This window comes from Siniperca chuatsi, linkage group LG4 (assembly GCF_020085105.1).
Source record: "Siniperca chuatsi isolate FFG_IHB_CAS linkage group LG4, ASM2008510v1, whole genome shotgun sequence".
NCBI lineage: Eukaryota > Metazoa > Chordata > Actinopteri > Centrarchiformes > Sinipercidae > Siniperca > Siniperca chuatsi.
Window position 1 is genome coordinate 13,074,047 of NC_058045.1, and position 72,089 is coordinate 13,146,135.

At 38.5% G+C, this 72,089-nt stretch overlaps 1 protein-coding gene and 2 long non-coding RNA genes across 5 annotated transcripts in view; 1 reads left to right on the forward strand and 2 right to left on the reverse strand.

Moving 5' to 3' along the window:
• Positions 1–27,483: 27,483 nt before the first annotated feature.
• Positions 27,484–34,332, reverse strand: LOC122874641. The gene is made up of 2 exons (XR_006377652.1): positions 33,854–34,332; positions 27,484–30,159 (listed from the first exon to the last, which is right to left on the reverse strand). It is a non-coding gene; the product is annotated as an uncharacterized LOC122874641 (long non-coding RNA).
• nr2f2 (nuclear receptor subfamily 2, group F, member 2) lies at positions 32,885–42,948 on the forward strand. 3 transcript variants are annotated; one of them, XM_044192802.1, is made up of 3 exons: positions 32,885–33,508; positions 37,860–38,387; positions 40,474–42,948. In XM_044192802.1, exons 1-3 carry the CDS (start codon positions 33,469–33,471, stop codon positions 40,746–40,748), a joined length of 843 nt encoding a protein of 280 aa, XP_044048737.1. In that variant the 5' UTR covers positions 32,885–33,468; the 3' UTR covers positions 40,749–42,948. The 3 variants fall into 3 exon arrangements, with proteins under 3 accessions (XP_044048737.1, XP_044048734.1, XP_044048736.1); XM_044192799.1 differs by lacking the exon at positions 32,885–33,508 and adding an exon at positions 35,620–36,887 and having other exon boundaries at positions 37,842–38,387; XM_044192801.1 differs by lacking the exon at positions 32,885–33,508 and adding an exon at positions 35,623–36,887.
• Positions 42,949–62,316: 19,368 nt separating this feature from the next.
• LOC122874640 overlaps positions 62,317–72,089 on the reverse strand; it is a 101,638-nt gene continuing 91,865 nt past the window's right edge. The window contains exon 6 of the long non-coding RNA XR_006377650.1: positions 62,317–64,524. This is a non-coding gene — a long non-coding RNA (uncharacterized LOC122874640). The remainder of the gene's footprint in view (positions 64,525–72,089) is intronic.

The following is a 72,089-nucleotide window of genomic DNA, read 5'->3' on the forward strand; positions in this document are numbered from 1 at the left end:
GCAAAAAGATAACATATGTGCAATGCTTGCAAATAACTGTAGTCCATAAATATTGGAAGTTAATTTTATATCGATGAAGTTGTATGCAGACTATTATTATTTTGATAATTGTGTGTATCATCAAAAAGTCTGAATATATTGTTGTTGGTGGACTTGATCTTAGAACAAGCCTACTTTATTTTACAATTAATATCTCACTCTCTTCTGTTCTTCTTCTTCTATAAAGGCATTTCTCATAAAAAAACACTTGATTTAATCCTTGTTCCAACATCAATGTGTAACTGCAGAGAGATGATTTCTTAATAGTATTAACTCCTCCATCTATACAAAAGGTTTATGGATGATTACATGTAGTTTTCAGTACTCTGGCGACACTCTTCCCCTAATAATACACTGTCAACATTAATGAAATCCTGACTCTTTAGTAGCCAGTCCTTGCTTGATTTATATGTTGTGTAGGGATGCCTGTAGAGGAAATCCACTCAAATAATGTTTTTAAATAGGGGTTAGACCAAACATTTACCTTTGCGGCTTGTGAGCAGGAACATAGTTTTCCATACTCAGACTACAGTTTCTAGACAGCGGAAACGGAAGGCCATTTTTTCCTGTAAGCAATAGAGGATCACTAACAAGCCTCCCACTGGGGGGCGTGCTCTCATACCGAGACTGGTGATCACTTGATGCCCCTGTCGTCAGACCAGGCTTAGCAAAAGGCAGCTTAGGTTCGGGGCTTGGAGAGAGCTGTCAACTAAGGGTCACACTAAGAGAGAGCTGGGGCATCAAGCTGCAGCACCAGAGGAGGAGTCAAGGGCAGTCATGGACTGTTTGTCTTGAAAGAGGATGGGAGGGGGTAAAGGTCACTGAAGAAGGATTGAGACCCCATTAGCAGTGTTACACTTATCTCCACTAGCTTAGCTTCTGACTTTAAGAGCAAATTTCTGGGTGAAAATATTTGTCTCAGTCTCATTTTGTTTCTTGGAAATGGAATTTGGAAAATCATTTGAAAAGAAAATATTTGTGTACTGTGTAGGTTTTACAGGCCACAGGTACAGCGGTAAGGAGAAATGATATAGACCCTTCTGGACCACACCTCCAAAGAGCTACTTTTATATACCGGCCAATTATGTAATAAGGATGTGGAATACCTTGACCCTTCAACAACACACCGTGCAGTAAAAGGTGATAGTGAGACTGGTCAGTGGTGATTCAGTTGTTTTTTTCCACTTTCAGTTTAAATTTCACTTTTTTTCATCATGATCAACTATGGTGTTTTGTAGACAGAGACTCCATGTCAGGAGAGTGAACTCACACTTTTACCAACAGGAAAAGGAAAGATGCTAGATATGTTGTGTAAAATAGCTCAATAAAAGCAAACCATTCTAATTCTCAAGTGTAGAGTAAATACTGAATGATATTTGTTACTATATATTTGTATTTTTTTAAACATTTGTTTACCAAGGTGTAAACTTTAAATGATTACATCATAGACAGGCATTTTTAGACAACATTTTAATTAGTGGGACAGTTAAAAACCCGAGTGGGAAATAAAGGCAGAGAAAGTTGTGGTGGATCAGAAGAAAGAAGATCAAAAGAAGTGAATGTCACAACTTTAACCACTATGTGAGCATTATAAAGAGAGGTTCAGGTTAAGACCGTTCAGTTATGATCCTCTCTTCAGTCAAAAAAACTAACAAAAAAATTTAATTATCAGAACATAAGTGTTTAAGTATTTTCTTAATCAAAGCTACATTCTTAATTTTACCAATTGAACTGAAATAAGTGATAAGTGGCAACTATATCACAAAACATTTATTTTGTCAATAAAAACATATTTAAAGAAGAAAAAGCTTTTCTTTGTTAATGTTTGCTACCTTGATTTGGAAAATGCAGAGCACACAAACAGGATCACAAGTGTATCTTAGATGATGACACATAACTAACTCACTTCAGCCTGATTTATTAATAGTTTCTAATTGTTTTCTGTCGTGTGTGTGTGTGTGTGTGTGTGTGTTGAGCGTGTGTTCATGCGTGTGTGAGAGAGCAAGACAGAGGCAGATAAAGAGAGGGAAAGTCTTTGTAAAGAACTTGGCAAGCTCAACAAAGTCCCTCAAGAGTCCTTACCAAAGGATCTGGGAGAATGTTCTAGGTTCCAAGGAGAAAGACCCCTCAAGACTGAAAACACACTAGCGTTAAGTTATTAGCTCCACTTTGAGTTGTGTATGTGAAACAAGCTCTCACAAGAGCTGGTGAGAATCCCTTAACTCACATTACTCCACCCCCTGGCTTTGTCTCTTTTTCAGAATCAGACTAGGAGGGTTATTCTCGCCATGTGGATAGGTCCTCAGGCCCAATTATCTGGCTACAATGCTCAATTAGTCATAATCCCTCTTTTGAGGTGATAATAAAGGGGTTTTAAGTTTTTACTTATAGAATAAGAACCACCTTATGTGAGATGAAATAAGAAATACATAATTCTTATCTTTAAAAAAAGGAGAGGGAGAATTATTTAATAGCAAGAGAGAAGTTAGCTTAATCTTGTGTAAATGACACGAAAACTGTGCGCTTGAGAAATATGTGTTCAAGACTAATTGCTGCCAAGTAAATACAATTGGACACAGACGTGCACACGCATGAGTGAAAATACGAGCGCCATTATCTCTAAAAGATGAAGCAGCAATTTCGAATACTTATGCGTTTTGATTTTCTAATATTTTAGCCAAAAAAGCCTGACGCACGGTTGGACGGAGTTGTTCAGGTAAGTGTCACCATGAGCAAGGTCATATTCTGTCACCAGGTGCTCAATTAAAAGGAGCATTAACCTTGTTTACAAAATACAAGAGCAATACGGAGTGGGGCAGTAAATTTATTGTCATTAAACAGTAGGAGGCCGCTTTCTCTTGGCCGCTTGCCTACGAGCCACATAAGCTGGGCTGGTTAGTGCGCACACACACACACACACACACACACACACACACGCTCAGTATTTAAGCCAGCACAAGGGCTACATCTGGGGCACCTCTCCGCCACAGCCAACTAATGACAAATGTTTTTGCTTTACTTTGGCTCGCATCTTAACAAACGAGTTCGAGCATTCTTGAAGTAGATTTAGGAGCAGGAGGTGCCAGGGGGTAGGGGAAAATGTCTGCCTCAGCTTTATGATGTGGTAACTAAAGGCGCTGAATAAGGTGACTGCAAAGTAAGCCTTGACATAAAAAAGTGAAACTCTGGCACCCAAAATGTCATTGTGCTGCTTCTTATGAGGCTGCACTCACCCCCACTCTGTTTATTTACGTGCCAAAAAGTACACATGATAAAACCTCCTTGCGAGGTGAAATTAAACAGTCTTCACTCTTTATTTTTAAGGGTTGCTTTAGTAGGTTTTTGGCAGGAGACATAACTTGTGTAGGGCTTTAGTGTTCCAAAAAAAAAAAATGAATTTCACATACATGTGAAAATAGACCAGACTATCAGCAAGTTAAGGTGTTTGGCCAAGACCCCCAACTCTACCCTCTCGTGGCATTTTTTTAAGTGCTCAGATTGATCTGGATACACTAATGATCATAAGAGTATTTGGTCAAATCCAACATACAGTTCAATGATATATTCAATAGCCAAAGGAAAAGTGTCCCTGGTCTCCATCCCTGCCTTTCTGTAATGATGCCTGATTCCATGCCAAATTTGATACCAAGTGTTACTCCTAAGCTCTGTCACAGATGCCAATCTAGGTATTACAACTGTCTCTGTTATTCTTAGAGGAGCGGCTCTCAGTTAACCTCAAATCAAGGGCTGTAATTTGTGGTTGATGGCACACTTTGAGATCTGTCTGATCTCTGTGCCTCAGGCGTCGAGGCACAGGACTTGATTAGAGACAGTTACATGTGGGAACTACTGCGCTAACCACAACTCAAAGCCAATGTCAGCCGCATGCATGTCATGTGTCTTTTGCTAAGATATATTAGGGTGAGATCTGCAGTAGGAGACTGCAGTATCTTTGTAGTTTTAACTACAAAGGTAAGAGGGGCAGACGCTTCACAGCGATCACAAAGGTATTTTGACTTTCTCTTTCAAGATTTTAGATCTTGGAATACATTTTCTGACACAAAGGAGTTGACAAAAGACTCATTGCCTTAAAAGATTCTCATCCTTTTTTATCTACACACCATAGTTCTTTGTAAACACAGAGAAATTAATTCCGGAAACTTTGTTTTACTTATGTTTTGCTAAAACTTGCATAACTGTCTTATGGACAATGAAATCTTTTTTCTTTAAATGCATGCATGGTCATTTTGAATTTAGCTTTTGGAAAATGGCATATAGTAAAGAAAAGTTGTGTTTTCAATGGAAAAATACAGTTAATAAACATGAAATTTCTTTTTTAATTCTAATTGAAAAGGAAAAAAATGAATGTGTTATTGAGTTTTAGAGCTGTTGTTGACAATTTCTTTTCTTAATTCCCCAAATTGACTTTTTGTAATTAAACAACAAGCTAGCTGTCCTAATAAACCAAATTCTCCAAATCACCAAATCAGTATTTTTTGAAGATGGGACAGATTTTATTATTAACATTCGCTCTCCTCTCTGTCTCACACAAACATTACAGCTTTATTTTGGGGTTATGACCACTGCTTCTGGCTCACCCACCCCCCACTCCACACTACACAGGAATAGATGTTGAAAGGGCAAAAAGAAAGAGAGAGGCACAAGAAGAATAAAACACAGCCACACCTTTCAGCGCCTGTGCTCTTGAGGAATTTGATGGGCGACAAAAGCCCAACATTATGAAGCCCCATTTTGCCTAAGTAGCAGTGCATATAGTGAACAACTATTTACGCAGTAGCAGAGCTGTGGAGTTGCCTATGGATTCATTAGCCTCTTTGGGGCCTCCCCACTCTTCAGTCACCACCAGCTCTCTCTCTCTCTCTCTCTCTCTCTCTCTCTCAATGTCTCTCTCTCTCTCAATGTCTCTCTCTCTTTCTCTCTCAAACGCCCTCAAACGCCTCACTCTCGCTCTTTCTTTCTTTCTTTCTTTCTTTCTTTCTTTCTTTCTTTCTTTCTTTCTTTCTTTCTTTCTTTCTTTCTTTGCTGTCTATAAGAGGTTTTTAAGCCTAGCCAGTGTTTGTAATTAGCTCCCAATGCTGGAATGGAATATGTTGAGGTGGGTGTTAATGGGCTGGCCAGGCCCTTACTTGCACAGCAGGCTGAGAGCAGAAACAGAAACCAGTCTTTGTTCCTTGGATAGGGAGAAGACAAAAAGTGGGCATTAAAAGTGTGTAGAAGGACCTCTGGAAAATATTAACTGGTATTCATATTTTAAAAGAACACTTGGACCGAAGCACAAGGCTGTTATAACGACTGTCACCTCTCTATATGTGCTCAGCTGGAAACTCTTTGGCATCTTGGTGTATACAATTTCAGGACTCCAGTTTAACTTTGAAAAATTATTATCCTTTTTGAAATATGTTTTTTATAAATTAAATAAAATTACTTTTGTTCTGTTTTTCAGGACTTTGAAGCTCTCTTTCTTTACTTTTAATACATTTTTAATGTTCATTGTTTTTAAAAAATGTGTATATTATATACAGATCATCGATATCAACATGCGAACAATCGGATATCACTGTTATCGCACTGCACAGTGCTTTACAGTCACTTTCAAAGGAGAATGAGCAAAAATCATAGCTTTGAATCCTCAGTCTTTCAGGTCAGAGTTCAAACGCACTGGGAAAGCAGTGGGCGTTATTCTGAAACCTTTCAAGATCTTCCCTTCTCCCTTTTTTTTCTGGCATCTTCACATTAAGCTGTGCGGCTGCTGGAGCAATCCATTACTGTGTCAAAGTTCTTGTTCTGCTTTGGCCTGGAAGCATAGTGAAACAGCTTGTTTTCATTTCAGTAGGGGAAAGGCAGGACTCTGTTTCAAGTCCCCTGCCCCTCCAGATGTGCCTTGATCAAGGGAAGTTGACTATGCGCTTTGTGTTCTTTAAGACACTAATGTGATTATGTCACATATTTTCAGCTGATTCCCATTGCTATTAGTCTTGGTGTGGGGTCTGCATTTCAATGGACTCTATCAGGATGGGAGTTGGAGGGATTTTTCTTTCAGCAAAGTCTGATTCCTAGCCAACCAGAGAACACAGAGGAGTGTGTGTGTGTGTGTGTGTGTGTGTGTGTGTGTGTAAATCTCCCTGGCTGTGCAGTGTAGTATAATATTTAAGCTCTTCAAATCCAGTCTAAATAATTCACTTGTGTTTTGGTTCTTTATGTTTTCCAGTAAATTACAATTTCATTGCTCTTCCTCTCTTGTTGATCTTTAAATGTTTTTGTTTGTGATATATTTGCCTCCAGTGAATAGTGTGACTGCATGATATGTTATTCATGCTTTTTATCTTTAGCCTGCATAAAGCTACTACTACATCTCCATCTCTCTGTCACATGCACTTGAAAAGCAAGAGCTATTTCTGATTATTCAAATTTAAAGAGAAACAAGTCTCAGGGTCCATACACACTGTCATAACAGCATTTATGACATTTGAACATTTTTATTAAATTAGTCAATTTCGGTGGAATCACCGCACTCAGGCCTTTTAAACAAATTTGTACCACTGACCAATTGCACCATCTTTACAGTGATAGGAGAGAGTCCAACACAGAGGAAGATATCATATAACATGTGCCATCCAATTTTATATGACCCTGCAGATTGACAGGTAATTCCAATGAAGTGTTCCTCTACTGATGTTTCATTGCCATGGACAAAAATAGCCACAACCAACCCTAGCCACTGCATTACCTGCAAGTAGTCACCAAGCTGTGCAACTTTTGTATTCTGCAAGACTAGCAAGCTGCCCTTAAAGGCTGCCATGCGCATTACACCCCACAACATAAAGTTGTTGGATGGAATGAAATGAACAACATATTGACACCTTTGCTAGTCTTGGAAATGTTCTTAACACATTAAAAGACTTCATTACAGCTCCAATATCATGGCAAAGGACAGAAAAGACTCCAATTTGTTGAATGAATATAACAACATGAACACCAGACTCTTAGATATACAGGAGTTACAAAACTACTACTACTAAGTAAATGTTTTAAAAAAATGTCACAAACAATCTCCTGCCTGCTAAATGTGTGACTGTATCTAAGAAGTCACCTTACGTTGTGCTGGGCCGGCAGTTTGAGAAAATGCAAGGATGTTACTTGGATGAGCGTGGGTCAGGCACTAAGCCACTCTGCACACTATGGCTCATCAGTCCTGGAGAGAGAAAGGGACACCTCTGCGCTCTTCACTGCCAATCTGTCCAGCCTTTAGAAAGACTGTAAAAAGCCTAAATCAAAAAGGGACTGTCACAAACAGCAGCTCGTGCATGCTGAATAAAAAGTGTTGGCCTTGCCCTGCTTCTTGTGAATTGTCCCCTAATGTGCCTGCATGCTGCTGAGGAGCAGATATGATGATAATGGGAGAAAGCAGAGGACATAACATTAAATTTAGTCCTCAAACATGTCCGCTCACTGTATGGCAGGATAACTGCATATTATGGAGAGTGGCAGCGTAGCTACACAGCATACTGTCACCCGCCGTTAGATTAGAGGCCAGCTGGGAAGACAGCTCCATCATCTGTGAATCCAAATGGTGGACCCCACTTTCCCTTTAAGCTGCCAGTCTGGGTAAAAACAGGATTATGCCTCCTGCTCACCGACTGGGCCTAGATTTGGTCCCTGAAGGCTGCCAAACTATTTTGTGACAGACCGCTGTCAACTCCACTCTCCAAACCCAAAATTGGGAAGGGGGCCTTTAACCATGAGTTTTAGTCTGGCTTATCATGGGTACTAGGATGAAACACAGAAAGAACTCCCAACGTCAGTCCACTCACTCTTCTCTCTCTGGCTACTAGAGCCACAGGCAGGGAGAAGGAGATTTGCTCGTTTGTGAGGCCTCATCTTTCTCGCTGAGCAGCATGGAATCGCTGCATCCTCCAGACGAGCAGCTTCGGAGTGCAATGCATGGAAAGGTGTGGTTTGGGATAGCTACAACCACACTTGACCATATTTTCATTACAGTAAAGCTCCATGGACAGCATCATGCTCAACAACAAGGCACTGCCACAGAGAGTCAACGGTTGCAGCCAAGACAGGGCAGGAATAGAACATCTTTGAGCAGTCCTCTGATTGAGCCATCATTTGCTTGTCACTGTTGCTGGCAGGGTTGAATGGGCTAAACTTAACTGGCTGAGCACATACATAGAAATTATCAGTGTCCAAATACATAAATGTGAGAGGCCAAGTTCATAGATCTCTACTTCAGGCTACCGTTTAAGTGAAATAAAACAATGGGACAGGTGCACGCAAGTGTTTTGCTCAGACAAACTGAATGTGTGAAGTAAATCTACTTCTGTTTCTTCTTCTGACCAAAGAGATTAGGAGCTCATTGCCTTGAAGCAAGATGAACAAAATAATTTAGGCTTTAACCAATCACTGTTCTAATAAAATTTTGGTCATTGGTCTTTTTTACACTGATGCAAAGAAAGCATTTCGAGATACACTGTAATTCCACAGACTGAAAAACCTCCAAATATCACGAATCATCATGAATGACTCTTTTAAGCTTCAGTGTCTTGCTATCTCTAGGTTCAAGGCCTAGACAGCGACAAGACAAATTTTGTGTGAGGGTAGCGCCAGAGATTCTTTCTTTTTTTTATAGACACTGTCTCTTTTCAAAAATAAGAATCTCATTTGACCCTAACAAGCTGACTTCATGCATCTTAATCAGCAGAGTGTGAACATGGCTGAGAGTGTCAATCAAAAACTCAAGGATTTTATCAGATGAGGGGTGACAATCTTATAGATAATGAATTGGATTGTGGAGTTATGTGTTCATGTGTACTAACAAATTTCAAACTAACAAGAAAGTTAATGGTGCAGATTCTTTAGTGGAGTTAAGTCTGTAAATTTTTAAGAAAGACATTAGTGGGAAATAAAGGAAAAACAACTTTGCAGATTACCCCCAGTGTCAGAAATGATTGCAAAAGTTTTCTCTCTATTTAATGCCCTAGACTTATCCTTGAATTATTTTTGTTTAGCCAATTTCTTTGTAAAAACTGCAGAAGAATGTGCTCTTTGTGAAGAGTGTACAAAATTGTGTACGAAACTTTGATAGAAAAGAATTAAACATTGAATCTGAAACATAACCAAAACTATTTGGCATGTTCTTTTATTTGCAGATTGCAGAACACAGTGGTGGATCTGTAAGCTACAAGTCTTGCTGTACATCTGTTTGTAATTATCCCACAGAGGTTAAGTGATCAGTAGCTCAGCTAAAGAATGTTTGTGGCATTATTTGATCATCATAATATATAACATGATACGTATATCAGCATAGGTTTTGTACAAAAAAATACATGTTTACACCAAGAGACATGCACTTATGGTGGGATTTCTGACGTTTGCATTGCCACAAACTGGATAATCCTGCTGTCAACAGTTTTTTAACTGCAAGAGCCACTTTCTGGGTTCATCACTGTTTGGAACAGATTAGCAGAGGGTAATGGATCTCATATGGCCTGGTCAGAGGCCATCATTGAAGGGTTTAAGGGATTAATGTTGTCTTGCGCTCTCACTCTGTCTCTCGAATATTCAATCAAACTCTGTGCTGTGAAAGCACATGCAGCACAGTTTGTACAAACATGTCTTACCACTGTAGTTTAACAGTACACATCTCTTTGCTGAACTCGGTATAAGAACATATTATGTATTTCTGCCAGATGGTTTGCTTAAGGATTTCCCTGTCTCCTGTTTAGCACTCAGACCTAGCAGTATTACTGCACAGTGTGTTGCAGTGTAGTGTAAAGTTATCTATGGTAACAGAATCATGATGTAGTATTGTCCATGGGCTTGAGGAGGATGGGTCAAAGGCTAAATCCCTGCTTAAAGACACTGTAGTGAGCCTTTTCTATTAACAGACAGGCCATTTCAGTATGTGTTGGATAAGATGTAATTTCCCATCTGCTTTATGGCTATTTCTGATCCCTGGGCTCTTGTCAGCAAACTCCTCAGGACAGATATCATCAGTAATATAAGGAGGACTCTGGCAATACTTAGAGCCTTAAAAGGCCCTTCACTTCCCTCACTCATGTGGATGGCTTAAGGAGTTTGAGAGCGCAGGTCACAAGTAAACGTTTCACAAACACTATCAAATAGCACAGATTTAAGTGGCTTAGGACAACTTCCTCACAGAATGTTGTTGTTGTGCGTGTATGTGTGTGTGTGTGGGTGGTGGCTTGATTGAAACGTTTACTAACTGAAATTGAATTCTTACTGTTTTTGTACATTTTAATTGTCTCTGCAGTCCAAGAGGTGCTACGTTCAAGTATACACAAGTTGTGTGTGTGGTGGTGGTGGTGGTGGTGGGGAGGGTGGGGGGTGGGGTTCTTAGACGTATAAAATACAGGATTTTTTTTACACTGGGGACCAAGGTTTGCATCTGAGTCTCGCGTGTAGTTAGGATTAGGCAACAAGAGCACTTTCGTTAAGGTTATTGAAAGATTGTGGTTTTGGTTAGGTATTAATGCAGTAAACACACTGTGTCTCAAGTCACTGTTGACATTTTTTTATATTTAACCAAGATGATCTTTCCCTAAGCATCTGATTTGTGCACAGCGCTGCTATCTGCTAAATGCTTATATCAGCATGCTAACATACTCACAATGACAATGTTGATGTTCACCATCTTAGTTTTACAGGTATTTGGGCATAAATCAAAGAAGAATACAAACTGAAATTTTGACCTGATGATGGCGCTAGATGAAATGTAAAGGGATCACCAAAGTGTACAATTAATCCTAAGGGGAAATGAATGTGTGTAGCAAATTTCATGACAATCCATTTAAAAGCTGTCGAGACATTTTACACAAAACCTCATGGTGGCGTTAGAGGAAAAGTCAGGGGACCACCAAAGTCAGTAGGATTAATCGTCTGGGGACCATGAATGTCTGCACATTGATTCATTACAATCCATCCGATAGTCGTTGAGATATTTCAATCAGGAACACAGTGGTGGACCAACTGGCCGACATTGCCATTCCTATAGCCACGCTGCTAAAACCATAATTCTGATGGGCTGAATTAGTTTATTACCACAAATAAGTTAAGTAAAAAATGCTTTGCTGACTAAGCATATACTGTATGGGGTAGGTAATGAGGTAATGGAGAGGCCATAAATAGGGACAGTTTTTTTTTCAGATCACATGGTCAAAAGGCAACTACAGCCTGGTCATAAATGACTGTGAGCAAAAATGCTCATTAGAAGGGCATTTTAGGGACACACTAGTTCACCATTCAACTAAAGCACTGCTATTAAATTGAGTTCCTTTTTTCTGCCTCATTATAGGCAAACATAATCTTGGCATGTGAAATGAGTTATGAACACACTCTTGAGAGGAATACAAAACAGCATGAGCCTTTGTCTGGCCAGGAGTGCGGTAGTTATAATATAAAACATTAACTTGGCTCCACTGCATCATCCCAACACATGTTAATGTAGCTGCCAAATGCCAAATCTGAGTTAAAATAATTGTCAGACAAGTTGATAACATATGCTTAAATCCCATGTAATTTTGAGGTGTTTTCTGCTAGAAAGAGGTGATTTTCATTTTCTCCAGGTTAATTTATGTTCATAATGTTCCCAAATAACACTTCTGAACTCAGTTTGACCTATTACTGAGGATGACATCTTTTTTTTTTTAAATGAGCTGCTGCTGATTGTTGCACAAGCTGATACAACGTGTGATTTACAAAGGAAACATTTTACTTTCTCTCATCCTTTTTGTACCAACATCCTCTAGATAAGTTGCATTCCTTTTCTTTGCACTCACATCCTAATCCTTCTATCCCTCATTTATGAGTCTTGGACTACCGTTTTATCCTCCACTCCCACCACAGTACCACAGAGATATGCCTTTGTGACCCAACCGCCAACCATACTGCTTTAAAAATCCAATTGTTTCCCTTTGCCATTTTAACTCCCTCTTTACTTCATTCATGAATACGTATCCTCCTCACTTTGAGAAAACTGTTTGTGGGTGGATAGCATTTAAGACAATGAATTGTTTTCTCTGAGTCACTCAATGCACAGGACCCATATCCAGCTGTGTTTCCTCAAGCATGATACACTTCACTTGTTAAACACGGTCATTAGTTAGTCAACACTTCTTGGGCTGCCTGGCAAGGAATTAGTGATGACAGTCTCTCCTTCATGCTCCCTCCCACGCACCCAGAGCCTCCCACCATGAGTTTTCTAAGTTCTCTGCCTGCTCTGTTCATGGGAAAGTCCCAGTGCTGGTAAAGTTATGACCAGGGTGAGTGATTATGTAGGAACGGCAACATTTTGTTTCAATGTTTTTATATTCACATAAGTCAGAAGGAGGACTAGAACTGCTTTCCAAACTAAAATCAGCAAATGTACTTGCATTCTTTACTCTGTATTGAATAAGTTGCAAAGCCTGCAATATTTTTAGTGTTCTTATAACATTATAATACTATTTCCTGGAAAGCATTGTCATTGCAGTTTTCACCCACTGTTGATCCTTCAAAGCAGCTGATAATGGCATGAACAATCTGATCAGGATTTGGAAGTAAATTCAAATGCACATTTCCCTGTCAAGCACACTTTTGTCTTAGCTGTCTTTCTGTGGACATGAAAATCAGATGTGCAGTGCTGTGATCCCAGAAGGGGAGTGTCCTTCTTTGTGACATTGAGACAACCCAGGACCTCCATAGATCAAACATGGCCTGCTTAAAATAAGCCATGTGTAGGTGACCCCTTCCACCATTTATTTTAGCACGTAGAGCTGAGGAATGCTTGTTATCAGAATTACCTCCAATTTGCTTGAGTTCATTATTTCATTTCAATACAACGTGTGAGAAAAGGTGAAACCCACCAGGAGTTGTTGTGACTTGGTAACAGTCATTTGACTTCATTAGGGTTCAAAGGATATCGTTTGATGAATTAATGTGATCCATTTTACTGTACAGCTGCTGAGAGGGAAAATATCTTCTCTCCTTCTCCCACACATGAACACACATCACATGTACATACACAATACATACTGTATATATTTTATTTACAGTCACTGAAGTCACTGAAGCTCAGTACGCACCAGTGTTTCTCCTTGGAGTTTCATTTCAGGAATGCAAATGCCTTGGGCCCAGACACTCAGTGATTTATCTCCTTATTTATCTTTGCACACATCTTTCTGTGCCCTTGTGTCTGCCTGTTGCTCATTCCTCCCTTCTTTCAGCCAGCATGTCTCCCATGGGACCAGGGACTCCCCCACTTGCCCCTCTCTGCCCCTTACACACACGCTTGTGTTCATGCATGTACACGAAGTACATGCAGATGGAGGGTGAGAATATTCAGCTGCGCTCACTATTGCAGTGCTTTATGATACCCTGACCTTGCTACTGTCCACTTTTCTGGAGCCCAATAATCCAATCTGTTCACGACCATGCACAGAGGTCTCTGCACTTTAAGAATCAACAATCTGCACGCTGTCTCTGCTGGATTCAGAACACTGTGGTGGTGCATTACTGGAAGCCATAGAAAGTGACCTGATACCCACACTTGCTTTCTGTCAACAAAGATTACACTCACACAAGCGCAATGGGAGTTCCTGGCAGACCAACCTGCTGCTTAATGTCTCATGCGGACAAAGAGTATGTGCAGAACGGGTTGGAGCTTTGTTTTTCTTGTCAGGAACAGGTATGAATAACAGCAGGGCCTGCCACAACACCCCCAGAGTGAAGGTTCATATCTTCACAGCATTGCCATAAAGTAAACACCAGTAGTGCAAATGCACTATGTTTCTTGACATGTATTGCTGCTCATTCAGACGTCCCCTGTCCTCTTGTGCTATGCCCTACACCCTTCTCCTAAAGTGCCCCACATTCTGCCTTGATTTCACATTTCCTTGTGTAGGCTTGTCTCGGGCCCTGCAGAGAAACCACTGCCTGGTGTGAGGTCAGGTGTTATTTATCACAGCCGTCTGCGCGGGGAGTTGACATTCGTACAGGCGTTCTGCTCTGCCATTGTAATTGACTCTCCTTGTCTTTTCGAGGACACCAACAGCTATAACTATGTCAGGATACCTCTTGGCTATATATTACCTGTCTCACTGAGAAAGACAACTGGTGAGTTATCATTCTGCATCAGCTAAACACAAGATGGGCGACACGACTGGTCACTGGGAAATGGCAGGATTTCACAAAGCCAATACAAAGCTCAGCCAGATTCATTTTTGCCTCTCTATTAATTCTTTCTTTCTTTCTTTCTTTCTTTATAAATACTTTGTCCCAAATTGTCAAGTAATAACATAACAGCAATCTCAGTGCTTGGAACTATGAGTGAGCTGTTTTCAAAAGAAATTGGAAACAATTTTAGAAGAATCAAGTCTATAAATGGAGGGTTTAATCATACTAGACCAGATGAATTATTGTAGTCCAAGGTGCAGCCACCTTAAAAAAATAAAAATAAATCTGGCCAACTTGTCTGATAGGGCTGACATTTGTGGGGCAAAGGCGGCGTGCACATTTTCAGAGGTCATCGGGAGGTAAACACTTATTAATGGTTACCTGCATGACAATCAGATAAACAGGTCATGGTAATGATTAAGCCAAGGTTGGCCAGGTTATAGGCCATGTGTGCACAAAAGCATGTTGGATGAAAGCAGGTTCAAGCTGGTGTTAAAGGAGTGAATATAATTGTTCTGGGACAGCGATCTTTGACCTGTGATGTGTGAATATACTGTAGTAGACAGAAAGCTCTGGATCAGTGAGGTAAAACAGCAGAGGCACACATACACCCAATGGCAGCTACAGTACACCTTTGAGAATGAAATATTTGAAAGCCATCCAAAGTGTAATGAAGGTATGTATATAATATGGAGAGATAGCTGCTAACTGAGTAAAATGAAAAGAGAAAAGAAGGAGCAGAAAAAAACATTCAACCCAGCTTAAGTTCACAAGGTCATTTCCAGATCAGGGATTAAGTAAACTAAACAAAAGTACACAAGCTGCAACTTATCAGACTGCTTGCATGCCAGGACTTTTATTTTTTATCTCCCCCTCATGTTTGTGAGTGTGACAGAGAGGGCTCCCATTAGAAAGACCTTCAGTATGCTAAGAATTCATAGTCTTTTCTAAATAAAGAACATTAAAAGAGTGTACAGTTTGTGGGAAAATTGTAATGGAAGGAGTCAGTGTATGTTTGATGTCAGAGCGGTGGCTGATAATTATTTTGTACAGTCATATGTTGTTAGGATTGCTTGTTTCCAGCACACTGGAATTGATTACTTAATTTAGTAATTGATTACCCAGCTGATTTATCCCTTTTTTAACTGAAAGAGGTGTGTTGAAGGCAGGATTGCTGGTTATTCAGTGTCAGAATGAGTAACATGGTCTCTAATCACATCTTTGGCCATGCAGGAAAAAGCACTTTAATTCTCAGCCTCAACAGAACATCACTGAAGCTTTTGTGAGGATATTTTTGTTTATTTTGATGAAATGCAGAGAACTATTTTTTTTATTACTTTCTCACATTCCTCTGGTAACTAAGCAGAGTACTTGTGGAGAACTATTTTCTCTGTGAATTGCTTCAACATGTGATCACTCAAAACCACTAGGGTGCTCCGAACATGAATCCTGAATATTTTGCAGCTTTTTAAAATACAAAAAGGCAGTGTGGTTGTTTGACCTTTGGACTTATTGACATGTTTATTTATGAAATCCTTTGACTACTTTGAAATTTTTCAGTAGCCAATGTTTACTTACTTTCCAAACTTTATAATGGCACTGCTACATAAAATCTTCAGTAGAGTTGTCTAAATTATCTATCATAAATAAATAATCTAACAATTTTGAAAGATAATGTACTACATTGTAAGCCTTCCAAAGGTTTCTAACATAATTGTCAAAGACCTGATTAGGACACAGAAATTGCCGTGGTCTGAAGAAACCACTTTTTAAAGTAGAAAGAAAATTATGGAAGTGAATTTGTTCCAACTCTTTGCAACGCTATTATACCTCAGTACCTAAATCACACACTCTTTTGGCAAGAGTTATATTTTGCAAACACTTCTGTTTATTAAAATCATTAAGATACATGATTTGGAATTTTGCATATGCTAATAAAGTTTATTTTATTTCAAAAGTACCAAAAAAATGCCTAATTCTACACTACACATATCGAAATATTCAGATGTTATAGAGCTGTGACTTACCTTGAGCTCTCAAATAAAGTTTCTTTTCATTTGTTTAAATAAATCCTGATTATGATGAGCATGTTTAGAAAAGGAGATCTTTCTTACATCTTGCTAAGCTGATATGTATGCTTTGTTCCAGGGCTAAGCGTCAAAATCACTGGCCAAAGCCAATATGGGAAAGGTGAAATGAAGCTGCCAAAAACCTTGGCATAAATTACATAAGTGAAAGAATACTCTGAGTCAGTATCACCTCAAGAAAAACTTAAACATTAAAAACGGAGAAAAAAAGAAAAGAAAGGTCATCTGGTTTCCATTAAGAAGATAAAATGGTTCACTTGGAGCCTTTTACTGGCTGCTTTCTTACTGGGAGGCGTCCATGCTGCTCTCTCCATCATCATCCAGTTGACACAACATTAAAGGCTTCAAACAGCCGCGCAGGGTTCCTTAATCAAAAACTAATTGTAATAGATATTGAGGAGTGCTAACACTCTGACCGCTCAGCTGGTATCAGTGGTCCAAGGCTGGAGATACCATTAAACACAACAAAGGCATGATAACTGAGACAGGGCAATGCAAGTGTGAAATACAACATGTGGCTGAAAAGGCACACATACCCTGGTACTATAAAGCACTGGTCCAAGGCAAGCCTGTCAAGTTTGGTTATTTAGAAACAAAACAATGAATCTGGAAAATTCCTGAAAGTGGATACAGCAGGGAGGTTTAAAATCACTAAAAGCTAAGGCACTGTGGCATAGTGCCAGACTTTAGAAAATTAGGAACATGTCAGACCTGATAACAGTTTGTTGAGATTTTTTGTGACTCTGTTGGTGCGTATGGGGTGTGGGCCTGCAACACAATATCTAATTCAGCAAATTAATTCTCTGTAATTGGATTAGTTATCATTAACAATAACTCATGTCCAATCAAAGGCCTTTTCTCCTATATATTAACCTTTCAGACACACTCCCACTTAGCATATTAGAAATTGAGTCCAAATCCATGAACAAGGTGAGTGGAGCTTCTTTATCAGAATGATACATGGTGTAATTCTCATCCTCTTGGATGACTGAGTAAGGAATTAAGGCTACACATAGACTTGTCTTCTTCACCGTGTCACTCCCTTTGACAAGGCTCATTCTTTTCCTGTTAGAGAAGAAACTGTTTGATAAACCTGCTCTCAAATGAATCTTAACAGACTCACAGAGGTCAGGACTGTAACAGTGGACAGACTCTTAATGGGACCCACTTTTTTTATGGGATCTAATCGCCTCTTTGAGTTTAGGAAAGTGGTGATAATTCAGTCCAGTATCCATAGGAATTATGTTTATATTGGGTGATTTTGCACCTCTTGATTTACATCCATTGCCAATGCAGGAGGTAGTGTGCCCTTTATGTAGCGAGGCAGAAAGAAAGTGTTTGGTTGTCAGAGTGGTGGATGTGTGTATAGTATGTCTGACTTTTGTGCAGGAGACTGGAGTTCATGTCCCATCACAAATCTGCAATTAATGTTCACCTTTTTATTAACTGTAACCACAATCTTTCCCTAACCTTAATCAAGTGTTTTAGTTGCCTTACCCTAACCATACCTTAATCATGTGCCATAACCATGATCATTCTCTAACCTTAAACACACTGTAGTGCCCGTGCACAGATATTGTGGAAAGCTAGACATTTAAAAATGTTGGCACTGAACTAAAAAAAAAAACATTATCATTGATCTTATTCCGGGGTTTTGCAGATTTGTGCAGTACTTATGTTCTTGATAATTTGATGTAACAGCATCTGGTTTAAATTAATAACACACAGTTGCACCATGACTATGTGTACATATTCACCAACAGTAGAACAAACGTGAGTGAATGTACATGCATACATGCACAGGCACACACACAGATCATACACAGGTGTGTGTGTGTGTGTGTGTGTGTGTGTGTGTGTGTGTGTGTGTGTGTGTGTGTGTGTGTGTGTGTGTGTGTGTGTGTGTGTGTGTGTGTGCGTGTGTGCGCGTGTGTGTGTGTGTGTGTGCGCATGTGTGTGTGTGCGTGCGTGCGTGCGTGTGTGTGTTTGTGTGTTTGTGTTGCAGTTTAACTCTGTTGGTATAAGAGGGAAGCATATTCAAAGTCTATATTGTATGTCACTTTGGCTTTAGCATAGTCAGTTCTCTCTGACCATCAATGTATGCCTATGCACGCTAACTGTGTGGAAAATGCATGCAGCCTCCACCTAGCATAACCACCCCAGCTGCACTCCCCTGTGGATAACAAATGGGCCTTTTCTCTGGGAATTGAGGCTAAACGATGGTTTCACTTAGAGAGCAAAGTGACTGTCCATCTTCATAACAGTGCTCTCCATCAAAGAGCAATGAATCCCATCCCATCCCACTGGCTCTGATTAAATGCAGGCAATGGATATCCCCTTTATGAAGGCCTGCAAAGCTGGCCCTCATGTCAGCCATGCACCTGCAACTATCAGCTTCTCCTTCTCTTGTAATATAAAAAAGCCCCACACATCTGGTCATGGGAGCAGCGCGCTGCTCTGGCAGGGCTATTCAGCCAAGTCTGTTTGAAAGTGACACACCACCACTTGATTTAAATTACCTAAGGCATTTCTTATTGGTGGGGTCACATGGAAAACCCACAGGTCACAAAGTTCACTGGTTGAGGGACTTTCACCCTCGGTTGTGCTTTGAACCTTCCCCCTGGTCTTTTTTCCTAATTGTTGTGTGATGATATCATGTTTAAGCAGTGATATGATGTATAATTACATTATGAAACAATCACTGTTTAATTTTTGTCCATTTCCATTTGAACAACATCATTGGTGGATACATGTTGCCTTTGAGATGTAGCCTCTTCTAAAAGAGATCCCAGGGTGTTAAATGTTCTTTGCTGTTAGCTGAATAAATCAAACTGTCTGTTAAATAACTTGAACTCAAGTCCTTATGCTGCCCAAAAGTCCTTTTTCTGTCAGTGATTTGAATTTTTGATGCAAGTGCAACCCCATGAAAACCTTGGAGAAAATCTAAAATAAGCTGCATTTACATACATAATTCTGTGAAAAAGACACTCAAAAAGTTTTATTTTGTTGTTAAAATCCCTTAAGTCTTTCTTTAAGTCTTAGCAATGGAAAAACTTGAAATCAAAAAGTCCACCATTTGCCCTACCAAGTAAGAGTTGCACACAATGTAACATGTACCAGTACTGGTTCAAATAGGCTACACATGGAGGGATACCATCGCATCAAATCTCGTCTTTGACCACTTGCCAAAAAATGACAAAAAACAAATAATTCTCCAAGGTCTTTTATGGGTCACATTAGAGCAACAACAGACATGTGAGTTGAGGAAAGAGAACACACTGGGCATGAAGGAGCTACTAGCATCTGATTAGTCCTGCCATTGTCAGGTTAACATCTGTTTACAGGGTACAGTGTTAAGCCACTCGTTCATCAAGTGTGACCCAGTAATAGCACATACTGTACATGATGAGAATCACTTGGTGTGATGAGCACAGGGGACAAACAAGCCTTCGTTTTTAATTTGCCCTGAAAAACAAGTTTCATTTCAGATGGAAATTACTATGAAATTACTATGAATGCCTTCAGCTGATCAGGTGGAGACAGAGAATTCAACGCAAACTGGTTGAATCCAGAACAAAGTGCTTGTGTGTCTCTCTCAGTGAGATATCAGAATGCGCACAGAGGTATTCTATTGTTCGTTCATTAGCTAATGTCATTATCTTGTCTGTGAAGTCAAAAGGGCTAATCTCATGTTATAGGATTTGCAGCCACCTAGACTGATCTCATTGGGTAAACGTTTGGCACAGTGACAAAAGAACAGGATGAACATCCAAGTTCTGTAAGCACTATCGATATACCAACAGCAATCTGACCCCTGTGAGTGGTTGGAATAGAACAGATGCAGATGTAGTCATTTTACATTTCACTTCACACTGGAGTTTGACCGGTGATTAACATCTGACACACAAGTTGCTGTTTTTTTTTTCTTTTTGAGCTTCATGTCATGACCAGTGAGACGCAGTTGAGATGTTTGATAGAAATGTGAAAACTATCATTTTAAACAAATTTTCACCCATATTCAGGGGTTAAACTTTTGGAGGGAACCCATGTAGAGGGAGAAAATGTCTTACCCCAAAATGAGTGCCAAAATGGGCCAGGCAGATTCCGACAGTAAATTGTAGAGTTGTTAAATGGATTGCTGTCCAACATTTCAGCACAGTGTTAAACTTCAATTTGGCAAAGTATTATTTATGCTTAAATTCATATTGATGACATATATCTTGGCACTGATGTCATTTACAGCAGTGACCATGAGTACTGTACCACAGCCTGGCCTGAAGTGATGACAATAGATCGGTATTATTAATACAGCCATTCTAAAGGCCATGATATGATTGTATTGATCTAATGTATTTTATTAATACATACACTGTGTAGGAATAAAATCTAAGCATTCAATGGGTTTGTAATTTGCCCTTGCTTATGTGTGTTTTGTTGGTTGTTAGGTGTAAGTAGGCAGTAAACCCAAACAAAATAGAAGAAGCAATAGCATGTCCTAATCTTGCTAAAGAGAGAAATCTCATTACAGTGTATCTCAGTAACATTTGAAGTATTAGCAAATATCAAAATATGGCCATACAACCGAAATCAAATCATGTCACATAGAGTCAATATATTGTCTAAATAGCTAATGTAATTTCTCAACATGTGGGCCTTTTTTCTTTAATGAGATAGAAACTGCAAACATTTTGCGAAATACTTATGCACTTGCTTTCTGAGATTTAGATAAAAAGATTGATACCACTCTCATGACTGTGAGTTGAGTACGGAGCTGAAGCCGGGAGGTGATTAGCCTAGCATAATGAATGGACATGGGGGAAACCGCTATCTTGGCTTCCTCCAAAGTTCAAAAATATGCCTACCAGCACCTATAAAGTGACACATAATATCATATTTGTTTAATTTGGACACATTCACAAATGTTAAAACAAAAATGTATGGTTTTTGGGGGAGTTGCATGCCGTAACAATTTTTCAATGAATAACAGCTAATTCATGCATGGCAACATCACTGCCTCCCACATGATCTCATCACAAAGGTTTGCTTGAGTAAAATTGGTTCTGTAGTTTTAATGCTTTGACATCAAACTTGAATTTCAGTTTTAATTGTTTCTGCCCGAAAACCTGATGAGGTCTACATAAGACATGTTCCTTTGTCTGCTTTGCTGTAACGACAGTGCATTCTTCATAATATCCCAATATTTGTTTGAACATACATTCTCACATAATTGCAAATACATGCTAGCCAAAACTAAGCCACGTAAGTCAAACAGAAAAGAATGACTTAAACTTAAAAAAAGAATAAACTTACTATAGGACATATTTAGTAGTGTTAACACTGTAAATACAATGTTTCATTAAATCAGCCTGCTAGTTTGATAATCATAACCAAACACGAAGACAGATACTAGAGACAATGACAACACTAAAACTAAGCAGCTTAGTTATGGAGCTGTCCATTTGTAATATTTTAGATTCTTCCCCACCTCATCTTCCAGTACTGTGGGAAAACAAGGTCACAATAGTTGAGAATAGTTCCTTAAACCAGCCTTAAGATGTGTATCTTTCTTGGCAATCCTTCGATGGGTCCAGCTATTATGTTGATCTATCCCCAGAGCTTCTTTTGAATTCATTAGTTCCATAATGCCCATTTTCCATATTTGTTAACATGCTGGGTCACCTGTCTCAAAGCTGTCCATGTTGACTAGATCTGCCTTTTCATCGTTGAGAGCTACCTGCCATAATGACCCTGTAATAAAGTGTCATTATCTATCCACCCAGTCTAGTGTACCATGGACAAAGCCACTGGAGGAATCCAGATCGCGTCTAATTCATTTCTGCTAGGTATAAATGTCAGCGTCCTTTTGTGAGGATTACAGACATTCCCACATTAGGGCCGGACTGATTGTTCTATATGGAACGTTGGGAGTGGAATATAGAGCGTTTGATTTCAGATAATACAGAACAAGACAAATGCCACCGGACAGGATGAGGCTTTTTGTCTAAACCTGGCTGCAGACTTGAATCTGAGACTATAACAGTGTCAGGGAGAGCTTGAAGAGATGAGAATGACACTGGTGTGGATTACACAGTCCGTTATTACAATTTGTCAGGTTTTATGATGTCAGTGATGGCTGGAATTTATCTCTTCAACCTTTTATAATTCCACCTCATTGTGCCATCCAAAGCTACCTAAGATCCTAATTTGTCACTTTGTACATCATTCATTGGTGGGTTCTGTTAAAAAGCATAAATAAATTTAGATTCACAAACTCACTTTAATCACAAATTTTCTTATTTGTTTTTGAGTGCACAGATTAATGTGACTAGGAATCTTTGTTCAGCTAGATCTCATAAAACAAATAAAATTTATAATTTCAAACACTGGATTGGCATTTTAGAAAATAATTTGCTATGGCTATTTGTTCAAATCTGTCATTTTGAGCATTAAATTGTATTTTAAAGGAGCTATATGTAAAGATTTTAATTTAAAACATTCAAAAATTAACAAAAATTATCAACAGAATGTGAGGAAGTAAGTAAGCAAGTAAGTTAAAGACGTCTACTGTATGTATTCTGTTGCAGAGATATTTACTGAAGATAGCATGCTAACCAGCTAGCCTTGGCCTGTCCTGTCTCATAATACCACTTTGTACCTAAATAGGCGATAGTGAGTCACTGTGGTGTCCAGTCTGCCCTCAGTCCAACATTAGAGGATGAAGAAGTAATGCTGCCCAGAGGGCAAGAAACTCATAATACATCCATGAAGAAACCTTGTGTAGCGGCAAAGACAGAAGAGATAGAAATAGAAGCAAAACAAGAGTTAACATTTACATTGCTTTCCACCACTGGAGACAGCTCTTGGCGAATAAAGGGATGAAGTTTGATGCTGAACTCACAACGTTTCTTCTAGACTAAGTAAACAGCTGTTAATGCTAATGTTGGCTATTTAGCAATAGCTTATAAATGTAGCTAATTGTATAACATTACTGACAGTGTTAATGTTTGCTAAGTTAGATGTTTATTGAAAGAAAGAAAGACCAATTGGAGGGACGGTGCATTTCCTTGTTACTTGGGGATTTGGACACCTCAACTTTCTGTTGATATGCTGCCCCCAGTTTGTTTGGAGTATGAATTAGACAGGTGATTCTTACATATATCTCCTTTAAACATCAGTGTAACAGGTTGTAAATCAGCATTGCACTTGCTGGTGACATGATGATTTATGCAAAACTTCACAAATCCCTGAAGTGTACAGTGTATAGTTTGTAAAGATCATTGCTTTGCCAAACATGTTTAATATCAGTAATTGCTAATGTCATCATGATTTAGTAGAGAAGCAGTCATGTGGCAGCTTCAACAATTCAAGGACCCCTTTGTCCATTCATCAGCACCCCTGATTGGGCCCATGTCATGGTTAGCTGTAGGCCCACCAGATAAAGATCAGCGGATGATTGGGCACACACATTCTTAACATGGCTGACCCGTGGCATCTCAGGGGCAGGCAGAGAGCCTGTCATTATGTGTACAATGCATTGCTTTCTTCCCTCTTATCTTTGCTGATGACATTGAGAGTTTTTGCATTAACTTATTAACGAAAAGACTCATCATTAAAGGCATCACAGAGGCATGGCGCAGCGGTGGTGACACTGCACCACTGCTGCAAGGAGGAATGTGTTCGAGGCTCTGCAACAGCACACTGACAGCATGAGCCCTTTGCAGTGCTTTGCTGAAGATGTGATGCTATCCGGACATGTTTCCCTTGTTGTCTTATACACTGTAACATGATATATTAAATCTCAGTACCACTTTCTGATAAGGTACTCTTTATAAAGTGTTTATACTTTATAACTAATAGCTTTATCAATGTTGAATAAATCATTAATTAACACTTTATAAATCAGTTATAGGGCATTAATGAGAATAATGTTTGGGTTGCCAGGTTGTGAAAAGTCTCTCAGCATTTAATTAATCAGAAAGACCCCTCCAATGGACCCTTAGACCCCTTACCACCTGGAAAAGGTTTGCAGAGCACAAAATCCATTTATTAACAACTTATTAACATTTACAAGTACAGATTTGATGGCTTATTATTAATTGAGAAACTTGTGACCTTTATGATGACTTAGTATCATTTATAACTACAGAATTGATGTCTTATTAGAAATTAAGAAACCTGTGAGCATTTATTAAGGATTACCAATCTTTATAACGGTATTATTACCAAATGCAAAGGATAAACACTTATTTCCAACGTGTTGTTATTAATGGCTAATAACTGATTTATAAAGCATTAGTAAATGATCCATTAACCTTTAATAATGCCATTTGTCACTGTTTATAAACCCTTTATAAATAGTGCCTTATTAGAAAGTGGTACCAAGATTTATTTTAGTGAGTCTACACATTTTCCCCAAAACTTTTATATTAGCATCTTTGCATTATTTTAAACTCAGCCTTATAATCCTCACATGCCAGGAAGAGGTCTTGATAACACTTGATAACATAAATTTCAAACTTGTGTCACTCCATGTATGTGTTTCCGTGTCTGTGCTCACTACCGTGTGCATGGTGGTATGGTGTGCTTATGTGCAGCTCATGCGTTAATGCTGTCATTTCCACAGATCAGTCACAGCAGCCTTTTCTCTGTTGTTTATGGTTATGTCACCACAATTACAAGAGAGAAGGGGGGCAGAAATAAAGTGTATGTGAAAGATTGATAGCTTTGGTCTTTAGTTCAATTGTAAATTAGAATAGCAAGTCCCTCTGGGATACAAGGGCTCTATTTATGATTAAGAAAGAGCCTCCGTAATAGAGTGGTGGTAGAAAAGTTTGCTCCCGCTCACAAACAGGCAATTAGCTTGATGAAATGGGCCTTATTTTTTTTTCGCAGCCTGGTTATGTGAACCCATATTATTATGGACAGCCTTATAGTTTATGGTATTATTTTCACCTTGAGCTGCAAACAATACAGTGTTTAAACAAACTGTAGCTTTTTTCATGTATTAAAGCACCGGCACCACATTTTTATCTCTATAGTTGAATTTGGGCAGAGCTAGTTCAGAAGTAAACAGAGGTATATATATCATGTGACAAAGGTGGCAATTATCACACCATTGCAAGTGTGTAGACTGGCTGCTAAACTCCAAAGGACACGAAAATAACATGGGTACAGAAAAGAAGTTTTATCAATATTTATTTAAATAAATTCATTTTGGCATTAGTTTCACAGCGATGCTTCATTATAACCTGCTGCAATAAATTATTATATGTGTATTGTATATACTCGGTATACGAATTTACTTGTTGATAACTGTTTTTGTAGAAAATGAATTAAGTTTCTGTGTGTATTGAATTAACCTTTTAATATTTCAGACAAATATTTTAACATTCATATAATGAGTTCTCACAAGTGATAGAAACCTACTATTTGAGCCGTCTGCACATTGTTTCCATCTTGCTTCAAAGTTTTCCTTCAGAGGACCTAATCCTTGCATTGTGGGCTCACTGCCATGCCAGTTATACAACCTGACTGTACATATTTGTCCCCTACTGTGTGTTTCCTGGAAGAGATCAGTCACACCCTTTTTTAGCAGGCTAAGCTTTACTAATGTTTCATTTGCAGAGGAAAATCTGGATCAAAAAAGTAGCCAGAAGTTAGTCTAAGTTAACACTCTAGAGCAGTCTAATGATCTGAAAAGCTATAAATCCTCTGAAATAAGCTGTGTTAAAGAGTATTACCTTAACCAGTATAATTAATTGCTTTAGGGCTGAAAAATGATCAGACTGAAGATTTGAGATGGAGAATTGTTCAGTTGTTTTACAAATGAATACAAACATATAACAATCACACATGAACCTGTCCTAGTGCATACCGGGCCAATATGTTCAATAAAGATTAATTAATATGTTAATTTAAAAAGTATTACAAGCATGTTTAAGATCAAATTGAGACATTGGTTTTGATATGCTTACTGTATTTCCCAAGGCCAACCAGTCATATTGTGGTAAACTGTGGAGTAACCCAACTGCCATTGCAGGGCGTAGTATCACTAGTTTACAGTATCAACCCAACTACCACTAAATCTTTTCCCTTCTAATATTTTTCCTTTGCAAGCCAGATGAGGCTTCTCAACTTCAGACAACACAAGACACGTGTGGCCACCCTCTTTTTGACGGTTTTGCACAAGAGCACTTACTCCTGTGCCATTTGTTGTCATGGAAATTACACCAGTTTATAACATTTGTTTTTAGTAGAGAGACAGTGGTGATCATGCAGTAGCTCTTCTCTTGCTAGTGTTTACATTTAGCTAATAAGTCGTAAAGTCATAAATAAATCGTTGTTTGCTTTAATGCCGTCCACATTCTTTATGCCAGATGCTATGACTGCACAGACAACGTTCTGCAGCCACCATTGCTGTTTACATCTCTGTTACGCCTGTCAGTTGATCCACAAACAGATGTAACTTGAACGTGACTCACCAAAGCTGATTCAGCCACAAGTGTTTTCTGCGGGTTCACCACATTTGTCAACACCCTGTCTTTTAAATTTGCCTTTCTTGCTTTGTTTTAGTTTGTGCAGTAACTATTGAACAATGGAGTCCTAATCATATCGTCTAGGCATAAAAAATATATGCCATGGTGAAAGGTCTTCATGCTATGTGCAATGTGACTGCATTGTATGAGTAGTTTATTGCTATCCAGGCCATCTTAGAAAATAATGATGTCTTAAGTTGCATCTAATTATTCAGTCTCATGCCTGTGTTGTTGCTGTTAGACAGTATCTCACCCAGTTAGAAGGTGGTTAGCAAACATGATCGGGTGTTTTATATTGTTGTTGTGGCAGGTGTTACAGAATCAGAAATACTTTATTGATCCCCGAGGGGAAACTCTTTCGTTACAGAAAGAGTTTCCTCTTTCGTTACAGAAAGAGTTTCCTCTCGGGGATCAATAAAGTATTTCTGATTCTGATTCTGTAACACCTGCCAGCAAGCAGAGTTGGTTACACCTCCTCGTAATGTCTTGATATTTTAACACGAACCAACATGGATCTCTCATTGATGGAAACCCAAGGCAGTGGCCACTCTAAGCTGTGATGTCGTCAGGCTGTGAAGTATAGAGCAGATTCAGAGATAATGAATAAATGTCACACAGAAAACAGTTACTGGACATTTACTTTCAAGTCAGCTTCACATTACAGTGGTGCAGCATTTTATTTTGACAGTTCACATTCAGAATATACACATTTATGTGTAGACAATCACTGTGCAACCGTACAGCAGAGAATACTTATTCCTAATTCACTCTTTGTTGAGCTCTGCACTGGTATGTCACCATACCATGTAGCGGATATGCTGTAACTGTCCTGATTTGTCCTAACATACAACATTCCAACATGAATAACATTTTCTAATGCTGAAATGTGGTGGTATGCTGACAGAATAGTCTGGTATTGTCTCACTGTTAAATGCATTTTAGAAACTGAATAAATAGAGATCTAACTGGTTACCTTGTCTTCCTCAAATAGTGTTTATGAAGTGTGGTTGCATGATATAAGAACTACCACTGAAATTGTGTGTTTAGAAAAGTGTTGGTGAGTGTACACTTATCGAGTAAGTAATGTCACTTAGCTTAAAATAAATACTAAACATTGTGAAATGACACACTACACTGACAAGAGTTTTGTATACGTTTTATATAACTGACCATGGTAGTTAATTAGCAAGACTCATAAATTGGAAGATTACAAACAAATACTGTTTCCACCTCAGAATGTATTTGAGAACACAGTAACTTGTGTCTTTTTCTAACCTCTGGGCACTATCACATGTCCACAAATCCCCTCTCAATTTACTGTCGGTGGAGCAAGTCTAAGATTTGACTCTGATGACATCATCCAGGGAGTATTGACTCTCATGTTGTGAGCTCTAGCAGCAGCTTCTGTGTGTCCTCACATGACAATAAAGTAACCAAGATCCTGTAAATAAGTGATTCCTGTTTTGTTAATGGCTTTTCACCTTAAGGTCATCTTCATATCATATCTCTTTATCATTCGGCATCATCACCGTTGTGAAGGTCTTACCAAATCCCATTCACATTCCATTTGCTTTTATTCCCTCCATCAGTTCACAAGGACCATTGATCACATGTGGACTTGTGTGATTGAAAAACCTCGAATGGAAATATTTGCTATTTTACAATATGTTCCATTCACAAATGTTGAATCACTACCTGTGGAAGTAGAGATGTAGTTAACATCGTCAGTATTCATGGGCTGCTAATTTTGTTCATAGTTATAAAATGTATGTCTGCAGCACTTTCACAGAGATGTTAAAACATTTAAGCTGGATTGATTTCTCAACCTTCAGTCTTTAGGCTTGGAACTGGTGAAAGTGCCCAATGTAATATGTTACTGTTGTTAATTTTAGTGTTAACTCCAACTATGCTTTAATTTCAGGAAATGTGAGTATCATACTCTTTTCACAAATGTTCAAATCGTGCACATTTGCACCACAGAAAGATGCTATCATTTTTCAGTGTAGAGTGTCATATTCTTATTTTCAATGTGGTAAGATAAAGACTGGCTGTCATAAGACTTGCAGTACCTACGTGGTTTTGCTAAATCTGTATTTTTTTAATCTGGATATCTTGCTGAATGAGTGAAGCTAAAGTCTGATTTAGCTAGAGAATAATGTCACAAATAGGGAGGTGCACTGTCAATATTTTCAATCTATCATTATAGATGTTAACAGCATGTCTCATTCAGTTGAAACAATAGTTCCTGTGGAGAAAAAAAGCAAGCTTTATTTACACATTTACAGTAAAATATCATGGTAACTGTAGAAAGCTTCAAACTATTGAAATATAAGTGCCCAACATTAGGTACAGGTACTGTATAAAGAACATCAGTTAAAACACAGCTCATATGATATCTTAAAACTTTATTAGTCATAGATGTGGCGGGTGTAACACTGCAAACTGCAATTATACACAGCAATGCTTATTTGGCTACTAACACTTCAAACAGTAATGCTTAATTGGTCATCCTATAATTGTACATGTCACATGAAAATCCTGTGTTTCCAACATGTCCAAAATCTTTAAGAAGTAAGAGACACAGCTACGGTTTTATGTTTACCAACATGCATTTATGAGTTGATCCAGCACCGTTTGAATTGTTTTGCTCCTCACTCTACAAACCATATCATTCTTTAATGTAAAATAACACATGAAAATCACAAAACCTAGAGATGAAAGGTTTTCACATGACACTATGGGTTTGATATAATTGGTAAATCTAATGATACTGAGACATTGATGATCAATATAGAAAGTATGGCTGCCGTTTTTAACTAATAAATGGTTATAGTGGAAATTTAAGAAAATAAACCATACAACTCAACATTAAATAGCTGTAACACAAAGCTGAAGTAAGCCTCTTCTACATCCGTGTGTGTAATTCTTACATACCACACACTGCTACCACATCACACCTTGAGTTACAGTAATTCAATACACTGTCTGCTGCCTTTGGGGCCACATGTGAACCATGTCTGGCTTAGGACTGAATGCTGCCACAGCTTTCTCTCTTGTGTCTTCTCCCAAACTTTTTCACTGTCTGAGTACATGAAAAAAAAAAGAAAAAAGTGTGAGGCGAGTGGACTGCCCACTCTCCCTCTTTAAAAAGAAATGGGAGGGTAGGTCACACTCAAAGAGACACATCTCTCAAGTGCCCGGTACAACCGCAGTCTTGTACTGCTGGTCACTGTGCAGCTCCACTGGGACAGATGGGGTTTAAGCTGCTTTGCCGAAGGGTACTTCAGCAGTAGTTCCTGAGGGTTAGAGAGCACTTATCACACAAGTCCCCCACCCAGACTTTCCCAGCGAGTCTTTAGAGTTAAATCATTGACCTTCTGGTCATTGCTGCTACAATGCTGCTGCCTCAAGTAATCACCACGTACGCTCCATCTATGCAGTCTTTAGCAGCCAAAACAACACATCATTTATCATGTCTCATATCCTCTCTCCATACTACAGTTTTGATCACTTTAAACCTAACAGCCGCGATTCAAACAACCAGCATTTACAAAAACATTACGAGCATGCTGGCAGTCAGCCTAAAGAGTGATCATTGAGACAAATTGATCCCTATCTGTTTAAATTGGCACGATAATCTATCATTGGCAAATTGAACACAGTGAGCTATCTGGGATCTATTGCCTTTTTAGATAGCAGCCCTTGGGGCATGCAGACAGAGAGAAAGTGATCTACACCACTGAATGAACTCTTTATAAAATGATCTCAGCTAAGACACGTATGTCTGCTTACACAAAAGCACACTTTCACAAAAAGCTGAATGTTATAAATATTTTTCTCTATATGGCTTACATGTGCATGTATACAATCAATTACACACACACACACACCATATTTACCATAAGGGTGTGTTAATTGTTAAATGGAATGCAAGTTTTTTTTGTAATTACATATTATTAAGAAGCCAAAAAGACAGAAACATAATTTAAAGGACATGTCATATGTTTGTCATTAAAGTCTGTAAAAGCCATGCTTAAGAATCACCTATTCAACCACAAAGAAAGAAAGGAAGTCAAATCAAAAGAGACTATATGCTATAAGAATATGCACACAGCATACATTATCCGAATGAAAGCAATATGTAAAAAAGAAATCTCTAAATATCACTACTTCTGAGATAATCATGTTATGCCTGCACAATTATCAAATCTTTTATATCATGGAAATTTAAATGTTAAAATATCCTTATATTAGAAGATTTTGCTTATGTTTGTCTTATATTTCATCCTGTGATTATCTTGCTATTTGAGTCCAAAGTAACTTCTTAAAACTTTAATTACATTTTGTCAGCAAATATTCTTTACTTTAATGAAGCCAAATGTACAAGCAGACATTTGACTAATTGGTCTAGTTTTTTCACCTTTTCCATAAGCAACATTACAACAGCCAAAGAAGCACCACTATAGAGAGAGAGACAAGAGATAAAATCTTTACTTGTGAGTACTGATTGATATTATGCAATATGGGGCACAACCACCATCAATCAAGTGATCTTTATCAAGCAGGAAAAAACTATTTGTGGGTGTTCAAAAGAGTTTTGAATATTAAATGTATGCTAAAAATGTTCAATTTTATACCAGAAACGCCTGAAACCTGTTGCCTGTTAACAAGTAAATCACCACTTCTGTTATCTGGAATCAATTTCTCTAGTTTTGATATTATGTTATGTTATGCTGTTATGTTAATTTAAATTGAGTCCATTGTCAAAAATGACCAACGTTTTTCTTCATGGTGTTTTTATTTTTTATTTTTATTTTTTTAAGTGGGACGATTTAGTTTCTGTCCTGATTCCACCGTCATGTAATTCAATCAGACTCTTGAAGTTGATTAGCCTGGTTAAGATTTGCTCCTGCGCGGGTCTGGAAGGGTTAATCAGGCCGGGAACTTGGAGACCTCCGGGTCATTATCCCGCTGTCTGCATGAAGGACTTGGTGAAGGCAGAGATAAGATGAAAGTCAGCTTTTATTCCAGTTTTGACTTTTTACACCAGAGTGAGAGGGGCTTCTTTTTTAGATTATCTATCTCAAAGTGTTTTTTTTAAGTCAGATTTATATGCAAGAAATTTTTAACCCAATTCACACTGATAATTGTGTAGTTTTCCAATTTGTTGACTTTGCCCTTATTTGACCACTGCGCGCGCGTTGTCATATAAGAAGAATTACCAATCGCAGTGCACGTGTCAGTTTAACCTGATACATGAGTGAGAGCTTTTTCTTTGCACACCCGTAAATCTCAACTATTATCTACTCACTATAGATTAATTTAACTGCACTTACTCCAATCAACACATCTCCACTCCTGTGTTCCAAAACGTGTGCTTTGTTTTACTAACAATAATAAAGTGATTTAGTCCTTTCTCCGAGCCGGAGCATGGGAAATCGTTAAAGATCCAGCTATTTGTGTGTGATAAGTAAATATTTAGTGCAGGCGACATCCTCTGTCTCGTCTTAATCGATACTGATACCGTTGGGCAGCGCCATTGTTGTGTGCTTGCAGGCTCGCTGAGCATATAGTGCTTTTATCCTCTGCTTGAAGGGAGAACAACTACTAATCATAAAGAGGAAACTTTTAAACCCGGGAAATAAAAACTGCAGCACAAGACGCTTTTTTGGGTAGGGGGGGGGGGTTAATGGCAAATCAATTGTGTTGGTGTGGAAATGTTTATGCGTGGAAAAGGCGCTCAATTTTTCAACCCAGTATAGATTTACGGGAAGTTAATTGAGGCTATTATCATTTCATACATAGCCCTTGTTATTCTCTGCATAATGTAGTAATTGCCAGAGGTGTAGCTGTAAAAAAGGAGCCTATATTATTGTTTATTTAGTCGCTTACATCTTTATTTTCTATAACGTATTAATAATAATTTTATATTATAATTATTGATATTAATTAAAGTCAATTATTATTCTTAGTACTACTACTACTAATAATAATCACAATAGTCACACAATAGTCACTGCTGTTTTTATAGGCTCCAGCTGAGCATAGGCTACTGGATGTTTATTTTACAATGAAATTACAATTTTGGCCATTTTAATTACAGCTCTAATCACAGGTCTTATTGCATCTTTACTTCTAATCTCCATGTGATTTCTAATATGCAGAATCTCTCTAATATGCTTGCTCGCCACACTTCAAGACAGGTGTCTGTTCTGACTTCACCCCCTCCCTCTCTCCTCAGTAGCCCACACAAAGCAGCGGCGTACAAGCGCGTTTTGGCCATATAACTGTTGGAGAGAAAAGGCGCACAGGACCTCTACTTGCTGTAAAGCCTACTTATCATTTCCAGAGGCAGTCAAATGATATTCTGCTCGGACGATACGTCAACTTATATTTCCAGTTCCTCGCTCAACAACACATAACGTGAAGCAGTCGTTTGTTTCGGCTCTCCAAAGTTTTTGCATGATCAGACATTGCAATTTTCCAATAAACATCGTGCTTTTTTTGTGTTTGATCCCGTCTGTTGGAGAGGACGCTTTGCCAGTTTCAATCTGAGCACTGTGTCGAAAAAGAGAAGACTAAATATATTCTGAATAAGAGAGAAGATGCATCCCGCTACGGACGAATCAGCAACATATGCATTTGGTAGGTTTGTTACTATAAGAATACAGCCTCCTGCCGCTCTATCGCTATCAAATCACTTTATGAATGGGCATTTGCAAACTACTTGGGCTTATTGTGATCATCATATAAATTAACGCTTGGATAATAAGCGAAAATGACTGACAGAGTTTCCCGTATTCAATGCGCACTGTGAAACTATCGTATATGTACGTTAGTCTTCTATGCTCTGTCGGCAGCAGACCATCTCTTTTATTTCAACAGATAAGCCTGTTCGCTTATTTAGACAATATTTAATTTAAAGCAGAGGACTACAGCACTGCTGCTTTGCCGATTTATCCTAATAAAGTGTGTAAAATATATACTTACCATTTGAAGCAAAGCTGGATCATCGATACGTGGATACCTTGCGGAGTTTTTTTTTTTTTTTTTAATTTACAGACTCTTCATGTTCACGGGATCTGTAAATAAAACCGACAAAATAGTCATGCAGACAAAATATAATTGGCTAATTTGTTTTAGAATAAAGACATAATTGGTCTAAATACCACCGCCGGGACTGTCTGAAGTGGCTAAAAGTAAATCCAACTTTGGCAACTCTCAAAGCTTTGCCGTCCAAGTCATGTAAAACAGAATTTAAACAAACAGTCATCAGTTTGAAATGGTGCTCGTTAGTTTGGTCGATGCGGGAGACGAGACTGAAGCAGTTTCCGTGTCGGATGGCTCCTCTAAATTGAATCGTATTTGAAGCAAAAACTTCATACGCTAGGGGGCACCCATATACTGTAATACATCCTGGGACAATGCATGCTGCTGCGGCTGCTGCTCTCTGTAGACTAACACACAGTTCAGGCTATAGGTTCATCTGTGTGGCTCCGTGAAGTTTTACCTGCAGTTCAAGTTTGAGAGCCTCCGGGCATAAAGTAAAGCAGTCTTTACCGCTGTTTTTAAACACAAGCTTAAAAAATTAGGCAGCAACTCAGAGCAACCACTGACCCCGTTTTACATGCACGACATCCTTCACTGTGTTTGCCATTGTCACCAACTGTAGATTATCTTTATTATAGGGCAACATCTGACCCACATTATGAAGTATCTAAATGACCACAAACAGCTTTTATAGTGTTGTTTATCAGGAAGAGGCTTAACTTTCATCCTACCTTAATGTGACGGGTATTGCCTTTAATCTCAAATGACATTTTTAAACATAGTGCCTCTTTAAAGCTATAGTCATTTCACGTTTTGACCACATAAAGGCAAAGCTCTGACTTTTGAGACCCAGATTTGGCCTTTCTGACCTGGTGGGTTCGGGATATTTGTGGCCAGGGGGGATTAGCAGGCTACAGCGGGTGCCCAGATGATGTCAGTAGCCTATCATAACATTTTTATAAGAGGTGTGGATTGTGATGAATGGTACCTGGTGTGATTAGAAGCACTAATAGGTTTATTAGCTATAGGTTTGTACAAATATAGGAACGTGTAGAGAAAAATTAGGAAATTCAGAAGACAATGGCATTATGGTGACCCTTTTAGTGTCTGGCTTTAGTGTAGCCTACATAGGCTATGCATAGACCAAATAAGTCTTCAAATGCTGTTTTATTAACAATTATCCTAAATAATATTGGCAGTCTTATTATTTTTCATATGTTCAAATGTGTTGTCTGTCTTTATATCCACATACGTAAAGGATTAAGATAAGGGCACAATAGATAGACAGTTTTATTGTAATGAGCGCAGATCATGTCCAGAAGGTGCACCTGTGTCTCGGGGACAAAATCTCTTTGGATATTTCAACGTGTTATGGGGCTACCGGATATACTGCAAGGCGGTATGAGGCAAATAATTTAATTCAGATTTTGTTTTTTATCTTCGTGAAATTGCTGAGGCTTTACCGGGCGTGCATGTGAGAATAGCCTATATGGGTGAATAGAGTGACTAGAAATGATTCCTCTTTCCGAAAATCGTCTCTTTTTAGGACCAAGCGGCCCTCTCGACCTCCATGCTGGCTCTGGCACGATACCAAGTAGCACAAGTGCCGACTAGCCAATGGGGTTCAGGGGGAGGTCCCTGAGCTCTGACCAGTCAAACACACTCTCCTTCCTTATATGGCAGCTGATCTCCATGGTAACGTGTGCTAAGTTGCAGCAGTCGTGTCAAAGTTCACTATATAGAGAGCTCAGTGAGCTGATCAGAGAGAAAGCATTCTGCCAGCCCGGCTCCTACCAATCGCAAATCACTTCCTAACCTCCGCCTTTTTAACATATTTGATCACTTTGATTCTCTACTCCTTTTTCCTATTATTTTTCAGTCCACGGAGGAGGTTTGTAGGTTGTGATCTTTGTTTTTTTGTTTTTAGTTTTTAGTGCTTTCGCTTTTTTGGGAGGAGAGAGTTGTCTTCATATTCCAGGCTCTCAAAACATTGGCTTCAGCTGCGCGCTTGCTGGCGCTACCTCATAGGAAGAAAAGGAAGAAGACGCATTTTTTTTTACCCAGTTGGTGATTTTCTTCAAGACTTGTGCTGGAACTTGATAGTAGCTGCTACGAGTGTGCTCACCAATTGTTTTATGCTGCTGCAGGCACGGTCTTACCAACCTGCTCCATCGTTCACTGAATAGTCCATGCTACCTCGGTTGATTATTTTAATATTTAGCCTATCTTTCCCATTGATGGGTGTACTGGATGGCTGACTGTAAGCGCCCCTGGACTTGGCCTTTAAGCGCAAGGCAGCGACTCAGCTCGCCATCGCATCAGTTTTGAAAACGTGCTTCGCAACGTCTCCAACAGCAATAAATCGACAGTTTTCGGGAGATTCAACGAGTGGATTCAACGTAGGCTAGATTTGACATTTTGTGTGTCCGGCTGTTAATCACAGTTTACCGCGTTTCCTTGAGACATTATTCACCGCGACACCAAAACGGCAGACAAAAAGTTTCTTTACGTTGACTGATAGATATGGCAATGGTAGTGTGGAGAGGCTCCCAGGACGATGTGGCTGACACCCAAGGCACCCTTTCCTCGCAAACCCAAGGAGGACTATCTCTTCCCACCCCTCAACCAGGCCAGTTGAGTCTGACAGCCTCTCAGGTCGCCCCTCCGACCCCTCAGACTCCGGTCCAAGGACCCCCGAACAACACACAGTCCACGCCGTCAAACCAGACGACGCAGCAGTCGGAGAAACAGCCACAGCACATTGAATGTGTGGTTTGTGGGGATAAATCTAGTGGCAAACACTATGGCCAGTTTACTTGCGAGGGGTGCAAAAGCTTCTTCAAACGGAGCGTAAGACGGAACCTCACTTACACATGCCGTGCCAACAGGAATTGTCCAATCGACCAACACCACCGCAATCAGTGTCAGTACTGCCGCCTCAAAAAATGCCTTAAAGTCGGCATGAGACGGGAAGGTATTGGGACTTTTTGTTTTCCTATTCATTTATGTGTTTGTGCGTTTATAGTCTTTCAGACATGAAACCATGTTATGTCGCCCCCATAGCCTGTTCTCTCTACCGACTATTCCCTCCAAGGCTGTGCGGCTGGAGCAAGCAATGGAGCCGCTCTCTGCTGTGGCTCGTCGGGTCTTCCCTTTTTAACGTTGCATTATAGTATCCAGCTCCAGCGCATTACAGCCCTGCATTTCACAAATAAGATCCGACCCCTGGCCAGGCTAGGGCTATCGAATTATATTTAGATAAAGCCATGAGCGTAGAGAAAGCCTACATCTGTATTGGATAGATGATACAATATAGCCTTCTGCGCTATTATGGCGAGTGTCGAATTAAGAGATAGCGTGTTGAGGCTACATCTCCACATCTATCCTGCATGTCTTGTTCACTGTGTCCAAAACAGCTTGAATTATGCGCGCAAAGCTTCCATATAACCTCAAGAATTTCTTTGAATATTAGTCGAAAATAGGCCTGCATGTATGGTAAAACGAGATGAATTGCTAAGTAGGTTAAGGGTTAAACATGCAAGGTCTCCCTTGCCATCTTTGTGTTCCTTCACAGCCAGCTCATGTTGCTGTTGCCGAATAACATCATTTTAAAGCCAGACACATGCATGGCGTGTGTTAAACGTGTTTAAAGCGCATCTCTGGTGTTTCAGTAGGCTACATGATTAGTCTCACTACAGCCTCGTTAATATCAATGCAACCTGTCTTTTTTAAAAACTCCTATGCAATAACATAGCCTCGTGTGTGTGTGTTTTGATGTTATATCACAAACATGCTGTGTGTCATTTATTTTCTTAAGGTGTGAGCCGTCAGTTTTCTGCACTTTTAAAATGTACAATATTTGACTGCAGCCTTGATGCTCAGAGTGATTGTGTGATCATTTGTAGAATTCAGGCTTCAATATCTGTAGTTTCTCTTTTTACTGCAGCCGTGCAAAGGGGACGGGTGCCACCCACACAGCCACACCACGGTCAGTTCGCCTTGACAAATGGAGACCCACTGCACTGCCATTCCTACTTATCCGGATATATCTCTCTTCTGTTGAGAGCGGAGCCCTACCCGACGTCCCGGTATGGCAGTCAATGCATGCAGCCCAACAACATAATGGGCATCGAGAACATTTGTGAACTAGCAGCCAGGATGCTCTTCAGCGCCGTTGAGTGGGCCAGGAATATTCCCTTCTTTCCAGATCTTCAGATCACCGACCAGGTGGCTCTGCTGAGGTTGACGTGGAGTGAGTTATTTGTGCTCAACGCCGCGCAGTGCTCCATGCCCCTGCATGTGGCTCCTCTCCTGGCGGCGGCTGGCCTTCACGCCTCCCCGATGTCTGCGGACAGAGTGGTAGCCTTTATGGACCACATTAGGATCTTCCAAGAACAAGTGGAAAAGCTCAAAGCTTTGCACGTTGACTCTGCTGAATATAGCTGCTTAAAGGCAATTGTGCTCTTCACCACAGGTAAGACAATAGACGGGCACACATCAAGTTCAGCCTGTGTGAAAGTCACTAACATGCACACACTGACATCAGCTAAATGAACGCTGACCTAAATATATCTGCACTGGCTAGAGGTTGTTGCTTGTCTTAGATGAACACCCTGTTCAAATGTTCACCTGTGTTGCCTTCATGGTCAGGGGCTTTTTGATAAGCTTTAGGCTACTAAATTATAAAACCACTTGATTAATCAACTGATTTATCAGACACACACACACACACACAGAGGGCTAAACTGGAAATTGTGGCATGACCACGCAAGAGGTTTTTTCATTTAACTGACAACAAAACAGAGGAAAGTGCAGCCTGATAGAAACATTATAACATAATCTCGAGTTAAATGAGACTGATAACTTCACAATAATTGCCTTAAGCGTCATAAAATCTAGCTGTTTATACACTTTTGGAGAACCCAATAGCTTGCAGATGAATTGCTGCACTTTGATTTTTTTTTTCCGCCATTTATCAATGTGTGTATACCCCACGTCTTGTTTGTAGGGAATGACAGATATAAATGATGTCAGGCTCCGAGGGGGAGGGGAATAGAAAAAGAAAGACAAGCCTAATGTCCCATTTGCACACAGTAAAAGCAAAGCGCAGGTTTCAACGCTCTCTTGTCATTTAGAGGACAGACATGCCCGAGAAAAAAGCGTGTAGAACCCACGCACACCCTGTAATTGCAAATATGTCAGTTTCTAACAGTATCGTGTGATATTGAGCAGTGACAGGAGGGGCGGCTTTCATTTTTATTTGCAGAACTATTCTCTCCGCCTAGTAGGGATTCAAGGCGTCTCTGGACTTGCTCCAGAACTAGGTCATGACCCAAACTTCCCTGCTATTTTGTTACATTAGCTACACCATTAAAGAAGAAAATTAAAAAAAAAAAACGTGTGGAAGAGATTTACAGGGTTTCACCTACAGTGAATGCATGTCTTTGATATGATATCATACCTGCGAGCCATCAGCGTCTGTGTTTCATTTAGCTATAGCAGCCCACTATTGTTTTCGTGGTGGCTTGTTAGCCTATTCTAAAAAAAGAAAAAAAATCACATTTCAGACCATTGAATTTCATTATTAAGCCTTTATAGAGCCACGATGGCTTAATTTGTCTTCTCCATACCTGAGTCCCGGAGGCTTGAACATGAGCTTTGTGTTGTAGCTTGGATGACACGCCTTTGCTACTTTGGTGGTTTGGTAGTTGTCATGCATAAACTTTACAAACTTAACCAATGCGCGTACAAGCGTTTTTTTGGCACACAATCAGCTGCCGCCCACATGCAGCAGCGAAGATAGTGATTATGCGTCTCTGGTGGTATAGTATGACTGCAACTCCGTAGGCTATGGGCCCTTTTTTCCAAGCTAAATCTCTGCTCACTAAAGGTCAGTAGGTCTCCCTGTCTCTCCCTCTCTCCCTCCTCCTCCTCCCTTCCTCGCTCTGCCTCTGACTGTGAGAGACAGGCCCATCTAAAACAGTCTTTAGCTATGAATATGCTTAATTATTTAGTTCACTTTTAAGTGGCTTTATCGAGGGAAATCACCGAGTTATAATAGCGATTAAATGAGGAGCACCGAATTAAGATAGTGGGAAAGCAGCACTCAAATGTTCATCATCTTCTAGACTGTGGCAAATTCAAGAGTTTAAGTTTTATTTTATTTTTTAATCTCATTTATATACATATTTTAAATCAAATATAATATAATTGATACAGCAGTAGAAGTTGCCATCAGTGTAGAGCTATATTTTTTATCTGTGGTGTGGTAAATATTCGTCTAGCGCAATGTTATTATTAAGTTATCAGGGTAATAAATAATTCTCATACACTGAAAAATATGTACACTAGTTATTTATGTAAACAAGCCTCGAGACAAATAACCTCCACTTTTACATATAATGGGAAAAGAATATTTTCCTGAAATAATTGCTTTTCTCAAAATATGACAGGCTATCAATTTTCTCCAGTGTATCACCACAGTGGGAGAAAACTCCTAGTGAGAGAAACACTTTAGGTTACACTTTATTAATGTTTATTTGCTTTCCCCCCCCTCTCAGATGCTTGTGGCCTCTCAGATGTGGCCCATGTGGAAAGTTTGCAGGAGAAGTCCCAGTGCGCCCTGGAGGAATATGTCCGGAGCCAGTATCCCAACCAGCCAACACGGTTTGGGAAGTTGTTACTCCGCTTGCCTTCCCTTCGCACAGTCTCTTCCTCGGTCATAGAACAATTATTTTTCGTCCGATTGGTAGGTAAAACCCCAATTGAAACTCTCATCAGGGATATGTTGCTTTCGGGGAGCAGTTTTAACTGGCCTTACATGTCAATTCAGTAAACCAAGAAGGAGACGAACAAACAAAAGGTGGGGTTGGGGGGCTGCGAGACTACAATGATTATAGCTGCTTTTGTGGAAGGAATAAAAAACCAACCGGCTGTTACACGGGGCTGGCTTTCATGAAGAAAGACGTTGACGTAAATGACTGTGAATCCCCCCCTACTCCAAAAAAATTGAGACATCCACTGAACTTTCAAAATGGCAGATACAAGCTCCCAGTGTTCATGCAGAACAACCTGCTTCGATTCATTTTTTTTAATGAAAGAAGAAAATAAGGGGGGAAAAAAGGAAAAGGGATTTTGTTGATCCTTATAAGGAAAATTTAAGTATTAAGTGCATTTAAAAATGATAATTTGGGTAAAAAGAAAAAAAAAAACTGGAGAAAGGGAAAATACGAAACGTGATTTTTTTCTTTTCTCAAATTACTTGTCCTGTGTCCATGTATAGCTGTGTTTTGTACTTTCTTTGTTCCTCCTTTCTGGTTCCAAACCGGCCTATGTGATTTCTGTAGTACAGGTGGTGTTATTTTCTAAGACAATGATTTATTTTGAAAAGGTGAAATAATGTTAAAAAAAAAGTTCTAAAAAGAATTAAAACCACAGCAATAGGAGTATAGGCTTATAATCTAGGCTTAATGCTGCAAGCGCACTTATATTCGTAGGATGACCAATACCATCTGGGGAAAAGGGAGTTTTCTTTTTTTTTGGAGTTCATGTTCAACTTTATGACCCAGCGGAAACATTTTGCTCTTTATTAATATGAAGTTACAAGATCCCCCTTTTTTTCCAAAATTATTTGCCGAAAAGTCTTGCCCATTTCATCCAGCTCTGAATATTTGGCATCAGTTCCCCAATTGGATACAATAAAAAAGTTGCCTAGACCTGCTGTTATTAAGGTGTTTGTGACAAGTTGCCCTGAATGCGTTATATGTGCATTTAAGGGCGTTCGCAGTGGCTCAAACTACACTGAAAACATAACTGACTTGTTTTAGAAAAAAATTAGAGAGGTCAAGGGTCATAAAAGTTTGAAGCCTAGCCAGAGTAGTGTTTAACAGCAGTATTATTAAAGCGTCCCTGAAATGTCACCCTTTATTCACTTCAAGCATTAAGTGCCTGACAAGCATGATGTGATTTCTTATCAAAACGTTGTTAAAGTAGGCCTACAACATTTTGGGGGAACACAATTAGATTTGAAACTTCAGTCGTGTGTTTCACTTGAAAAACACTGATTAGAGGCAGTATTCTTGTAAATATAGGTCAATTCATTTCAACGAGTTTTTCCTTTATACAAAGTATATGTGATTAAGAAAAATCTGTGGTTGCCATTTTTTTTTCTCGGTAATACAACGTCTTCAAAATTGAGTGGCAGACTTAGCTAGTAGCACTGAAAGTTATGTTTTTAATGTATATACATATTACTACAAATGTTTTCTTTTTCATGTATATTTAGACTGTGAATGCATGGCCACAGGTCGCTAACCTATTTTACCTTTGATATATAAATGTAAATGTTTTCTCTCTCTCTTTTTTGACTGTATAGATATAATCTGTGCATTCAGTACACTAGCCCTTGTATTTAAAGAAACAAAAAAGAAAAAGAAAAGAAACGACGTTCATTATTAGGCTACAGACTTAAACAGGGTGAGCAGGTTTTGGAAAAGGAGCTGATATTTTATCTTTAGTGTTATTGCTCCTTTGGTCTTTGACAGGTGCCGTGGTGTGCGTGAGCGCGTGTGCGCGTGCGCGCGTGCGCGCATGTGTCAGAATGTGTGTGTGTGCGCGTGCGTGCGTGTGTGTTTTTGGAAGCTAGCAATTTTGTCCTTGTTTTGAGGCTTTTCTTCAACACACACAAAAACACCATGTTGTGGTTGAATTAAAAGGGATCACTGATTGAACACTGATCTTTGGCTGTTCGTAGCCACATATGGACCAGAGAATGATACATGATTGTAATTATGAACAGTTTAAACTGACCCACGTTTTTATATAAATATATAAAAATATATGACTGCAGGGTATTGATAACGTATAGATACTTTTTTTATGATTATTATTATTATTAATTGCAAGTGATATATGTGAGTGTGTGTGAAAGTTTATAGTTGAACACAATTCTTGTTTGTTTGTGTTAGCTTATTGTAAACAAGCATTCTGCTGTAAATTTGTTCTTGGTATTAAATTATAATTTATGAATTTGAAAACAAGTTTTTTCATGTTTTTTTTTTACTCCCCAAACGCACTTGTGAACTTGTCTTTGCATGTGCATGTGCGCGTGTGGTGTGTGTGTGGTCGGCTGGAGGGGGACTGGAGTCAATTTGCTGTGGCAGGATGTTGCCCTTTTGCCCCATGAAAGTGATTAATGAATTACAATATAATGAATCAATCAGCCCGGTCAACGCCTTCACTTTTTGCTATAAGGTTAAGATTATTTTCTATAAAAATGCCGATCAGTAATTTACTAGACTGTTTGGAAAATAATGCATTAAGGGTTGATGTTTGTTAAACTTCAGAAATAGGAAACAACAGTTGTAATAAGGCGCCCTGCCTCAACAGATAATAACATTTCATCCCCCACCCCCCCCCCCAACACACACACACGCACACACACGCGGAATACCCAACTCAGCTTCCCCACCGCTTTATTTGCGGAATACAGTTTCACCTTTGGACGGTCACATAAATATTAATGGGGTGAATTCCATACAGTATACATCAGAAATAGTAGCATCCAAATAATGTAAGTAGCCTAATGTTGAAAGAGGGAAGAAAGTTGAAATTATTTTATGAAAATCGAATTGCTTTCTCTTGATATCACTGGCAGTTCTTTGCGTCATTATGGTCTGCTTTTTCTTTCCAACTGCATCACTGAGCTTCATTAACACTACTGGAAGTTACTGAACGGCTACACGATGCATTTGAACTTTTTAAATGTAATGTATAGGTAATGTGTGAATATCCAATAAGTGGATGTGATGGGTTTAAATGCCAGTTATTTACGTGAGTGCTATTGTGATGCTATAAACCTTTGGCCTGTTAATAATTATTAGTAGCATTGGCTTAGTTGAAAGTTAGGCCTGAAATAGAACTAGCCTTGTTGTATGGAGGCTTAATCAGGATGGACATGGGAGCCAACTTCATCACAGTTTCTGCTGCTGCTGCTAATGTGTGTGTTTGTGTGTGGTTTTGTTGCTGTTGTTAATGATGATTATGATGTGATGCTGATGGTTTGTTATCCTCGGCTTCTTGCTGAAAGCGCTATTTATCCATACAGGGATGCTTTCACTGCCTGTACAACCAAACTGCCTCTGAGGTATATCACACTGAGGCCAATCTGAGCCCCATATTGATAATTAAACGTCGACTTCACACTACACACCATCACCAGCGAGCAAATATGATTTCACAGGACCGGAAGTATTTACAGCACACCCATCAAAAAACAAACAAACTCAGCCCACCGTCTTTCAAAATATCAGCACACGAGGGGTTGAAACCTCCAACACACACTGGATTCACCCAGAAATCATGAGAAGAGCTTCAGAATAGGTTTGAATGGGTCGGATCTCGACACTGACCGGCTGATTTTAGTTGACAGAGCGTGATGTATATGCTGGACTCTATAATTTGTACTTCTGCTCATTTATTAGCATTGTACAAAAAACTAATGAGGTGTAACTTGCTGCAACGTCACTTTTATTTACGTCTGCGTGACGTGAGAACTTTTTGACACACGAGCTGGTAGCCCCAAAAAAAAAAATAAAAATCCTACAGGCTTGACGTTTGTTGGGGTTTACAACTGAAGCTGAGAACTTATTTAGGGCTCACAGGCTATTAGTGGGGCTATTTGTTAAATAAGATAAGAATATGGTTTGCAGTATCTCTCTGTCTCTCTCCCCCCTCTTCCTCTCTCTCTCTTTCACACACACACACACACACACACGCCCGTACAGTTAAGCGACAAATATGCACATTATTTGCACCTTGGCACTATCACTATGACAAATTAGCCCATACAGCATGCGCTTTATTGCATATATAGGCTGAGGCACCGCAGCTCGTGTTCAGTGTAAGTCAAACGCTTAGCAAGATGGAGCACCTGTTCCTTATGTTAGTACACTGGCTTTAAAAAAACTGCATTATTATTATTATTATTATTATTATTGCCATTTCTCTTTGACAACAAATTGGCTATAAAACGGTGATAGACTTAATAAACAGCGAATGTGTTTGTCTTTCATTTTTTATTTTCTTTATTTTAAATGTATTATTATTTTGTACATTTTCTGAACATTCTTCCACCTTATCTTTTGCCATTAAAACACGTTGCATTTTACTTACACTTAGTGCACAAGGCTTCCTGCATTCTGCCCATAAATGTAAGAAAATTGTGCCATCTACCCGCTATCCCTGGAACTGTAGCTTCAAGACCTCGGAGACCTCAGCTCACTTTAACACAAAGGGAAAAGCGAGCCGGCGCTGCACACGCAGGCGCCTCCATGCACAACCACGACAGCAGCTGCCGACTGCTATTAGGCTGTAACTTTACAAGTAATGTGTGTTTAAAGCACCTGTCATCCACTCTGTATCCCACCGCGTCTGTCTGTGTGAATGGAGAAGGTACTATACGGCCGCTGTCCGCCTCTTCTTAGGGGAGAGTCCAAATGTGATAGTTTTTAACATGATTTTTAACTTGATGAGGAGCAGGGTTTCACATTAAAAAACGTCAGGAATCTATTTCGGAGGCTTGTATAAAAATAAAATAACATTAGGGGATAACCCTGGATTTTTTCCCCCCTAAATTGTTGTACATCACATATGACCCACGGCTATAATTTATAACGCTGCGCAAAAAAATAAATAAATAAATATCATCATGGTGTTGACAACATCAGCGCTGTTTTTGTCCCTTGATATTGGGTATAATCGGGTTTGGGCGTTGTAGTTGTAGAAAAATATAATAGGCTTTGCTTTCGACCTCTTGAGTTCCTGTAGTGTATACAGACGTGTCTGCACCACACCGTCCACACATGAAAACTAGTGATCATTATAGCCCCTTTAAACAAGAATATAATAGTACTGGGGTTGTCCTATTTAAACAAACCTTTCCTCTTCATGGAGTTTTCATTTGTGGTTAGCGAGAAAAGAGAAATTGAGAAATAAAATGCAGAAAGAAGGGCCAGTCAACACCAACATGGCGAAGTTCATTTGACTAAAAAAAAAAGAAAAAGAAAAAACACTGCCAGACTTTCAAAAGGGGTGCAGCGCTTTGTGGTGAAATAAATAGAGGAGATAAAGACAACTGCAGCTGATGTAAAGCAAGAGTGTGACTATACCTCATGTTGAATCCCCCATTTTGAGAAGGCTATTTCAGTTTTCTTTTAACCCAAGCGCGCTCACAGTGAGCCCATCTCAGTGCCAGTGGAACAGCCAACATGTCCTATGATAGCTTGAAAACTGCATGCCAAATAAATCCAATCGCAAGCTACTATTTGACCACTGAGTAAGCATGGCTGGCGCTTATAGTCTATACTATTAAAAAATATATACATTTTATGGCCGAAAGAGGACTAAACGTTCATGGAGAAGCTGGCCAGTGGGTGGGAATCAAATAACGATATGCCCAATGCTTTAAAGCAGGGAGACAGCACCTTTATAAAGCATGCAGTTTGATTTGTCTTTATATACACGATCACTCACAGAGGGGAGGACCAAGAAGAGCGGTGAGCCAGAGGGATGATTTGAAGAGACCGCAAACACTCTCCTGGATATTAGACAGCCCCCGTCAGCCTCCCAAAACCCTAACGCATTATTTCATCAGGACTACTTCATAGGTATTGATCGATATAGGCCTACATCTTGTATTGATTTGTTACTTGGGGTACATAGATACTTTATTAAGATCCCCATTAGGTGCACCGCAGAAGTTGTCAGTCTTCCAGGGGTCGCAGTATTAATGTTACAGGCTCGTCATTCCGAAGTAGTTTAGAGAAGGAGCCTGAATGTGACTACAGCTCAGCTTTTACACACGCATTAAGTTAGAGTTGACGTGCGTTGGTTTGAGGCCGCTCAGACTGTGTGTATGTGTGTGTGTGTGTGTGTGTGTGTGTGTGTGTGTGTGTGTGTGTGTGTGTGTGTGTGTGTGTGTTACTGCGGAATGGCTGATTAAGTCAACTTAATTGACAATGTCAATTGCGCAGGTCTGTTTACTCATCTTTCCCCCTAGGCACAGACATGTGCGTGCGTGTGTGTGTGTAACTCAAGCCACATGATGATGATGATGATGATGATGACGATGCTTGCCTCTGTGATGATGGTAATAGTGAAGACATTGGACATTAGCTTATGCGGATGTAAAATGCTGCATAAATGGCTCAAATAAGTGCTAAATGTTTAATCAATTTTGCATTAATGAGGCGGGCAGGCCTGCCATGCTCCGCTTGTGTCACTCCACACACGGCTCTGCCCTCACCCGCCGCTGATGGAGATGTTTTCCTTTTCTTCTTCTGTAAATGCTCTTTCTAGAGAACCGTATGTGCGTGTGTGTGTAAATGTCTGTCTCTTTCCGTGCGTGGGTGTGCACGTGTGTGTGTTTGCCGAAACTTCAAACACGCACTTGGCAAAGCTCCCTCAAACTGTGAAATTAATTTGGCGTAATTCTGGTCGATGCTGGTGGTAGACTGGAGGTGCTTTAACAAACAAAAAAACACAAAAACAAAAAGAAACCTCACACCCTGAGCGTTATTTCTCATCCAGTCATCATCATCATCATCATCATCACTGTTATTATCATCATCATCATCATCATCTTCATTTCTACCACCAACACAACGAACAACAGCCTACACGTTCACATATTCCACACGTGAAAGAAAAGACAAATAAATTGAATTCTAACATTTTCCTGTAAATTCAGAGAACTCCTGAAGTACAAGTTAATTTCATGCTGTTTTTTTTTCAATATTCCAAAAAATGTCAAGTCTTAACATTAGTCTTATCATCAAAAGCAGAGTCTGGTGAAGTTTGATTTTTTTTCCCCCTTGTGTATGTAGTTCTACATGTTGTTCCGCTCCTTAGTGCAGACTGCTACACAACACCGTTCGTTTAAATGGCTCTGAGGGTGCGCCTGACATTTTTGCAGAACGGAGCTTATTGGGCATCTTACTGGGAACTCCGAGCGAACAGCAGACGTATTAAAACACGGAAAAATACAAAGGCATGCATACAGTTAAGCCTTTACTTGTGTATGTCTTTGATCGCATTTGAACGCATTGTTTAGTTGCGTTTATTTGACCTATAGGCCTTAATTGCTGTAGAAGTTGGATATTTGCTGTCTTGATCAGACCTTGCTTGGAAAAAATATATTCTTAATGTTGCAGGACATAGAACATGTTTCAATGAAGGTAAAATAAATAAATACAGTAAAACTTTATTCTACTAAATACTCATAGTTTGCAGGGAATCTCCGCAGCCCCGGTGATGCTGGGTTTTGTTACTCCTTTCTGTATTATCCCCCAAAATTTGTAAAATGTATCAGTTGTTGCAGAAACCATCCCCATAATATTGAAAGTACGTTTTTTCCCCTCTCATGTTCAAGCCAACCTAACAAAGCATTATAAAGACAATAAGTGTGTGTACAACTCTTCTCTTGCCATACGGTTCGGGCTCTTTCGCTAACAATTCATGGGCTCCCACACCTTTTCATGTCAAGAACACCCCGCGCGCAGATACGCGTTGCAGTCCCTGGATCCCCGCTTGATAAGATCTTTTGTCACAGGGAGCCACATTTGACATTTTCTGTGGCTTGATGGGATTTTGTGCACACTGTCCATAAACTGCAGACGAGCAGATAGCAGCCGAGAAGCTGAAATCCTGGATCAACATCACCAAATATATACATCCTGTAAATGTGCATCTGCAAACCAATCATGACCCACAAGAGAAATTAAATTATGTCTCTGATTTCTGAGGACCCTATTTATCTCCCTCGGTGACCCACGAGCGCCCGGGACCTCAGCTTGGGAACTAGTGTATATGTTTGACTGTGATAATTTTGTTGAATTAGATTACAGTGAAATGACAGTACTTCTCAAGTTGCTGAGGACGCCCCCACCCCCACCCTCACCCCCCAACTGACCCCCGCAGGTCCCGGGACCCGCTCCGGGACCCCCTGCACTAATGAACAGCGATAACACATATAACTGGTGGCCGCCAAAAGACAGCAGCATGCAGGCTGTTGTCATAGCTGGCTATGCACACAGAAATCGGTCAACCCTAAGAGAGGACAAATCTTCACGGAGGGTCTGAGCAGAAGAAAAAAAATGTGAAGGAATATCTGGCCGCAACAGCGAGATGGCGCTATTCTGCACGTTTAACCTCAGCTGTGCTCCAGTGCTCCGACTGGCTATTAGGCTGTGTTACATGTCTAACTAGGTTTCTTTCTTTTTTCCCCTGCGAAATGGTTCAATAAAAAAACAAACAAACAAACAAACAAAAAAACAAATACATTAGAAACATGCATTAGCACTGCGGTACTGCTGTGAGACAGTTTGAGTTGGAAATTCCATTATCTTTTTTTGACAATTTTAAATGACATTGTAGAAAGACAGTCTTGAAGAACATGACTCACTGTGTTCTATCACTTATTTGATGTCTGATTAAATAAAGGATGTGTTTTAGGAGAAAACAATAAAAGATACAGTTCAGTTAGTTTATGTGTTGTACAATAAGCGCACAAGACCTCATATGTGCAGTCTCCAGAGCCGTCATTACTGGTGATATTTCAATTGTAAAACAAAACCAGATGCTCTTGACAAATATATTGTGATAACAGTCTGATCTGACACATAAGGTTGTCTTTCAAGTATCGAATATTATTTTACACGTCAAATAGATCTATTTTTAAGACCATCGAACACTTTATATGTTAATTAAAAAGAGTATTTTCTCAAAACCATCGAAAAATCTGATCTTTCTGCCCACTGAGTTTCCATATTCTCGCATATTTCTTCACGTTGTACAAGTCGATGCATGTTCTGCTGTCACCAGTTTCTTCTACTCTTTTAATTCATTTTTTTAGAAGGAAATCTTCTTTCTGTTTTCATCTGTGACCCTGTTCTCTCTGTTGGGGGTGATAATGCCAACGGCCTGCTAACGACAGATATTCGCTGATAAAACAAAATGTAAAATCAGTACGATGTTATTTTTAATTCCTAGTATTGATATTAATCCCTCTCCAACAGTAATATTTTTGTTCTGGATTACTGAAAATAAAAACAAGATCAATCTGATACATTTTTCGTTTTTAATTCGCTTTTTATTGCATGTTTTATTCTTCTGTAGACTTAAAATGGTGTAATGCAATTAACATAATCGTATTTTAATTTAATCTGATTATTACTGTTTTTATTTTTTACTACAGCAACATTTATTGTAAATTAAAGCTTCAATCTCCTCCAAACTGGTTCAATTAACCATTGTGATAGTAGTTTTTTTCTGAACTGAAGGATGCTAAAACGAATCTCCCTATGCAGACTCGATATATTTAGTAAAACAGATACTAATAATTAATAATAATTAACAATATTAGGTATAATTATTACAGCTACTGTATTACATTTACAAACACGTCGACTATAATTGTGTTACTATTATTGGTATTTCCCTCTACATAATAAATAAAATGAGCAAAATCACGTCATGAACTTCTTGATTTCCTTTAAAAAGTTTTCCTTTTTCTAAATATAACTTCTGCACGGAAGGTTAGGAATATGAAGGACTTAACTGGAGCCATGTCATGATGCTCACATTTTATGGACTCAGTGATCAAGCTCCGTGAAGTCTTGGCCAGTCCTCTGAACTTTTACAACTATATGTAAACAAGTTGTCAGTTCGGCAATAATCTTCTTTACTTTTTATTGGAATGAAAATTCAATCTCCCAAACTTAGATTAGGCAGACGAGTTTTTTCTCTCTTCTTCTTCTTCTTCTTCTTCTTCTTCTTCTTCTTTTTTTCTTCTTCTTCTTCTTCTTTTTCTTCTTTTCCCGTCCCTTGTCATTGGTGGGACTGGACTTTGGTGGACAATAATGCGGCAATTGTTGATGCTTTGTGACCCATAAAATGTGAGGGTGGCTATTCTGGCTTTGGTATGTAATTATGCAAAACACTTTGCATAAAGACTTGCCATCCGATCTAATGATAGAGCCTGCAGTCTCATTTCCAGAGAGGGAGGCACCAGCAAACCCTGCACTCCGAGTGACGGAGGAAAACGCTACCACAATAAAAACCAAGACAAATTGCACATAAGAACAGATGCTATTGTTCAGGTAATTCTGCTGTGGTGCGGATATTTATAATCTAACAAAATAGGAGAGTGTATTTAAATGTAAGTGTTACTTACAGTACCTAGGACTATGTATTTTTGCAGATCATCTGTTTTGAACCATGTTATCATAAAATGATGCAAATTTACATGTGTTTTCTTCTTTGGGCACCACTATCAGTTTTTTTCTGGTGATTTTAAGTGTAAAATCTTTTGGTCTTGACTGTGAAATATCTTCAGATTAAAATTTTAAAAAAAGAGAGAGAAGAAATGCAAACATGAGGGGAAAGTCAAACCATTTTACCTGATGTGTCTGCACTGAGGAGCAGATAAGGCAGAGGACACAGTTCAGGTTCATCGCTGGTATTGAGGAAACATATTTCATGGATCACACTGGGACTCCATGACTCTGGAAAGAATATAAATACCAACTATGTTTCTATGACAATATTTATTCACATTTAGTTTAGCAAGAAATAGGATGTTAAAGAGTTTTGTGCAATAAATATGGGAAAAAAAAAAACCCAAAACTATATAAATGACTGTAACATGTTTTTTTTTTGTCAGAATTTCCAGGATGTTTGTTAAAAGACTGTACACTGCATGCCTTTGAGGTGTGCACTATATGGGATATTCTGTGTGTATGCACATAATAAACACTTGTGCTGCCTGATAGAGGTGTGAATCTGAGAGCTTTTCTACCAAATGAAGTGCTAGCAGAGAGAGAAATAAAGAGATCTGCAGCTGTCAGGGGTCAGTCAGGCAGAGATTGCTTCTAGAGATCTTTTGAAAAAATCACACGTTTGAAGGCTTAGTGCTTTGCTGTCTTCGCATTTCAAGCTCAGATCAGTGGAAACAGAAAAAAAAAGGAGAACATGGGTTGGAGAATTCTGATGTTGGGATGGACACGGGACGAGTGCTTTTTTGGAAGGCAGGAGACAAACAAGCCTTTTACCTGATCCTTTAGAGGAAGGAGGAAAGCCCAAGTTTTTGTTCTTACATTAAAACATGTATCACACAATTAAAGCAACAGTGTCTCTAATGTCTCTGTGCGTGTGAGGAAATTCAATGTATAAAACCTGCTCTACACTCTTCTCTAATTTGCTGTGTGTGTGTCGCCAGAAAGAAGGAGTGAAGGAAAAGAACTCTGAAGTGTTTCATGACTCTTTGCTGGATTCAGTTTGTTGCTGTTGGAGAACCTTTATAGTTAAAACGTGGAACCCCTTTTCAACACTTACATGGCACTGGTTAGGCACAATGAAATAGAAAGAAGGAATTACTGTAAATTAAGACTGGTACACACTTGATTAGTAATTATTTTCTGGATATAACTCACCACTTGATGTGGTTTTGAGCAACTTTTGATCTTTTTCTGATGCCTGAGCCAAACAGGATGTCTTGCTGTAGCTAGGTTGATATTTTGTGGTGATCCCTTGCTATTTCTGGATCTTATCTGAATAATCAAACTATTACATTTTCCTACAAGGTTTTCAGATGAGTCCATTGATTATGAAGTTGTTTTTATTATATACAAGAACAAGTTTCAAGAGTTGAATTTAAGCAGTAGAGGAAATTAGTGGACAAGTTATCACCAAGTCACTAACCGACTGAATATGAGTATTTTATATTTATTTGTTGGCTTATGCTGTCTGAAGGAAATGGTGGAGGCACAGCAATGTCTGACAATGACCAAGAATGAAGAATTAAACTGTGAAAACAAGAAAATCTAATATCCACAATTTAATTTGAGGATAACATCTGATTAAGTTCGTGAGCTGCTTGTTGCAAATTAAATTGCATTTAAATAATATATGAAAAGGTTAATGATTTTAACTTAAAACAACAGAAATGTATCTTTTCACATACCCCGGTACACATACCTTCCTGTCTCTCTCTCTCTCACACACTCACACACACACACACACACACACACACACAAAAAACATGTAGATGACACAGAGCAGAGTCTGCTGCAAAGCAAAAAGCCCCAGTTGTTAAATCAAGCTGTTTCAGCCAATCACAGCTCAGGACTAAAACCAAGTGTGAGTTCTCCTTTAAGTTTAGATTTTTGCATCTTAAGGCTGTTGGGAAATAGATATTTTATATTGTTAAATAAGGAGGAAGCTTTTATTTTTCCACATAAGACTTGTCATTGCAGTCCAGGAACGTTCTTTATCTTTAAACTTTTGTTTTTGTGACATTCTGGAATGATTCTAGCTGCTCTACATGATATAACAGCAACAACAATTTACATCAATAAACTGACTAACTTAGATTGACAAAATTTGACAACTTTTTCTTTTAACAATCCGTAACCTACTCTAGAAACTCCCACAGCAGGAGAGACCAGATTTGACACTTTGATTCCAAAGTTGTCTGACAGTGCTCCCGAAACAAGGACAAACATGATTTGACAGCCAAGGTTTCAGTGTATTTAGAGGCTCTTTAAGCATTTTTCCATGGTGTAATAAAGTAAATCTGTTGAAATGAGAGAGAAGTGAACTTTAGAGAAACTGTTTTACTCAAAAGAAAGGGAACACAGGTCAAATAAGCACATATGACTGAATATTTGATTAATAACCTTCTTGACTTTGAGTGTTTCAGATACAAGAATAAAACAATATTTTCTTCAAGAAGCTTTTACCTTTTAAATCCTCATGTTTTCAATCAGAAGTGAGTTCTGATATCCTTCTTAATGTGAACCCTAACTTCTGAGTGTGTTTTGTAACCGCTTCTTTTTTCATACGCCATGTGATTTCTTCTGCCTGCTTCTTGCTTGGGAGGCAAAATATGCAAATCCCATCAGATTTATAACACTTGGTGCCTTTCACTTGTTCATGTGCTTCTGCTGTGCTGTATTATTATTTTCAAGGGTTCTCAGCAGGACATAAAATGATCATAAGTTATTCTTCCACCTGACAAAAATATTTCATACTCCCTCTGTTTCAAAGATGGACCTAAGTAAAAGTGATAATGACGTGATTTATTATCATCTGAATGGATGACGGCGAGCTGATTGCTTTTGACGGAGCTTCATGCAATGCTGCATATGAAACAAAATATAAATTGACAGGGAATGCTTTAAGTGAAGTAAAAAAATCTTTCATGTGACAGCGTCATGTGCTCATTAAATCATCCGCAAAACAGGTGATACAAACATTTTCATTCAAACGACCACAAAGAAAAACCACTGGACTTCATTCATCTGAAAACTGGAAATGAGAGCTGAATCCTGTCTGAGTGAAAAGCTCTCTGAAGCTGAAGCTTTTATTTTTGTTGCCAATAATATTCTTTAAGTTTTTTTCAGACAACTAAAACTAAAACTTTGTTGCTTCCTTGTTAATTACATTTGTTGATCATTCCATCAATCTCTTATATAATCTAGTATTTGTGTAGCTGTACAGACTATGTTTCCAGTACCTGAACAGTTATGGATTAATAATATTTTCTTTTCCTTGTCAGGATTGTATTTTTTTCGTATAAACTGACCCTGTGCTGGGATCCAGTGGCTTCAACAGAAAGACCTCTGATAGGCCTGGTGTTGAAGAGCTCTGATCTGGGCCATGACAGCTTAGTCCAATCAGCCTGTTCAACATGCTGGTTTGACTGTCACTTTCAATTTTCACATGACCCCTTGGTCCTAGAATGGGGGATAAGTGGCAGAAAGTAGGACTGAAAGTTCATGTTATTGGTCTGACAGCTTCACTCATCTGAAAGTAATGCAAAATGCAGTTCGTATTTATACGCTGACCTTATGCTCAAACAGGGAATCTACTGTATCTACATGTTAGGTGCTTAGACAAAGGCCAAAATGGGTGGATTTCTGCAGCATAATTTGTCAAAATGCATATTATTTTCTTTCTAATTATTTAGCAGATGTAACTGAAAGAACAAGAGAGCAACTCCAAAGGAGTGCACTCCTTTAACAGTTGCTTTGCAACAAAGAGTGTCATTAAATGTTGTTTATACAAAACAACATATGGAGCATTTCTTTTTGTGCTGAAAGCAAAACATCGTTTCACTTCATGGATAAAGTGACCAGTAGGTACATATGCAACATGTGGCTTTCTTTCATATAACATTATGAAATTATAACATGAAAAAACAGTTTCTGTTGCTACACGTGCACAGCTGATCATGTTCTCAATATCCTTCCTGAAATGTTTTATCTGAGCCGTATTTATGCTCATGTAGGTCATAAAAGAAGAGCGCTATCAGCGGTGGTGGATGTGGTCATTATCAGACATGGTGCTAGACAGGAGGGAGGGGTTCATTGTTCACTGTGCGCTGCCTGCCCAGTGACTGAATAAGGTATGTTCATTGTTCATTCTCTCATTCTGTGTGACAACCATGGGCTCCAGTTTTCGCCAGTGCTGTTACTGTGCTTAACTACGGCATTGTATATAATGTGGTGACTATGAAATACTGTCCTTTGTAAAAGAGAGAACTCAAATTACTAGATTACCTCCCACCATGAAAACATCCACAGTATTACAGTCATTTACCAAAAGACTGTGAATTAATCCTGGTGTTTGGTTTAAAAACATCTTCTCTCATCAAACGGAGGGCGTTAAACATGTTAAATATCTCCCAAATAAACATTCAAGTTGGACATGTATAAATTAAAAAAATAAATTATTCCTTTTTTCCTTTGGCAATGTTGTCTCCTTCACTGTCAGCCACTTGTCATAATACAGTGATATCTCCATGCATTTATCATAACTCCAGCAGTAAACATGAAGAGTTGGGTTATGGAGCAGCAGTTAAGGTTGTTGTTTTTTTTCTTCTTCTGTATAATCCACACTTCTTGTCCCCTGCCTGCCCTTCTAATCCCTTGGCATGTGTTGGTGACATCACATGGCTCCAAGTTCTTGTCCCGCTGCAACTGTCATTAACTCTGTGAACAAATGAATAATGACTGGGAGACTCGCTGGCTCCCACCACTGACCTTGGATATTATTAGAGTGACCTTTCTTTGGCTTGACCAAAAAACCTTTTTGATATCATTGCTGGAAATACACTAGGAATGATGGCCTGTCTGCCGGAAAGCCAAGCATTACACATGGTGGGGGGGGGTGTTCATCGTAACCACCAGTGTCGTGTAAATCTATACTTTGCTCCCACTGCTGCTTCATGAATACTTAATTAGAGAACACAGTCTGAAATACCTGACTCACAAGTCGCCTGACCGCTCTTTACCAACAAAGCCAATTCTTTACCAATATTTGGCTTTAACTGGGTGACATGGTCAGATGACATGTTTCACTGTAAAGGAGAGCCATTTGGGAATCTTGTCGCAGTTAGCTGTGTGATATCATCTGTGCAGAGAGAGGAGAGGATCAGTCAGGTGTGGCTGTGGGAGGAAGCATCTCCATATGTCACAGAGATGGTTCTCATAAGAACATGCTGGAAATCACATGCTGATAGTGATCACAACCTGCTGACAGATGAGTGTGATTTACTGTCATCTGCAGTGGTGGAAAGTACATTGACTCAGGTACTGTTTTTGAGTGCAATTTTCAGGTACTTGTAGTTTACTTGAGGATGGAATATCATTATATGCTACTTTATATTTTTATTCCATCACATTTATTTAACAACTATTGCAGAGGGAGATTTTACATACAAAACATGAGTGTATATAATACGCTGCATTGTTATATATTAAACCAACTACAGCATGAAAATGCTGCGTCAATGTCAATGTATCGGAAATAATAATCCAATAATATATTATTTGATATATATAGGCCAAATGTAACACTCTGCAAAAGGCCATTCAGTATAATGAGTACTTTTTATACTTCATGTACATTTTGCTGATACTTCTGTACTTTTACTTATGTCAAATAAACTTTGGGTGCAGGACTTTTACTTGCAATGCAGTGTTTTGACATTGTTGTGTTGCTACTTTTTCCTCACATAATGGACGTAAATATTGGTAAGTTGCTTTCGGAAGTATGTCAGTAGAAATCCATCCTTTTATCTAAGAAAACACGGGTGTAAACAGTAAATAGAAAGGAGGGGGAAAATAAATGAATTAGATTTTGCATAAACACAGCTTACATACACACAGTAATGTACACCAACATAATGGCATAAAAATTACAATGTAACGTGGCTTTGACTGTATAGAGCAGTGGTGGAATGCAACTAAGTATATTTACTCAAGTACTGTGCTTAAGTGCAACCCTGCTACTTTCTACTTCTACTCCACTACATTTCAGAGGGAAATATTGTACTTTTTACTCCACAGCATTTCTTGACAGCTATAGTTACTTCACAGATTAAGAATTTAAATACGAAATGTATATATTGGTCTTGACAACATGATGCACCGTTATAGATTAAACTACCCAACGGTATATATAATAATTAAAATTAGCTCCAACTCGACCAACTACAAAAGTAGAATGCTACTTACACATTAAGTAATCAGTAATAATAATCCAATAATATAATATAGCCTACAATAATATAGCATTCTTTTTTCTGAATTTTGAAATTTTTAGTAGGCTACATTTCGCTAATGTACTTAAACTAAGTTCCTACACATATAGGTACTTTCAGTGCAGGGCTTGTAGTATTTTTATATTGCAGTATTGTTACTTTTACTTAAGTAAAGCATCTGAATACTTCCTCCACCAGTGGAAACTTAGCATGGAAACATCATGTAATAGCCTAACGGCTGAGGAGGAGCCTCCTGCCCTTTAATTCTCCTCAGAAAAAAGTGTACTTGGTGTATATCTAATCACAAAGGTCCGCAGCAGCCAATGGGAAATGAGAAATGTATTTTAACGCATAATGTCAGCATTTGGAAATGTTTTAACGCCGATGTTACCTTCTAATTACGCACTAAGATCAATAAATGAACGATTACATGAGTGGAATGAAACTGTCGGATTGTTAATCTTACCGTCTGTAATGGAGAGACCGCCCCTATATGAACAATGACAAAGACGTATGGAAGCTGTAGCTATTTGTGGCTTGCGCAGAACGAACGAATACCTGAGATGAAAGGTAGACACAGAGACTGGCTGATGTAATCAGTGCTGCCACATCGAGGGCTCTCCATCATTACAATCTGTGGATTGCAATAAAAGTTCCCAGAATTGCACTGAGCAACCCAATCTAAACCAATAGACAATCACAGCCTCTGATCTCAGTCCCAATTGAGACATATCCCAACTGAATGTCTCAGAAATTAGACCTACTTGGTGTGTCCATGATCCCGAGATGGACAGATAGGGCAGGTGCGTTCCCCCTCTCCCTTTCTCCCTTTCTCTCTCTCTCTCTCTCTCTCTCTCTCTCTCTCTCTCTCTCTCTCTCACACACACACACACACAAACACACGCACACAGACACACGCATATGCACCAATCAATAAGCTTCACAAAAGGTTTATTATTTACAACAATTTATGTTGGTACAATTTTACACATCTTTGTATGAGCCTGAGGCGGCAAATTAAGTCGCTATTAAAGGGTTACAATTAGTCGTTTGGTTATGTTGAAGTCACTGAAGCCGCGCGACAGAACTGGACGACCTCTGGCAGCGGAAAACAGCGGAGTGGGAAATGAAGAGAGGAGAAAACCCTCCTCGTTCAGACTGATGTCGGATACAGAGCGGCAAAGCCTCAGCAATACACAGGGTCTGTAAAAGTTCTGCGTCTTATGTGTTACACTACCGACATAGTGAGAAATATCTAAAAAATAAATACACCAATTAATAGATGTTTAAAGGGCATTTATCGCAGTGGATCATGAAATAATGCAAGGCTCAAATAGGCACTGCGACAATAATCCAGATATTTAAGAAGAAATACATGTAGATTAATCAACATCTCTCTGTCTTTCTTCTCAGTAGTTATACATTGTGGTGAATCTAAATCGGGTCACATATTAGAGACGTAATGCGCTTGCACGTAAATAATTTGTCCAGGTGTAACAGCTTCATGTAGCATGAAACGTTTTTTTATTTTTAATTATTATTAATTTATTTATTTTCTAATCACATTTAGAAGTCTACAACCTGAATCTAACAGATCCTAGTCTGACACAACCAATTTATATCCCAAAACATTGAAATTTTACTATAAATATAATCTAATAGTAGTATTAATAATGATAATCCATTTATTGTTATTATTATTATTATTATTATTATTATTATTATTATTATTATTATCATCATTATCATCATCATTATTATTATTATTATTATTATTTGCTCCATTTTCAGTATTGCAGTGCCACAAGCCCGTTTAAGAGTGCACGTGTATCTGGATGCAACAGCGGAGAGAGCTGAAATAATTCCCCTGTGCACAGAGACGTTTCCTCAGGCAGAGTCCCTCAGAGCCAGATTCTGCCTGGAAATGAGTCGTGAAACACGGCGTACTTGGAAACAGAAAACAGCAGGTTTAATGTCTGCCCAGCACCTGTCATGACTTGGATGTTGATGACAAGCACGACATAAAGGAAGAAGAAGACGGCGAAGAAGAAGTGCACAATGCAAAAGGATGAGGAGGATGTAAAGGAGTGGGAAGTAAATGTGTATGGATTTGACCTTTCACAGAAAGTTTAAATGTGCAGGGCAAAGACCACATGTGACCAAGGTGATAGAAATCATCAACAGAGAGGTAATTACGGTATAGTTTATGGCTGGCTGCCTTTGCCAAAAACAGTAATTGGAGCACATCTCTTCTTTTAACCAGAGAAAGCGTTCAGCTTGGAGGATGGAGGCAGTTGTGAAAGCAATGATGGATACTATTGTCCAAAATTTGACCCTCTATTAACATCTCTTGGCAGCATCTGGATCCTGTCACCATGGAAGAGGACAAAAGTCATTTTCTCAACATACCAAATCCCCTCTTTTTAAATGCCTCCCCCACCAATAAATGGGTGGAGGCCAGCCCAGAAGCCCAATCTCTTCCTTTATCACTCTCCACACTACCACCTCTCCATCACCCCCTTTGTTTTGCAGGTGTCTACAATTACCTGCTAATTTGCCTCTAATCTTGGCACAATTCTTAATAAACATGTTTATCCCACCCTAAAACCAAAGTCGCTGAAAATCAGAGCGAGAGCAAACACATATCGGTGGCATTAAACAATGTGCTGATTTATTAATTTCAGTGTGTTCAAGTATTGCAACCCAAGAGGGAAGTGAGGAGTGTCTCTTGGTGATAGATGTAGGTTGTCGGGTGGCATTTCATTATGAATTTTCTTGGTGAAAAATGAGTGCCAAGGACCAGTCAATTCAACACAGACACCAAGAGAGAAAGAGTGTTGCTAAGAGACAGGGATGCTGCACAACTTCCATCAGGAGCTTGACTCTGACCTTATGCAAATTAGCTTCTGCCAAATCTTTTGTGTGAAAGCAACCGCGATGTCACTAATACCTGGCCCAAAAAATGCTTTAATATCTAGAATTCTCTCAGAATGCAAAATGCACTTTGGAAAGTGTAACAGTGCAACAAATCCAGACCCCGGCACACTTGTTAGGGTTTTAATTGAAATAAAGGAATGCCTGAATGTCTAAATGAAGTGTACAAATGAAGGCAGGGGGTTGCTGCTATAAACCTTTAATTGAATTTGTCTGTCTACTATGAAAGTGTTTCTTTTCCCCCTGGAAACAAAGCTCTTAAAACTTTAGTTATAGTTAGGAGCTGTCATGTTTTTACAAATTGCCCTGTGTATGAAAATTCAACCACACCTACAGTATATTATATTTTATTAGGAGAAAGTGATGCATCTTAAACTGTCTTTAATACACTGTCAATTGCATTTATGCTACTTGATCAACCGATTTGCAGGCGATGTCTTGCAGCAACATGGATTATTCACATGTGAAAAACCAACACGGTGCAGTTTTCTTGACCTGTATGTCATTTAACACAAGAATGATAATGATGGTTGGGGGTGGAGGGGGCAGGAGGCCGGTTAGATGGCTGGAGAGGGCAGAGAGGTTGCGACCTGGGAAAAGGGCTGTATCAGGTTGTAGCAGGTTATCTGAAGCTGATAATGGCCTTTTAAGACATGTCAGGTTTGATCCTTTCACCACTGAGGGAGGAGAGTTAATCAATAGTCTGAGTACCAGACGTATCAGTGATATGAGGTTACTGTATGAGCAACTAGTAAGCAGCCAAACTACAACATGGGCACACTGGTTAATTGGTTGGACATTTGACAGGGTCAGCACGTGAAAGAAAAAAGATCCACTTATCAATAGGACAATGTTATGAACACTATGTTGCAGAGCGTTAAAAATCAAATCAACTATACAGTATATTGATTGTACATTATGTTATTGACTCTTTATGCAAAAAATCTGGACATTTAGAAATTATGATCACAACATGCCCATCACAGATTAACAATTAACACAACTTCAAGGCACAGGCATAAAATAACCATTTTAATCAAAGCTAAGTGAAATATAGATTCCTTTCCTCCCATGGTTCTTCACATTATGCAGAGAGAAAAAGAGAAAGAGGAAAAAAGAGAGGAAACAGAGAGAGAGAGAGAGAGCGCAATACACTACCGTGTTCAAAGCCAACCTTGTCAATAGTACTCACAGTGGGCTAGGGGAGTGTAATAGCACTTCCCTGATTCTACATTGATATCATATAATCCAGTGTGCCCTGTTTCAGTATCATATTTATCTAACCTGCTGGGGGACAGGGTAAGGGGGACAGTGTCCCTGCTGCTAGGAGCAGACACATTACACACTGCCTCGTGTATTCTTATTGATTACTCCCACCCCACAGCCCAGGGACCATAATTTAACTCAGCAGGCACTACAGTTAATACTGGAATTCAAACATTCCATCTACACTTCAAGAGACAAAAACAATTGACACTTTAAAAATGTGCAGGGCCTCTCTAAATGGGATCTGAAGGGAATGGATCTCCATTTTCTGGTCTGTGCTTTTTTCTTTCTTTCTCCTGTCTCCTACTTCAGTCTCCTGTCTGAGCAACTACCGTATTGTTTCAGAGAAGAACTGTGGATAAAGAGCTTTAAAAGAATTACATACACACATACACACACACACACGTATATTATATATATATATATATATATGTACACACACACACACACACACACACACACACACATATGTACATATATACAGAACAGAAAAAAACATTCTGTTAAATTCTCAAATATGCAGATATCGTTTGCAATTTTGGAACATTGATAATGAAGACTTGCTCAGGAGTAGGATAACATAAAGACAACTTGATTGGAGCTGTGCATACAAGTGTCGCCCTGCTCAAGAGCACATAGGTAACAGTAGTGGCAGGAAATAGAAAGATGTGTAGTTCTTCTGCATTAAGACAGTTTGAAACTTAAAGAGTGATCACTAGATTGAAACTAGAGTAATCACTGGACTCTTGTGAGATTATACAAATTGAGAAATTGAATAAATGAAATAGCATTTTTTCTTTAAAAAAATTAGTTCAAGTGATTAGAAATTCCACAAAGCCCCTGCAAGATCCTTTCTGTGAAAATGTTGCTATAAGCTGGTTTGTTCTGGGAAATTATTACAAAACATGTTGTCAGAGGGGCTTCGGATCAACTCATTATTATAACTTCAACAACCCTGGTTAACTGTGTGACCACGATGGCTGGGTCGGTTAAAGTGGCATCCACTGACATTCATAAAGCCATGTTAAGAGAGCTAACAGCAGGGAACATTCAAACTAAAATTAAGACGCTCAATATCAGTGGAATAGACGCTAGAAGGGGATGATATGGTCAAAATTAATATTGCGATAATTATCACAGCATTATCTTGATTTTGGTGTATTACATTTTTTTTAACTTAAATATTCAAAATCACATTTTAACATTAAACTCATGTTCTTCCCATTAAGGCAAATGTATTAAATTCTATAATTTTGAAAAATATACTGTTTGTTCCCAATTTACTTTTAATTTATTTAGACACGAGAACTGTGAACCATAATGGCTCTGAGAATTTCATTATCTATACGATTACACTGCAAGACTATATTACTGAATTATTATCTGGCCCTAACTGAAACCAACTAACATTAATAAATAAAAAGAAAAAAATGGTCATCATGTCAACAGGTAATTTCCTTACCTACAATTCAGTTAATGAATCCAAAGATTCCAGAGAAATGCTATCAAAATGTGTATAATGTATAATGTTGATGCAGAAAGAGATCAAACCTGGATTTTTTTAAATGGATGAATCTGAAGTCCACACTGCCATGCTTTTTTTAAAGTTAAAATGAGCATCAGTGGGGATTAATATGCATTAATTTAATTGACTCTGTTTCCTTTAATGAGAGGGAAAGGATTTGATGTTAATGCTGTTGATCTCACGGAGGCTTCAATCTACCTAATTAACCAGTATTTCTGCAACTCACTAAAATAATCAATAAAAAAAGATATTTCATCACTGCTATGGATTGCTCAGATATTCAGATAATTAAAACACATCACATGCTAGTTCACCTTAGCAATGACAGAAATAGGCTTTTTCAGTTTGGAAACATGTTTCTTTTTATTTTGGGAATAATTAAAAATGCCTGTTTTATCTCAGCTTTTAGTCATAGTGTGGCAGCACTCACTGTTGCATCTGTGTGTTGTGCAGAGATAGAGCGTCTGTGGAGGGCCAGGGAGCAGGCTCCAGAGATCCATCCATCTCAATCTGAGGCTACAGCTGACACCTTACAAAGAGGTACAATTAATAAGGGCATTATCCAGCAGTAGGCAACAATAGAGTCCTAACGCAGAGACACCAACCTCGGGAGGCCCAGAGAGGAGAGAATGGGAGCGTGTGTGTTTATGGGTGGGGGAAGGGCGAGCCAAAGTGCTTCAAAATGGGATGCATTACAACCAATGTCTTCAGAACATGAATTGCAATCTATTATAACTGAGCCTTATGATACATGGTACCAGCTGCTTTGTGTGCTAATGGGTCACTTCCAGCTGCCCATCCTGCACTCTTTAGGCAACATTTTTGAAAACTCTGCATCTAAACTCTTGAATATTCAAACTACAATGTAAATGATTAAAATAATTCATATATTTGGAGTACATAAAGCGCCTCAAGCTAGGTTCTACCAAATTTAAGGTTTGAAGAGTTGAATAAAAGAAAGCTTAAAAAAGTGTAAAAAAAAAAAAAAAAAAAAACAGACCCTCATTGCTGTTTGTTTGATGACCGTCGTTCACTTCATAGAGGCATCATAAGGAGGAAATCTGAGATATTAAATACAGCATAACTGATAATGGAGCTCTCATGAAAGTGTCCTATTAGTGCAGGTTGAGTGCAGCACTATGGTTCACAGGGGAGAGGGCGGAGACACCGCTGCACTGACATTTACAGCAATCCAGGAGCTGTTTGTGGTCACTGGACTGGAGACAAACGCTGAACCCAAAGGTCAGAGGCCGGGGCTAAATTTCATCCACAGTGGAGGTCCCTCTGTTGGAAAAGACAAACAGAGAAAGCAGCTGATGTGTGAAGTGTTCTGCTGTCGGGGAAATCAATCAGTCGTCATGTATAAACACAACCCAGACCAAAGGAATACAGAGCAGAATAAATGTTGGTATAAAATTGTAAAAAGAACAATAAACACATACAAATCAATAAAAAATGAACAATAGTCTGGGAACGTATTCTTAATTAATGAACCTTAATCACTTCTAAGCCTGTTCCAGTTTTTATATGGAGTCAAGAGTCCTTCACAGTGATGGTTTTATATTTTCCTGCTCGATCCATGGGGAAAGGATGAGCTTGGTTATGGATTAACGCTGTGATCAATAACAAGATAGGAGTCCAGCTCTCTAAGCTGAGGAAAATTAATTCGAAATGCAGTCAAACTCTTATCGACCCAGAGCCAGGGGTTGCTTTCATTGCAGGTAGTTGATAATCCACCAATATTGTGATGAGCGGCTAATCTCTCATTTTAAATATGAACTCCACTGCTCATAATAAAAGTTAAGACTGGCCGTCCATTAGTTGTCCAAACATCACACGGTTTCTGGTGGTTCTTAGTCAGCAGCAAGATTTTGTGACCTATTCCTCTGCTTTGAGTGGCCATCTTCCCTTCAGAGTGTGAGTCTATTAAACAACTTAAATATCTTTCAGTGGTCGATCTGAACATTTTCAAACCTTTGCTGAACTTTCTGCGCCCAGTTAAGAAAAATGTATTTTAAACATATATTTGCTCTGTTTTACATACTTTAACACAGAAAGATCTTCCATTATAAGGTTCAAAATGATTACTTGACATGCCTTAAATGAAAACATGTCATATAGAAACAACAATGCAAAAGAAAATGTGATGACGTTAACCTTTGCACAATTAAACACACAAAGCAGTTTATGCAGCTAAAATAAGACCAATGCCAAGAATTACGTTACATTAGACACATTAAAGGTTTGCTGAACATTCAGTATTATCAGTCTGAAATAGTTTCCACCACTAAATGCAAGATTACATCTACTTAACTCAGAAATCAAATCAGAAACAAATGTAATCAGCTGTTACATCATCTTGTTGTAACAATTTAATTTGCCTCAAACAGCCTTTGCTTTTATTCTAAGTTTATTGGAGTATATTGGAGGGAAAAAAGCAGAGTTTTAATTTCCCTCCTATTTACATAGTTTTTTTTTTACATAGAATAATAAGATCAACAGCAGATGATGGTTTTGATAATGCAAGCCTAAAGATGTTTTATGTATATTATGTATTTAACTCCACTGGGTCAATCCTTTTCAATCAACCAATCAAAAGTTTTCCCTCCATGACACAAGGCAGCACTCCAGCTAAACATTATGCACAAACCTTAATCACTCAAAAGCAGAGGAAAAGTGATGTAACGCAAGTTTAAAATCAGAAGCCAGACAAAGCAGGTTAATTGATGATCAACACAGTCTGACTTTAATGAGGCCCTGTTGCCCATGGCCAGGCCCAGTTCAGTATATACAGGACTTTCTCCTGACTGCTCTGCTTTCTTTGATCTTGTTTGCTTTTTCCACTGCTGGGACTGTCATTGTTGGTTTTAATTACTTCACCACCAAATGGTACAGATGAAAGATAGGTGTCTGTAATTAATAAAATTTCCATAAATTTGAATCACTAACCAGTCTCATTAGCTCATGCCTTTTGTCTTGACTGAAGTTCCCATGTCATCTTTTTCCAACTCTAACTATACAGAATAATATTACTTAGAGCAGGGAATCACTTGATATGCACCATATTTTCTGCTAATCACATTTCACTGTAGGTAATTAAATGCAGCACATACTGTAGTCCTACTCCAATGATTGAGGTCAACCTGAAGAAAATGCCAATTGTTGTATTAAACCATTATAAATCTCTAACGTCTATTCAATTCCAGAGAAACGCGGGCATGTCGATTTTATTCAAGCTCAAATATGTAATCAAATTGCTGAAGAACTCATCTTTGATCATGTGTAATCAGGATCAGGGCTGTGTGGTACATCTCTGGGCCACAAACTAAATGAGTTGCAATGCTGCTGGCACTTACTGGGTTGGATGGTAGTCAGCTTGGCAGTAAGAGAGCTGTGGTGTATTCACATGACAGAAAAAGGACAGTTACACAGAGGGGTATTTCGAGGAGAAAACACCTGTTGTTTTGATGACTTCAAATATGTTTGCATTGGAAAGCATGGACTCAAATTCTGATCAGAGATATGCTTTGAATGTGATCCTGATTGCTGAAATAGTTTTTTTAACATCAAGGCAAATATAACAAACTCTCTGAAAAATGTTTCAAATTTATATGAGTTTAACAAGTTTCCAGCAAAACTCTTGAAGGTAAAATCGTGAATACATGCACATTCGTTTTCAGGCTCACAGCAATAAAAATGCAATTTTCATTCAGTCAATCATATTAATAATTTATCACATTACAGCATAAAAAATCACTGTTTTAATAAAGACATCTTCCATCAACATTATAACTTTTTTCTGTTTACCTACAGAGTAAAAATGTAGCTACTCCCAATTATAGCAGACCAGGTCAGACACAGGGAAGCAAGTCTTTGTTGCTTTGTGACGGAGCTCTATAATCTTGTGGAGAACAGCCTATCATTTACCAGGCAGTGTGGTAATAGACTGACATGGATGCTATGGGGAGCAATTGATTCCACACATCAATCAGTAGGGAAACTCATCTTAACGATTGCAGAGAAGTGGCTTGTTTGTCCTCAACATCACGATAAATGCTAACATGGAAGCAGCGCACAATACCTGCAGCTGAATGAAGGGGTAGTTACCCATCATAAGAAATTCATTAGTCTACTCCTACTTTGCCTGTGTCTTTCTTCTGATATTTTTCAAACCTGCAAATTTATACTGATCTTCTCCAGCTCAGATGAAATGGCAAAAAGCTATTGCCTCTCAACAACAGGACTGAACTCTGTTTGCAATTCAGACCAATAATCTTGCATATCAACTATATTTTTCAAACACTACAGCGTTGGATTTAGTTATCCTGGTCAATGAATGATGTCACAGAGATTTTCATTAATGGGAAAGTATCAAAGAGAAGCATGCATTCTTTTCCAAATTAATTTCTTGATGAATTTCTATTATTGACTCTTTTCTTTATGGACCTCTGAGGATTTTCTTTTTTCTACTAAAAAATACGGAGCTGCATCACTCTCTTCCATTAAAATTCCTCTGCTATGTCTTTATCGGTGGACATCTGTGCCAGTTAGTATAAAAGACGCAAATGCAGAGAATATACTATCTTCCACCTGATTAAGAAGGGCAGGGGAAAGACTTTGGCAGGCCAATAGGAGAGGTCAAGGATAGACCAGCCAGTTTCACTCCCCCACCACATCATTTTTGTATGACAGCACCACCCTAAGGTTGAAGTTCACCAAGACTTTTCATGAACAGAGCGCTTAACGTCAAACACAAGATTAAAGCGGGGGTGTCGCATCTTGGCAGGACCAAATGAAAATATCAACTGCTAAGCCCCCCTCTGAAAAGCCATGGGGACAGGTATCTAATAATAGAGAGTAAGCCTAGTTAGCAAAGGCAGCCTGCTGCTTTCCACGTTCTCAGTGGTGGTCAAAAGGCCAGGCTGGCTTTGGAATTGCTTTATTGGTGAAATATATTACAGTAGAGGCCTGCAGAACCACCTTATTAAGAAGGCAGAGAAGAGATGCCCCCTTGACATATAGCTGGAACTGAGGACATTTCCATATTACTGAATAAAACACAATCTTAGATTCTATTTTATTTGCTGCGCATGAAAAGTCAAGCCAATAAAAATTCTACATGTTCAAACATTTACTCTGTAGTTCATAATTTAGAAATAATACAAGAAAATTGTCCAAAGATTTCATTATAATGAAAGCAGTTTGAAACATCCAAATACGAGTTAAAGTGAAAAGAAATACTGAATAAAAATTTTATTTAGTTTATTTAGTATTATTGAATATTACTGTGTCATTTTTAACTGCAATGAAAGTGAACCTCACTTTCTAAAATACATTTATGAACTGTTTCAAAGCTGCGAGCCAGAGCTCATAGTATATTTAGCTTTTGAGGTAACACATTTTAGAAAGGAGCCATTTTGTTGTACACAAATGACTTGTTTTCTTTCCTCGCAGTGTAGCAACAGAAGCTGGTGCTTCAGCTCTTTAAGTGGCTTGGAAACATAAAAGAGGCTTATCTGCCCCTCTCATTTCTTCAGCCATATAATCAGATGACCTGAGGAGAGCTAAAAAGAAACAAAGACAGTCAACACTAACTTTCTATCTATCTATCTATCTATCTATCTATCTATCTATCTATCTATCTATCTATCTATCTATCTATCTATCTATCTATCTATCTATCTATCTATCTATCTATCTATCTATCTATCTATCTATCTATCTATCTATCTATCTAGTTTTAAATTTAAACCTGGATCATTTCATCATGTCAGAGAGATTAACTCTGAATTTTGTATTTGACTTCGAAGAGACAAATTGTTGTAAAGAAATACAACTGGAAGTAACAGAATTCCCTCCTCACATTTAAAATAATAAGAGGCAAAGTTCATGACCTGAGTTCACCCAACTTGGAGTGCAGACTTAAATTAATACACAGGAGTCTGACCACATAGTAACTTTGTGAGTATAATGGCTGTACTATGGAACTTATTTCTGCTGGATTCTTTTTCACAGTTTCACACTGCATTTTTCCAATTAAAAAAGAAAGTTTTTGGTGCTTTATGAATTTATTTAAATTAAGAAAAACATAGTAAACAAACAAAACTAGAAGAATTTTGAATCAAAGAGAATGACATTATTTTTTAGGGAAATTCTGAAGAATATCAAAACGTCCCTCACGCCACTCCTTTTAGTTTGACATTGTAGGTAAATAAATGGCTTAAAGATATTTTTTCCACATGATCCTTGGCAATGCCTGTTTTCTTTCCTGTAACATAGCACTATTTATAATCAGAAACTCTAGTAAGACATGAAGCTGATCTCGAAGGCTTTTCTATAATCCCTCCCCTGGAAGTGGTCTTTATTGGAAGGCTAGTTTGTGATGGGCTCACCCAGTAGCACAATGTTGCAGTGGGATACAGCATTCAGCTTAAGCCAACTTATCAACTACATTCAAAGCACATCCATTGAGCTATGTGGGGAGACTTTTTGCAGATCTATTAAAAATACTCTTATCTGTATTTAGCATATGCTGTGTATGTCAGTGCTGGCAGCTTTAGACGGATTTACACTCAAAACACCTCAAGCTATTCTTGAGCTGAAACTACTGATAACATTCTGAAACTTCTGCAGACAAGCAGGTTTTACAAATAGATAAATTCATTCAACATACTGTTATATCATTTTCTTTACTTATTGTCATTTCTTGTTGCACAGTGACTATTTTTAAATACCATTTGTGCCCTTTTTCTGCAGTGTGTTTTTTTTTCTTTTACAAATTATTTTGCTTTCCACCTGCATATGAATAAAAGCTGATTTAAATATTTAGCTGAAGGAGTTTGTTTATTGCTCGACAGCAGAGAATAAAAAAGAAAAATTTGCCCTCATCACACATACATTAAATAGCATCTCAAAATGTTGCCACAACATGGAAGATCATTTTTGTAAGTTCACATTTTTACTGTTGAAGAGGGCAAATGATTTCGTGACTTTTTTTTTAAATGTCCTTTTTAGTTTTGTAAAACAAGTTTGAAAAAAAAGTAGTTTTCTGGATATAAAACAAACAGTCAAACAAGACCGTCAGTATAAAAGAATTGTTGTTGCTAGTTAACAAGAACATTTAGAATCCAGCAGCAAATAATGTCGAAATAATCCACGCATGAGGCTTTCAGTGCACTTCAGTGGGAAGTCCTTCAGAGGAAACGGTGGGGCTGCAGAAATCCTCACAGTCTCTCTTTCTTTCAGTTTTCTTTCTTTGCAACAGACAAGCCCTATTTGTACTGCGGAGTAATTACTATTAGACTGACGCAAGCTCATATTTACTTTAACTAAAATGTAATTAAAGCAAAATTTGCTAAAATCTTAAAAATACGCAAATTGATTTTGGGCTTTCTGGTGTTGTATGAAGCATTTTAGATAAGATTTTAAATCAAAAGAGAATTTATTTATTCACAATATTAGCATGACTTAACTTACTGTTCTCCTACTATTCCAGGATTATTTCTTGTTGTTTTGAAATTTGTTATGCTTGAAATATTTATCTATCTATATTTTTTTTTTCAATTGCAAGCAAACCTTTATTTAACTCTGCTCTGTGGGCTGTAGAGGTTTGGCCTTTTAAGCGATTGAGATAGAGCACCGTTATTCATGCTGCATTCAATGCTTAGAATTGAGACTCCAAAAACAGCAGTATCCTCTCATACCTGTTGAGAACACTTTCATCCTTAATGGGCTCATTAGCCACATTGTTAATTGAGTGCTATTCAGGCCAACATCAAAGCTAATAATAATTGTTTACTTACTTCCTTACTTCGCCAAAATAGACCCAACTGTGGCATAATGCTGCTCTCTTAGGGTATATGTTTAGAAAGGGGCCTGTGTTTCTGAATGAACTGAAATACAAACCAAAAAACACTCTCATCACTAAAAGTCTCACTTTACACACACAGCTACAATTTAATTGAAGGAAAAACATCTCTCTCCCAATAAAAGTCAGTGAAAAAATAAACCAATACATTTAAAAATCACAGCTTTTTGTGTTTGAAACTTGTACACTTTTAAAATTAATGTCCTGAAATTAAAATAGAAATTTTTGTTATCTCATGATATAAAATAAATCCAGAATGGATTATGTTAATTTTAAATAAACACATGTTAAATATAACAATACATTATACTACTACTACTACTGATAATAATAACAGCAATAACAATAATAATAGCAATCATAATCATAATAATACACATCTAAAAACATTAATATTTATATGTAAAGACATATATTCTTGTCCTGTAAGTTTTCTCTTCCCACACGCTGCTGCCACATTAGTGGATAATGGGATCCGAAAATGGAAGCTAACTCATTGGAATTAAATTTATCAGCATGTGCTCAGAGGTAATAAGCTGTCAGTTATAAAATGAAGATTTGTATTTAGATATATGATAGGACGAAAAATGAATAGGCAAAATAAATGAAGCTGCTTTACAACTAAATTTCTTATTTGGAACCAACAGACCACGAAGAGAATCATGATGATGACAATGATTATTGCAGATAATATTTCCCTATGGAGGTGAAGATAGCAAATATGAAATAATTATGTAACGCAGGCCCACAAAGAGTTAACAGGAGGGAATATTTGCAGAAATGTTTCGATAGAGGGGACCAAACCTTAAAGCATTATCAAACATTATAATGTAGGAAATCTAATTAGGACTGGGGGGGGGGGGTTACTCCAAGATGCACTGATCAAAACCAGACTTTGTAACCTGCTAAGACTGACACACACATGAAGCATTAATCTTTGTATACAGAAATATTATAAAACACAAACATCTCCACTAATTTT

Coding starts and splice junctions, on each gene's coding strand:
- nr2f2 (XM_044192799.1), top strand. CDS start 36,437: ATGGCAATGGTAGTGTGGAGAGGCTCCCAGGACGATGTGGCTGACACC. Junction 36,888..37,841: donor AGTCGGCATGAGACGGGAAG/GTATTGGGACTT, acceptor CAATATCTGTAG/TTTCTCTTTTTACTGCAGCC. Junction 38,388..40,473: donor AATTGTGCTCTTCACCACAG/GTAAGACAATAG, acceptor CCCCCCTCTCAG/ATGCTTGTGGCCTCTCAGAT.